This window comes from Lathyrus oleraceus, chromosome 4 (assembly GCF_024323335.1).
Source record: "Lathyrus oleraceus cultivar Zhongwan6 chromosome 4, CAAS_Psat_ZW6_1.0, whole genome shotgun sequence".
Taxonomy (NCBI): Eukaryota; Viridiplantae; Streptophyta; class Magnoliopsida; order Fabales; family Fabaceae; genus Lathyrus; species Lathyrus oleraceus.
This window is the reverse complement of record NC_066582.1, coordinates 434,385,061-434,457,149: the sequence shown is the minus strand read 5'-3', so window position 1 is coordinate 434,457,149 and position 72,089 is coordinate 434,385,061. Positions and strand designations below refer to the sequence as shown.

The 72,089-nt window shown below is 36.4% G+C and overlaps 4 protein-coding genes across 8 annotated transcripts; 1 reads left to right on the top strand and 3 right to left on the bottom strand.

Annotated features, from left to right (window-relative positions):
* Positions 1-33,568: 33,568 nt before the first annotated feature.
* LOC127075907 (NAD(P)H-quinone oxidoreductase subunit S, chloroplastic) lies at positions 33,569-34,619 on the bottom strand. The gene has a single exon (XM_051017419.1). It carries the CDS (start codon positions 34,427-34,429, stop codon positions 33,716-33,718), a length of 714 nt encoding a protein of 237 aa, XP_050873376.1. The 5' UTR covers positions 34,430-34,619; the 3' UTR covers positions 33,569-33,715.
* Positions 34,620-34,651: 32 nt separating this feature from the next.
* Positions 34,652-46,250, bottom strand: LOC127075906 (uncharacterized). 2 transcript variants are annotated; one of them, XM_051017417.1, is made up of 6 exons: positions 45,948-46,250; positions 44,692-44,851; positions 44,399-44,586; positions 43,726-43,849; positions 35,316-35,446; positions 34,652-35,001 (listed from the first exon to the last, which is right to left on the bottom strand). In XM_051017417.1, the coding sequence occupies exons 1-6, from the start codon at positions 46,164-46,166 to the stop codon at positions 34,870-34,872; spliced, it is 954 nt and encodes a 317-aa protein (XP_050873374.1). In that variant the 5' UTR covers positions 46,167-46,250; the 3' UTR covers positions 34,652-34,869. The 2 variants fall into 2 exon arrangements, with proteins under 2 accessions (XP_050873374.1, XP_050873375.1); XM_051017418.1 differs by lacking the exon at positions 35,316-35,446 and having other exon boundaries at positions 34,863-35,001.
* An 8,809-nt stretch (positions 46,251-55,059) lies between these two features.
* On the top strand, positions 55,060-59,854 carry LOC127075905 (uncharacterized). Of its 4 annotated transcripts, none has more exons than XM_051017416.1 (5): positions 55,060-55,336; positions 55,729-55,854; positions 58,094-58,195; positions 58,997-59,138; positions 59,524-59,854. In XM_051017416.1, the coding sequence occupies exons 2-5, from the start codon at positions 55,816-55,818 to the stop codon at positions 59,595-59,597; spliced, it is 357 nt and encodes a 118-aa protein (XP_050873373.1). In that variant the 5' UTR covers positions 55,060-55,336; positions 55,729-55,815; the 3' UTR covers positions 59,598-59,854. The 4 variants fall into 4 exon arrangements, with proteins under 4 accessions (XP_050873373.1, XP_050873371.1, XP_050873372.1 ...); XM_051017414.1 differs by having other exon boundaries at positions 55,724-55,854; XM_051017415.1 differs by having other exon boundaries at positions 55,060-55,349; positions 55,724-55,854.
* On the bottom strand, positions 59,809-61,141 carry LOC127075903 (16 kDa phloem protein 2). The gene is made up of 5 exons (XM_051017410.1): positions 60,909-61,141; positions 60,597-60,662; positions 60,396-60,519; positions 60,188-60,302; positions 59,809-60,085 (listed from the first exon to the last, which is right to left on the bottom strand). The coding sequence occupies exons 1-5, from the start codon at positions 60,973-60,975 to the stop codon at positions 60,017-60,019; spliced, it is 441 nt and encodes a 146-aa protein (XP_050873367.1). The 5' UTR covers positions 60,976-61,141; the 3' UTR covers positions 59,809-60,016.
* Positions 61,142-72,089: the final 10,948 nt, after the last annotated feature.

Sequence of the window (72,089 nt, the reverse complement as noted above, 5' to 3'; positions counted from 1 at the left end):
ACAATCTCATCTATAGACATGAGAAAATAAAGATCATACAAACATAGTTCGAGCAAAGATTCCATCATCAGAGAACAAGGAATCCCATCCAACAATCCTGGAGGTGATTCTCAAAGTAAACAACAAGACAAACTAAGAAGGTCGCCCTCCTGGAATGAGAGTCTTCAGATACTGGCACTGATCAATCAACCGGTCACACTCTGAACACTCGGGTAAAGGGGTGATCTTCTCTTTCAGTTGCACTCTGAGCTCCACAACTTCTTCTCTGAGCCGGCTCTCTGCTGCATGCCTTAGGTCCACTTCTTTCTTCAACTGAATATCCTTGTCTTTAAGCTGCCTTTCCAAGTCTCGTATCTTCTTTTGGTAATTGGCTTCCGCTCTTTGCAACCTCAAGCGTTCATGACGTTCTCCATCCAACATTGCTTTTATCTCCTCATAGGACCTCTTTTTGCTCTTCAATCTACTAGCGCTTTCACCTTGCACTCCTTTGAGTTTATGGGCCAAATTCAACTTATCAGTTTTGGCTTTGTAAAGCTCCATCTGGATCTCTTGTTCATTTTCTTTCAACCGTCGATTCTCCATCAAGGCTTGTTTGTAATGCTCAGCAGGCACATTCTCAGAAAGGATCAAAGGTGGTTGCTCTTGCAATTGTTTCATCCTATCAAATGGTAGCAACAAAGTTCCAACTCTTTCCTTGACCCACTCAATGCAGGCAGGCATAGCAATTGCAAACTTCTTCCCTAAAACGGATCCATCCTTGACACCAATACTCTCCCAAGCCCTACCTACTTGCTCCAATCTTACAGGGTCACTCCGCTTCTCAAAGTACACACTCTCAGCTATCTCAGTATCTAGCGACCTTTCATTCATGACAAAGCCCAACTGACGGAGAGAAAGAACCGGGTTGTAATTGATGCAACCCTTAGTTCCTATGAGTGGAACATTACGAAACCCTCCATAACTCATAATGACATTGCGCACATTAATCCTGTAAGCTTGCCATTTGATATCATAGGATGTGAGCGACATGATCCTCTGAGTCCATTTGCGAGTGCTCTGAGTATCCACAAAAGGTCCACTGGTTGGTAGAAAAGACAAGAACCACTTGAGTAGCAACGGGAGACAACACCTTATAGCTCCACCCTTACCATGCCTGCTATGTATAGCATAATAAGTGTCAGCTAACAAGGTAGGAACCAGGTTTCCTCTAATAAAAATAGTGATTGCTGCCAGGTCCACAAAATTAGGCATACTCGGGAACAAGACAACTCCATAGATCATGACAGCTAACTGAGCGTTGAAAGCTTCCCAATTCCCTTTCTTCGCTTCTTCCTTAGCCATTCTCACCAAGAACTTCAAAGGCAAACCCACAACATCACCGCTTGGTTTCCAATTATCGCTCACTTCCTTGATACTCAAGTAAAGAGCCTTAGCAACAACTCTGAAATCCACCTCCTTCGGCACATCTAGGAAGGGTACTTGGTATCTGATTCAGACATTCATAAGGATGGAATACTCTTCAAGAGTGGGTGCTAACTGATAGTCCTGAAAAGTGAAGCAACGGAGCTCTGGATCATAGAACTGTAAGAGAGTCTGCAGAGGTACAAGATCAACCACCATCCTCAACAGTGCCAGAATATCCCCATACTGATCATCAAACACCTTCTGATTACAGTCCGTCACGAGATTACCCAATTCTTCCAAAGATGTCAACGGATCACGGTAAAAACTGTAGGTGCAAATCTTCCTTTTCAACTTTGGAATGGTTGCCATCTCTCAATGTGAACAGACTCCTGAATAAACCTGAGAAATGATATGCATGTGCAAGTTAGCTTTTTTCTTTTCTTCTTTTTTTTTGCATTATTTTTTTTAAAAAATAAACATGCTATGATGCAAATGATGAAACAATGACTGGTTGGATGTGTATCACGAGGCACAGGATCAGAACTTCGGCACGAATTCGGAACCGGAAACCACAAACCAAGGTCATCTGGAACCCATACTTCAGAACCAAGTCACCAACAGGATCAAACAGAAGTCGCCAAAAGGACACGGTCACCAACAAAGCAAGTCACCATCAGTACCTGTAAATGATTCATTCCCACCCCACTCACAGGTGTCATCTAGGCCAGGGTAAGGTCAAGAGAAACGCAGGATAAACGATCCTTTCAAGAATATCATCATATGCACACCAGATGTATGCAACGATAATACCCCATCAGAATCTGAACTGCTCGTGATACCATGTTCCGCTAGGTGGCGCCACACCACCCGCTTCCCATGAATCACTCTACTCCTAGGTGTCCTAAAGTTCACTCATAGCCTGGGTCTTGGGCCTTTTACCTCTTGTGACTCCCACCCAACAGAGAAACAAATACATAGCCAACACAGTATGCATGAAACAATAAAGCGCACATAGGATGCAATGCAAGCAGTTAGTATGCAAAGCAATAAATAAATGACACATAATAGACAAAAACAAACAAACGCTAGGAAAGGCCCGCTAGGGAAATTGAATCCCCAGCAGAGTCGCCAGCTGTCGCTCCCCAGGATTTCCCGAATCCAGGTACAAACGCGAAGAGAGTGCAAGGAAGAAAAAGGATAGAGTCGCCAGCTATGTACTTTTATCCCAGGAGAAGGGGAAAGGCAGTACTGCATAACCTAGAGGGAACGGATAAAACAAAGTCTCGAACCAAAGAAATCTGGGTAAGGGGGCCGGTTACGTGAAGGGAAGGTTATCGCACCCCTTCACGTCTGTGGTACTCCACAGGATCCACGTTTGCTAGTCTATGTCTAAAGTGTATAAAGTCCTATATGAAATGCAAAAGAGAGAAAATAAAAGTAGGGGAAACAAAGAGTTATTACTCGCACAGGCCCTACCCTGCTGCATACGTATCTCAAGAAGGATTGAGAATCAGAGCACCGTAGCTCGGCTAAACTATTTCTGTTTGTTTTGTGTTTTTTAGATGGACGGCGTTACTACGCAATCTACCGGATGCTCGATCTTTGGAGACTTACTCACCTGTAGTAGAAGGAGTCAACGTGTCCTTATGAAAAGAAAATCAAAGAGTTTGTTTGTGCTTTAGGAATGCTCATGCAAGAAAGGAAGCCCTAGACGAAGGAACCGTGCTACCTTAATTGACATGCAAACGAGAGACTATACGAAGTCTAGCAAACCTATGGGGATACGATCACACCATACAAAAACATCAGCATAAAGTAAACACACCAACAAGGGGTCTCAAACACACAAGGGTAAGGCTTTAGTCAAGGGGTCATGTCAACCTCGACAAACAAGCCAGCTGTACAGGGTGTAAACAGAAGCTCTTAACCACTGACACTGAACGTCAGGGTGAGCAGATGAAATGGGAAATGAGGGTAAGACCTCATAGCTCTTAACCCGGGCCTGGGTGAGCTTGAATCAATGAAAATGTGGGGGTTCAGAAAGATGGAACCCTCTCCACTGACTGACTCTGGACAAGATCTTGGGTGTTTATTCAAAAGCGTCAACACGTAGTGTGAGCATAATGAAAGACTCAACTGAATAGCAGGGGATTGATTGCAAATCTCTTTTATCTGCCAATGCCTCTTCACTTAGGAGGTCTTAAACATGTAACAATGCCTCAACAAGGAGGTCTTTAGCACAAACTTAAACAATAAAAAACATGGCCTCTTAAGGAGGGCTTCAGACAGGTGCCTGCCAAAAGAAACAACAGGGCTTCCAGACTACATGGAGCTAGAGGATGATTACCTAGGTGGTATGCCAACCACAAGCAAAGCAAAGCTCAAGCAATGAGCTAAAGCGTCTAAAGTACCTGTAAGAAAGTCAAACAAGTCAATATTCACATTCAGACAAACCAAACAGTCAACAACAGTGTTACAACCAATATGCACACAAGGCAAGTCAACAACTCAAGTGAGTTCATCACCAATGAACCTACAACACAAGAAAGGTTAGTGGACAAAACAAATTTGCATCTCAAGTCATAAGATTGCATCAACCACTAGAGCTAATAGCTTGAACCTGAAATGCAAAGCTCAAATGGTGAGTACAAACCACTAGTACCAAGACTATGGTCAAAGGTAAAGCAAAAAGTCAAAACAGCAACCAATATTCAACATGAAGTACATTTAATCAAGTAAGAACATGTCTTAAAAAGTATCAAACTCAAATCCTAAGGCAAATCCATCTAATGACCAAGATATGGCAAAGGCAATTACAAAGCACACAATTGGACATCAAGAATAACAATTCCATATTAAAACAGAAATGAATCAAACAATCATGAAAATTTGTATGTGATATCAACATGTTAAATACAATCATCATGCAAATAATTGGAAACAGGAGAGCTCAATTGGCATGTCAATGAAAATGGACAAAATTAACATCAAAATGTGTGACACACATTGTCACACCTAACATTCATGTATCCAAAACAGAGATGGAAAATGATAAAAGTGCACAACCAAGCCTCAAAAATCATGTAACATGTATAGAACAAGCATATCAAATTTCATGGCCATTGGACAATGTATGAGCATTTCACATCAATTTGAATCCAACATGTCATATTTGCATCAAGTTCAAACAACAGCTCATCACAAAAAATCCAGAAATGATAAAATCAGGAAATGGACATTATAAAATACTAGACATCAAGATGAACATGTAGGAAAAAATTTCACTCAATTTGGATTAATATTCTATTTGTTATGATTTTTGGAATTTGAATGAATAAAATGAAAATAAATGTAAAACATGGAAATAATATGAAATGAATATGAAATTGGAAATGCATCATGGAGGATCGAACCAATGCCTACGAGGTCACTACTAGCGTGCTCAGGAAAATTAACTAGAATTCTGAAAATAGGCATAGCGCTGGAATCGAGCCAAAGAGCGAGCGGTCACAAGCGCATTCAAGGCCAAACGCTGCGTTTGGATACAACAGAAGAATTAAAGGGAAAATAAAATGCACGCAAGGGGAATCGAACTGGAGATTGGAAGGTTCCAGGAGCTCTACAGTAAGCCCTAACACGCAGACGGCGGTGACACTGTTCACTAGCGGTGGTTTCCACCGTCTTCTTCAACAAGACGGTGGCGCTACAGTAACTCAAAAAAAATTTTTTTTGCAAAATTTAAAACCAAGCACATCATTAGAAAGCTCTTGTCATGTAGAACACGCAAATCACATATGCTAAGCCTAGATCATGGTATATTGGACGGATCGATTGAAAACATTATTGACAACAAAACTTTAAATGAACATATCTCATGCAATTCTTATCCATTTTCAATGAATTTTACATCAGAATGATCAGTGTTCCAATATCTACACAATTATGGTAATAAAAACAAGAATTAAGAGGATCGAATTTCTGACCTCTTGAAGAACAGTCAATGGAAACAGTGGATTCAAGGCTTCTCTAGCTCCAAATCTTCTCCTCCAACCTTGATATGAAGCTTTGCACACGAATGGATGCTTGAAATGGCTTGGATCTTGATCAAATTGCACATTCCATCTTCATGTGCTTCGGCTCAATGTGCTTGAATCTTGGTGAAATTCTTCAATCCAACACTCAATTCCTTCTATATGATGATCCAGGAACAAGATTATGCAATAAAAATCATGTGTTATGTGAAGAATTTTTGAATTTGGATTGAGAGAAAAATTGGAGGGAAAAATGTGATCTAGATCTAGAATGTGTTAGAATGAAAATTCTGTTATGATTAAGGCTTTATATTATGTGTTAATCATGCTGAAAATGTAATTAGACAATGGTTAATGGAAATTAGCAAGATATAAGGTGTAGTGCACAAATGGTAAAATGCGCCCTATGCATGATGAATGAACGTGAACAGTACCCTATGCATGCTCAAAATCACTTAAAATCATCTCATGCACATGTTGGAATTGGAATTTTGTTCATATGATGCACCAAATTTGAATTTGGTATTTTCCATCCAAAAAGCACATGCATGGCCAAATGATTAAGTGATATTATTTCATGCAATGCAATGATGGATTTGGAAATTATAGGTCAAGAGAAGAAATATTCAAAAAGAGGGACTCATTTTGGAGCTTTGGTTCAAAAGATATGGCTTGTTGAAGTTTCAAGCACACTTTGCAATCATTGGATCATAACTCCTTAACCATTCATCAGATGCTCATGATCTTGGACTTTTTGGAAAGGGGAGATAAAGATCTTCAACTTTCATGTTGACCAAAATTTCATTTGAAGCTTCTATGATGTTGGAAAGTCAAGTTGAATGTTGGTCCAAAACTTGCCATTTTTGGAAACTTGAAATTACATGTCACTTTCCATTTTTGGAAACTTTTGATTTGGCTTCAAAATCTTCAAGATAGATGTTTGACATGATGAATGAACCTCCTTTGGACATGAATGAAGTGTCTCAAACCATTTCTCCACCTCCTAGCCCTCAGTTGACTTTCAGTTGACTTTTATGGGCCTCAGATGACCTGGCAATGTATTGATGACTTTGAGCCTTCACCATTTGGTCAAGTTGCTTCAAAATGAACCTTGATTCATATAAGCTCCCTAGAATACTCATGTGGCCTTCATCTCAAAGAAAACCTTTCTCTCTTGGCACTGATGAATTCTCTTGATGCCAGTTCTAGTTGCCAAGATGCAAATGCAATATGTAATGATATGTAGTGTTAATGACCTAAAAAATGAAATGAATGCATGAATGGGGGTGCAAATTTGAGGTGCTACACTTTGCACTACATGTTTGTTTTGCATATTGGTTTGATGGATTGTGATTGCTGCAGAATATTAGGTTATGGTTAACAAGGTTTGCAATGGGTCTATTTTACGTTTGATGCTTGATTTATTGCAATGTTATTCATGGCCATGTTAGAAGTTGATTATAGGAGGTGAATGCTTGTAATGGTTGTGAAAGAATTCTTTAACTTGAATTAATTTTTAATGATAGCAAATTGTGTGATCATCATCCAAATTGATTGTGCATTGCATTACATGATATATTTGTGTTCTTATTTTGTCCATCATCCCACTTTATTGTTGCATAAACATACATACAAATCTACATTGAAAATTCCCTTCAAATAACAATGAAAATGCATTTTATATCAGTATGTATCAATACATGAGCCTCTGCATCGATACATGTAGCATGTGATTAATCACAAAACAATTTCTGTTCAGTATGCATCGATGCATACGAGCCATGCATCAATACATGGAAGGGCAAAAACTCTATGCATCGATACACACGAATTCTGCATTGATACATGACCACTTGAGACAGCCTGTGCATCAATACATGCGCAATAGGCATCGATACATGACCACTTGAGACAGCTTGTGCATCAATACATAAGCATTAAGCATCGATACATATCAGTGTAAAAATCACATGCATCGATACACACGATTTATGCATCGATACATGAGTAATTAATTTCACCAAATATTCACACAACTTACAGTATGTATCGATACACACTCCTATGCATCAATACACAAAGTTGTTTTAAGTCATAACAGCAACTGTTTTTGCAGCACATATAAGAACAGGTCTCAACAGCAGATGAAAGGGACGAATTCATTGAGGGAAAACAATTGAACACAGATCAAAAGCAGTGTTGGAGCAATTGTTTGTGAGCAGATAGAAACCTGAAAGAGACTTCATCTTCTTCATCTTCTCAATCACTTTTCTTCAAGAACATTTACACATAACAATTCTTGTTCTTTGGATTAAAGAAGCATCGAGATAACGTTCAGTGGTACGATCAAGGATCTAGCTGTGGGTTGCAGTGGAACGATCGAGGATCTAGCTGAGTCGAAGATTGAAGGGGGTTTCTAGGAAAAACCTACTGGTTTGTCCTTCAAGAACTGGTGTGTTCTTGAGGGTTTGGGAGTCAGATTTGCATAACATATTCAGCCGCAGCGTTGCGTTTGGAGATCGGGGGATTTCGCAAGCAGGTCGTGGAACCGGTGAATTGTTTGCAACTTTGTGCAGGAAAATCTTGATCGAGCTCAGATCAAGTGAAGGTTTATACAAGAAGAGGTTCTTAGATTGTAGAATTCTGTCTTTGTATCAAAACCTTGTATCAACGGATTCGGCAATAATTGATAATCAAAGTTCTCAATTTCATTTGAAATTGAGAGGGAGACGTACCCACACGCGAGGACGACGTGGGGAACTTCCTTACCAAATCTCTGCGTATCGTATTCTTACCTTAATCTTCTTTACGTTTCAAAACTGTTTTGCAATTTCTGTTAGTGTGTGGTGATTGATCATTTTTCTGGACAGCAGTGATAATAAAACCTTTAGTCATACACCATTGCTGTTTATCATCAATCACATACACACCAACTGTTTGACAAAACGGTTAACTTGATTGTGTTCATTGGAAATAGAATTTAAGGATAAGCGCATTCAATTTGTTAGAATTCTGGTGTGAATTATTTCTGTCATTCTCATTAAAATCCAGCAACTGCACTTGCGTGTCTAGCTTTCTAGTAGCGGTTCAGAATAGACGGAAGTCGATTCGGGACCGATTTTTCCGCCATTTTTGAAAACTCTGATAAAACGTTAAATCCGTTAACTTTTTAAAGAGGTGATCTATTCACCCCCCCTCTCGATCACTAGCCACACCGTCTAACAAGTGGTATCAGAGCGCCGGTTCGCTGGTGCTCTGTGGCTGCCTGTAACAGTATGGATTCTGAACCAAAGGGGGCGTATAATAGAGCGCCTATTTTCAACGGTGAAAATTATGGCTACTGGAAAGACTGCATGCGAGTTCATATAAATTATGTGGATAGGTTAGTATGGGCTGCCATTGAAAACGGTCCGTTTCAAATTACAATGACTAATGCGGCTGGCGCCATAGTACCTAAACCAGAAGATGATTGGAATGAGAAAGATGAGAAAAAGTGGTCGTGTGATTGGAGAGCTCGAAACATGTTAATTTCAGCACTTGGTGTTGATGAGTATTATCGAGTATCCCATTGCACGACAGCTAAAGAAATGTGGGACGCTTTAGAAGTTGCCCATGAGGGTACTACTGAAGTAAAACAGTCCCGCATTAACACACTCAATCAAGAGTTTGAGCTCTTTCGCATGAAACAAGGAGAATCCATCTCCGACATGCAAAAGAGATTCACCCATCTAACTAACCGATTGAATGCTCTTGGAAAACCTATTTCCAATGAAATTGCTACTAATAAAATTCTCAGGTGTCTTAGCAGGGAGTGGCAACCTAAAGTTACAGCAATCAAGGAAGCCAACGATCTTACAAGACTTACGATTACAACACTGTTTGGAAAGCTGGAAGAACATCAGCAAGCTTTGGAAAGTCTTGAAAAATATGAGAATAAAAGTAAGAAGGAAAAGGAGAAGAAAAGAGACAAAGAGGGAGAGAAGAAGCCAATAGCTCTTGTGGCCTCTAGCTCTAAGTCCTCACGAAAAGAGCAAAGCGACAATGATTCAAGTAGTGACAAAGACTCGGATGATGAGGAAATGGGACTGTTTGTAAGAAGATACAATAGATTCATTCGAAAGAATGGAGTCAAACATTCCGACAAAAATCTCATGAAATTTCGAAGACAATCTATAAATTCGAAACAAGAAGAGAACAAGAAGAGTAGAGGAAGAGGATCATGCTTTAATTGTGGTAAATCCGGACACTTTAAAACGGACTGCCCTATGAAGTATAAGGACCAAAGAAAAGATTCACCAAAAGGGTACAGCAAACAAAGAAAAGCGTATATTGCATGGGAAAGTGATAGTGATTCATCAAGCACACAAAGCTCAAGTGATGGTGATGAAGCTGCAAATCTGTGCCTTATGGCTCACACTAAAAATCTGTCCTACCACAAGAAGAAAAACAATGACAAAAAGGTAAAACAAGCCTATTACAATAATTTCTCCTCTATGTCTTTTTCGGAATTAAAAATAGCCTTTGAAAAACTGCATAACGAAGTTGTAGATGCTTTTAAACGACTAGCTTCCGACAAACATATCTTCTCTTTTTTGGAAGGAAAAGTAAACAAAGCTGAAATTGATTTAGAAGCATTGAAAACTAGTATTGCAGAAAATTCAAAAACTATTGACATTGACGGATGTAGTAGAGTTAGGTATTGTGACGCTTGTTATGTTTGGCAAAAAGAGGTAAACACTCTTAAGGTCAAATTAGAGAAAGCGCTACAACCTAAAATTACTTATGCCGTTGACCCCAAGTTGTTTAAGAAGTCATTGAATCCTCCATATGCAAAATACTCTTTTATTCTAAAGGATTCAATGAACAAGAAACAACAAACACATCATCATGGTTTATGTCATTATTGTTGTCATGCTGGCCATACCATTGAGAAATGCAAATTTAGGAGATTTCTAGTCCCTAAAGGTATTTATCAATGAAAGCCAAAAGGCAACCATGTTAACACTTACCCTCTTGGACCCAATGAAAATTGGGGACCAACTTCTCTCTTTTGATGTTGTAGGATGAGTGCCTTGCCTTCGTAGATAGAAGATGGTTTCTTGACAGCGGCTGCTCAAGGCACATGACCGGTGACATATCGCTTTTTATAGACTTCAAGGCGAAGAAAAAGGGATATGTTACTTATGGAGACAACAACAAAGGAGCTATACTCGGCAAAGGTAGTGTAGGTAATCCCTCCACCACTACTATTTCAAATGTCCATTTAGTTGAGGGACTTAAACACAATTTGTTAAGCATAAGTCAACTATGCGACATGGGCTATAAAGTGTCGTTTACAAAAACTTGCTGCATAATTGAACATGTTGAACAAAACATTGTGTTTAAGGGTGTAAGAGTAAACAACATCTATATGCTTGACTTGTTTGATGTACCGTTAACAAATACTAAATGTCTAGTCACCTTGAATGATGATTCTTGGCTTTGGCATAGACGTTTAGCTCACGTTAACTTCGATTTGCTAAACAAGGTTGTGTCTAAGGATCTAGTAGTCGGTCTACCAAAAATAAAATTTTCAAAAGACCACCTATGTGACGCGTGCCAAATGGGAAAGCAAACAAGGGTGTCTTTTAAATCTAAAAATGTAATTTCAACTTCACGACCCCTTGAGCTTCTCCATATGGACCTCTTTGGACCTTCTAGGACAAAGAGCCTAGGTGGAAATTACTATGGTTTTGTAATAGTTGATGACTACTCTAGATTCACTTGGACTATATTCCTTCATAGCAAAGATGAAACTTTTTCTGCTTTTAAGAATTTTGCAAATCTGTCCCAAAACAAAATGAATTCTATTTACAATTCGTAGTGATCATGGTGGTGAGTTTCAAAATTACCACTTTGAGAAGTTTTGTGACAAGTATGGCATTGAGCATAACTTTTCAGCTCCTCGCACTCCACAACAAAATGGTGTTGTGGAGCGTAAAAATCGTGTTTAAGAGGAGTTGGCAAGAACAATGCTTAATGAGGGTGGATTACCAAAATACTTTTGGGCCGATGCTGTTAGCACAGCCTGTTATGTTCTAAACAGAATCTCAATTCGCCCTATTTTAAACAAAACTCCTTATGAACTTTTGAAAGGAAGAAAACCAAACTTGTCACATCTTCACGTATTCGGTTGTAAATGTTTTGTTCTGAATAACGGTAAGGAAAACATTGGGAAGTTTGATGCAAAAGCGGATGAAGGTATTTTTCTTGGTTACTCAATGTCAAGTAAAGCATATAGAGTGTATAATAAGCGTTTACTTACTGTTGAAGAGTCGGTTCATGTTTCTTTTGATGAGTCTTATCCGAAAAATGTCGGAAAAGGTATTTCTTTTGATGACGCAGGTGTATCTACAGAAGACATACTCAAGGAAGTTATTGAGGAAACTGATCAGTCCAAAACAGCTGCCCATGAGAAGGAGGAAGATACAAGTCATGAAGAAATTGAGGAAGAAAAGACAGCTGAAGTGAATGATCTTCCAACAACTTGGAGATCCTCAAAAGACCATCCCATTGACAACATTTTGGGAGACATTTCAAAGGGAGTAATGACCCGGTCTAAGATAAGTAACTTTTGTTCTCACTTCGCGTTTGTTTCACAAGTAGAACCTAAAAATGCCAAAGAGGCCTTGATTGATGAATTTTGGCTAATGGCCATGCAAGAAGAGCTTAATCAATTTAAAAGAAATGACGTTTGGGAACTTGTCCCTCGTCCGCGAGATCATCATATCATAGGCACTAAGTGGGTTTTTAGAAACAAACTTGATGAAAACGGAGTGATTACTAGGAACAAGGCACGCTTAGTAGCACAAGGATATAACCAAGAGGAGGGCATAGACTATGAGGAAACTTATGCTCCAGTTGCTCGCCTCGAAGCTATACGTCTTTTGCTTGCCTATGCGTGTTCTAAGGATTTTAAGCTTTACCAAATGGACGTAAAGAGTGCCTTTCTAAATGGTGTCATAAATGAAGAAGTATATGTTTCACAACCTCCCGGTTTTGAAAATGCTGAAAATCCAGATCATGTTTACAAATTAAAAAGAGCTTTGTATGGTCTTAAACAAGCCCCTCGGGTTTGGTATGAAAGGCTTAGCAAATTTCTAATTGATCATGGATATTCAAGAGGTAAAGTGGACAATACTCTCTTTATTAAACACAAAGGGAAGCACATTCTTTTAGTTCAAGTTTATGTCGACGATATCATATTTGGTTCAACTAACATACACTTGGTCGAAGAATTTTCTAAGGTTATGCAGGGTGAATTTGAGATGAGTCTAATGGGGGAGCTGAACTACTTCCTAGGACTGCAAATAAAGCAACTTGATGAGGGTACAGCAGTATGTCAAACAAAATACTGCAGAGAACTACTCAAGCGCTTTGGAATGAATGACTCAAAATCGATTGACACCCCAATGCCTACCAACGGAAATCTAGACAAGGATGAGCATGGTAAGTGTGTAGATGTCAAAAGGTTCAGAGGTATGATCGGATCTCTCTTGTATCTTTCTGCTTCTAGGCCTGACATCATGTTTAGTGTTTGTATGTGTGCACGCTATCAATCAAATCCTAAGGAATCGCACCTTAAAGCGGTAAAGCGCATATTTAGATACCTTCACGGAACACCTAAATATGGGCTTTGGTATTCCAAAGGAAGTGATTGTAGCTTAGTAGGGTACTCCGATTCTGATTTTGCTGGCTGCAAATCAGATAGGAAAAGCACAAGTGGCACATGTCATCTGTTTTCAAACTCCTTGGTCAGTTGGCATAGCAAAAAGCAGGTTTCTGTGGCTTTGTCAACTGCAGAGGCAGAATACGTTGCAGCCGGTAGTTGTTGCACTCAGATTTTATGGCTGAAGCAGCAACTACAAGACTTCAACATTCAACTCAAACGTATTCCTATCAAATGTGACAACACTAGTGCCATAAACCTTACTAAAACCCCTGTTTTACACTCACGCACTAAACACATAGAGATTAGACATCATTTCCTTCGTGATCATGTTGAAAAAGAAGACGTTGTCTTTGAGCACGTTGATTCCAAAAATCAGCTCGCTGATATTTTCACTAAACCATTGGCAACGGAACCTTTCTTCAACATTCGTCGCGAATTGGAAATCTTAGATCTTTCTCAATTGATGTCATAAGCATGTTATCTCTTAATTATATTATGCCTCACCATGGTTGATAAGAGCTGTTTTAGATGTCAATTATACATCACAAGAGTTCTCCAATAGAGGTAATATCAATCCTTTCTACAATTTTCTTATTGCTAAGTGATTGTGTATGTTGCATCAAATGTTCTTACTCTAGTTGATACAAAAATTTGACTACTTATACTCCTGTCCATATTGTGTGCTCACTAAAATTTGACTTCTGAATCTCTGTTGAGCATAATCATCATGACAGTGCATAATGCATATACATACTGCATTAAAATTCATTAAAAACTGGTTCAGCATCAGTATGCATCGACACAAACGAAGCCTGCATCGATCCATATATTCAAAAATTCAATTTTTTTAAAAACTGCTTCAGGATGTATCGATGCATCCATCGCATGTATCGACACACAGGGCAATTGTAAACACTTGGCATCGACGCATCCATCGTATGTATCGATACACATGACAATTTTGAATACTAGGCATCGACGCATGACTATCTGCATCGATACATACTGATGCTATCTGAATTAAATGCATTTCTTTCTCTCTCATGCATCGACACATCAGCCAATCATATCACTTCCTATCTCATTACTTCATCTCATCTGCCCTCAAAAACCCAAAACCAGTGGCTAACCCTAATCCTCCTCATCCTCACTCTCTCTCACAAACTTGGTAAAACCCTAAATCTCACATCACCATGCCTCCACGCACTATTCCAGCCAGAGCCAAAGGAAAAGGAAAGGGAAAGGAAGCAGCCGGTACTTCTCAGCAACCACCAGATGTTCCTTCAAACGCCTTAGACATTCTTCATCCTGCCATCACTGCTGAATTTGAGGAATCCTTCAAGGCCAGGTTGGTAATGAAACCTCATATCTTTGATAAAACAGATGCTGTTCATCTGCACCTAAATGAAGTAGTTGAACTGCTACATGCACAAAGACTTGGGTCCTTTCTATCTACAAAAGATGACTATCATGAGGATTTCATCCGGGCCTTTTATGCTGGTTTACAAACTGGTAGAGGCTATATGTTCCGGTGTTCTATCGGAGTCAGAACATATACCTTTGAAGCTTCTGATTGGGAAACGGTATTTCAAATGCCGCCTCCGTCGATGGTTTTCAAGTGCTGGCATGACCTACACTTTGATCCTGAATTTGACCTGAAGGACTTTACAACTTCTATCCTAAAGATTGATAGACCGTTGAGTGAGGACGAACACGTCACGTCAGGTATGATCAAGCAAACTCCGCGTATTCTTCACTGGCTTATCACACATATTCTGCGTCCAACAAACAGCGGACACTCTCGGTTGGACAGGCCCAGCATACATCTTCTCTACATTCTGCAAAATAAGGTTCTCCTAAATTGGGCGAACTACTTTGTTAAACGTCTATTTTTTGTGCGAGACACCTCCAAGAATGTGGCTCTAGGTTATGCATCTCAGATAATGAAAATTCTTAAGTATTGGAAAGTTGCAATACCCATTGTGCCCCTCCTATCTCCGTCGGCAGCTCAAGAGTTTGATTCTGCCACTCTATCGCATATGGGATATAGGTGGGACAAAGACCGCAAATGCTTCTATTTCTTCGAAAGAAAATCCAAAACCAGAATTTACAACTTTGATGTGCCTTCGGAACGCATCCATGTTGCTGAAGAACAGCCTGATGAAGAAATGCAGGATGCGCCTGAAACAGAAGTGCCTCAACCTGAGGCCAATACTGGTTGGGGTGAGTGGGTGCCACGAAGGTGGTCTCCCACCAACTACGTACCTGAACCTGCAGCCCCTCCATTCGCCGGTGGTACTTCAGCCTCAACACCAAATGCGGACATCACTCACATGCTTCAACAGATGGAAATCGTCAACAAAGAACGCCATGAAGAAGCACGGTACTGGCATGTTCAACAAACTGAATGGCACAACGAGCATCGGGACTGGCATGATGAGCACACACGGAGGTATCACAATCAACACGCTTGGCACCAAGACTTGGTTAAATGGCATCAGGTTTTCTACAACGAAATGTCCGGCTTTATGGATGATTGCCGTGAAAATCCTGGGATTATGGACAGCTTTAGAAGCATTGAAGTTCAGAATCGATTTAGGCGATACTCCTTCATGGGCCAAAATTCAGACACAATGCCTCCTCCTCCGCCTCCGCCAAGCTACCGAGATCCTGACAGACATGATGAGGAGTCCTGTGGTGGCAACAATCCAAATTAACCAACCACCCTTCCATCTCACTGCATTTCATTTCATATTGCTCATGTTTTATTTTGTTGCACAATATATGGTTTAGCTTATGTAACTCTTAAACTCGTTCGCACACTTAAAATGCTTTTCAAATTCTGTTTACCTCTATTTGTTATTGCCCTTACTTTTTGAATGATTCTTTGTGAATGATTCTTTAACTTGCAGCTTCTTTCTTTGTGATTGATAGCCTATTATCAAATTTTGCCATGCCCTGCTACACTTTCTGCTTGATAACTATGTTTCTTCCTCTTTTTGATGTTGACAAAGGGGGAGAAAACGCAGATATGCACAAACTCAGGGGGAGTATCACACATCTTGCCAAGAATTTGCCATCATCAAAAAGGGGGAGTTTGTGAAAGAATTCTTTAACTTGAATTAATTTTTAATGATAGCAAATTGTGTGATCATCATCCAAATTGATTGTGCATTGCATTACATGATATATTTGTGTTCTTATTTTGTCCATCATCCCACTTTATTGTTGCATAAACATACATACAAATCTACATTGAAAATTCCCTTCAAATAACAATGAAAATGCATTTTATATCAGTATGTATCAATACATGAGCCTCTGCATCGATACATGTAGCATGTGATTAATCACAAAACAATTTCTGTTCAGTATGCATCGATGCATACGAGCCGTGCATCAATACATGGAAGGGCAAAAACTCTATGCATCGATACACACGAATTCTGCATTGATACATGACCACTTGAGACAGCCTGTGCATCAATACATGCGCAATAGGCATCGATACATGACCACTTGAGACAGCCTGTGCATCAATACATAAGCATTAAGCATCGATACATATCAGTGTAAAAATCACATGCATCGATACACACGATTTATGCATCGATACATGAGTAATTAATTTCACCAAATATTCACACAACTTACAGTATGTATCGATACACACTCCTATGCATCAATACACAAAGTTGTTTTAAGTCATAACAGCAACTGTTTTTGCAGCACATATAAGAACAGGTCTCAACAGCAGATGAAAGGGACGAATTCATTGAGGGAAAACAATTGAACACAGATCAAAAGCAGTGTTGGAGCAATTGTTTGTGAGCAGATAGAAACCTGAAAGAGACTTCATCTTCTTCATCTTCTCAATCACTTTTCTTCAAGAACATTTACACATAACAATTCTTGTTCTTTGGATTAAAGAAGCATCGAGATAACGTTCAGTGGTACGATCAAGGATCTAGCTGTGGGTTGCAGTGGAACGATCGAGGATCTAGCTGAGTCGAAGATTGAAGGGGGTTTCTAGGAAAAACCTACTGGTTTGTCCTTCAAGAACTGGTGTGTTCTTGAGGGTTTGGGAGTCAGATTTGCATAACATATTCAGCCGCAGCGTTGCGTTTGGAGATCGGGGGATTTCGCAAGCAGGTCGTGGAACCGGTGAATTGTTTGCAACTTTGTGCAGGAAAATCTTGATCGAGCTCAGATCAAGTGAAGGTTTATACAAGAAGAGGTTCTTAGATTGTAGAATTCTGTCTTTGTATCAAAACCTTGTATCAACGGATTCGGCAATAATTGATAATCAAAGTTCTCAATTTCATTTGAAATTGAGAGGGAGACGTACCCACACGCGAGGACGACGTGGGGAACTTCCTTACCAAATCTCTGCGTATCGTATTCTTACCTTAATCTTCTTTACGTTTCAAAACTGTTTTGCAATTTCTGTTAGTGTGTGGTGATTGATCATTTTTCTGGACAGCAGTGATAATAAAACCTTTAGTCATACACCATTGCTGTTTATCATCAATCACATACACACCAACTGTTTGACAAAACGGTTAACTTGATTGTGTTCATTGGAAATAGAATTTAAGGATAAGCGCATTCAATTTGTTAGAATTCTGGTGTGAATTATTTCTGTCATTCTCATTAAAATCCAGCAACTGCACTTGCGTGTCTAGCTTTCTAGTAGCGGTTCAGAATAGACGGAAGTCGATTCGGGACCGATTTTTCCGCCATTTTTTGAAAACTCTGATAAAACATTAAATCCGTTAACTTTTTAAAGAGGTGATCTATTCACCCCCCCTCTCGATCACTAGCCACACCGTCTAACACACGAGTTATGCCGCGGTATGCAAAGTTCATAAAGGATATTCTCAAAAAGAAAAGAAGACATGTGGAAGGCGAGACAATCTTGCTCGATGCACGTTGTAGTGCCATCATTCAAAAGACTCTCCCAAGAAAGGAATTTGATCCGGGCCGAGTCGTTCTACCGGTAACCATTGGAGACACCTATATGGGTAATGGCTTGATTGACTTAGGATCTAGCATCAATTTAATTCCCCTATCCATTGTTAAAAGATTGGGAAATGTTGAGATCAAATCTACAAGGATGACTTTACAACTAGCTGATAAGTCTACCACTTCACCATATGGAGTTGCCCAAGACATGTTAGTGAAAGTGGACAAATTCTTGTTTCCGGTAGATTTTGTGATAGTAGACATGGATGAGGATCGTGATGTTCCTCTAATTCTTGGAACACCATTCATGAAAACGGCCTGAATGATGATTGACATTGATGATGGACTAATGAAAGTAAGGGTGCAAGATGAAGAGGTAGCCTTCAATCTCTTTGAAGCAAAAAAGTATTCTAATGGTAAGCATGATTCTTTCCGAATCGATGCCACCAAGGAGGAACCAGTGGAGATTGCAAACCAGGTTCATGTTTCTAATCCATCAGAGAAATCTCTTATCGGAGTCTACAAAGTTTCGACCAAAAATGAAGGAAACGAGATGAAAGCAATGTTGCATGAATTAGAGTCTTGTGGAGAACTTGTTTATCATGAAGAGACAAACGAAGGCTTGGATATGACAAAGAAAGTGGAAGAGCCAAAACTAGAGCCGCATTTAAAGTATGTGTTCCTTGGTGATGATTGTACTAAACCGGTGGTCATTAGCAATACATTGTCCACAAATGAGGAGAATCAATTTATACGAGTACTGAAAAAGAAGGAAGTTATCAAACTAGTAGAGGTCGGGACGAATTGTTCTATCTCCGATGGTGAATGGGTAAGTGTTGTGCAAGTAGTTCCGAAAACGGGTGGTATCAGATTTTATTGAAGGTTCATCAAGAACCTCTTGAAGACAACAAAGCCCTTAAGGAAGTTGCTCAACAAAGTCGGATCGTGAAGATCCTTGAACCGTCGAGCTCAAACGACGTTAAACAAAGCGCTTGTTGGTAGGCAACCCAACGTTGTAAGTCTGAATTTTACATTTTCTCAATTCTGTTTTATTGATTTTCTGCTGTGTTAAATTTTGAAAAATTGGGTTCTTTTTTTTGCCGTTCGCCCAGCGAACTGAGCTTGGCAGAACCCTCTAAGTTCTGTTTTGTGTCATTTTCATTTCATTTCCAAATTCACAATTTAAAAATTTTCTTCATCACTCTCACTACCCCACTTCCAAAAATCAAAAATTATTCTTCTCCATTTTAAAAATCTCAAAATTTTAACACATTTCTTGCACCCGAAGCCCGCAAGTTTCCGTCCCAAGCGGATTGTGCTACTTATGCTAATTGGCCTGAGGACAGGCCAACTTTTTTGGGGGGGTGCAGGAGGTGGTGCGACCCATGGCGATGGGATGAAGGAAGATTGAGGAGTTTGTTGAATTGTAGGGTTTGTTTTTATTTTGAGTTTTCTGTGTCTATTACTGCTGTTGTTGAATTTTGAATTTTGGTTTATTAAATTGTCTTGTTAATTGCATGAATACTCTGTGAAATTTAAGTGTGTTACAATGAATTTGGTTTACCAACATCTTTGTTTAATTGTTCTTACTCTTAAGTCAAGCTTAAAGCAACCAAGAAATGTTCGCAAAGAAAGAAGCATAGAACACTTCGAATGGTGATGATAAGAATTAGTGTTGGCATTTCAAGGTACACTTTATCGCTTTCTAGACTTAACATGAGTAGTTTGATGGTATGTGCAAATTCCATATCATAAATTCATTGAAGTATATGTCATTTTTGAATCAAAATAGGACTTAACCAATTGTGAGGAAGCTTTCCATTGTACACTAAAAAGCAGGAAACCGAGCATTATTTCAACTCATTCTTATCATGCTAAATCATGCATCAATCTATTTTTGTGTGAAAATTTTGAAAATGATAGAGGCATTGTTTGTGAGAAAAAACCACTTGACCAAAAAGTTTGAATCAACTAACCTTGTGAGGAATAATCCTTAGTTAAACCCCTTTGAGCTTATTTTATGATTCATTTTATTGATCATTGAAAAATCAATTGAAAATTGTGGAATAAATGAATCATAATTTCTTTCGTGTCAATTGAAACCTCAAATCGAGTTGTTTGCAAATTTTGCCTTTTGCTTATTTCTAAGTAGGGAGCATTATTGAATAAATTTGGTTTTGGAATCTAAAGTTGGGGAGAGTAAAGTGAAAAGTTGATTAGAAACTTGGAAAAGTGAGTTTTTATGAAAGGGTGAAAATATGAAAAGAAACAAGAAAAAGAAATCACCTTTGAAACCATAGAGCAAAGAAAAAAAAGAAAAAAAGTAAAAAAAAGCAAAGAAAACGCTCATGGTTGTGTGGATGTGAAAAGAAAAAGAAAAAGAAAAAAATAGGGATCAAAGAAAGGGAAATTGTGTAGAGTTGAATGTTTGGGAATGCTCCCTTAGGATAGGCAACTTTGTTGAATTCTCTTAATCATATCTTTTCTTGTAACCTAAGCCACATTACAACCTTTGAAAGACCTCTTGATTCTCATTTTTCACATGATTTGGTATTTGTTGTGATAACCGCATGATTTTAATTGTTGTTGATTTAATGGTTTGGATGAGTGAAAGTAACCCTTCATGTTATTCATCATTATTATGATGTGTGTGTAAGTTTGATTCAATTTTAACATATATGGCTTGAATTCCTTGGAATGATTTTTGCACTCAACCATTTTCCTTATTCATGTTTTGTCTAGAATTGAGATAGGTGGATTGAGAAAATTGCCAAACACTTTTGAACCATTTGAATGTCCCTGGTAAATCCTTGTTTCAATCTTTTGTGTCATTACTTTGGTTGTGAGGATGGAAACTTTTGTTTAGGGACAAACAAAATGCTAAGTTGGGGAGAGTTGTTAGGGACCAATTAGTACTACTTTTTATATAATTTTATTGGTCCCCTTTACCAATTTTTGATGTAATTACACACTTTTATTCTCACTATTTTGTATAATTGCAATTAGGTTTAATTTATGTTGTTTTGAGTAGTTATTTCACATTTTTGTTAGTTTTGTAGAATTTTTGGACAAGAGAGCTTCGGAATGCATAATCATAATTTAGAAGAAGTGTTGAATGCAATTTGGAGGCCTATTCTTGAAGATTAACACTTGGAAGAACAATTACATGAAGCTTGCAAAGCAAGGAAGCTGAGGTAGCTTCAGTTCGCCCAGCGAACAGAGTTCGCCCAACAAACTGAATGGAAAGCTTCAGTTCGCACCGCGAACAAAGTTCGCCCAGCGAACCCTACGAATCCAGCAAGCTATTTTAGCCAAATGTGTTGTTTCCAATGCCAGCTGGTTTTGCCATTTTGGTGTCTGTCTTGGAATAGCTTTTCTGCTTTTGATGAAAATGATCAATTAAGGAAATGTCAACTCTTTTAGTATAGGAGAACACATTATTCATTATCATTGATTATTATTGATACATTGAGACATTGAGATATTTTTGTAAGGAAGAAAAACAGAGTTTTTCTTCCATTAACATTCTGCTTTGTAACAATGATGATGAGAAGCTAAACTCCATTTTGTCAAGATTGGAGGTAGTAGTTATTCTCATTTGTTTATGTATTCCATTTGATTTTTATATATGATAAAGATTGTTGATGTATTGAATACTGTTTTTGCCCTAAGTTGAAAACCAGATTTGAGTAGTTATTGAAAGAGATTATTTGAGTCTTGACATAAAACAGATTTTCAAGTAGTGAATAAGTTGTAGAGATAGATTTATTCATTACTCTTCTTTGGTATCAAACATTAAAGATTGCTATATTGATAGTTAGGTGGAGAGATCGTTTAAGGATCAATATAGTGATTATCACAATATCATTTAGACATAAATGACTTTGAGAGGATACTTGAACATCATCAATAATCTTAAATCTATATAGTTATCATAAGGAATCATAAGCATTTAGAATAGTGAACTCCAATCTTGCCAAGCTTTTACATTTGATTAAAACCATTTTACTGTTTTTAGTGACATTCACTCACAAGATAATTTTCCAAACAAAACAACTTTGTTACTTTCTAAACTTATAACAATTTGGATTATAGAACGGCGGTAATAACAACCAATCTCTGTGGATACGATATAAAAATATTTGTCGAAGATACACTTTTCAACACCCAGCGAGTTTACTTTCGTTTCTCCAATGGGTTATCTTTTCTTTTCACCAGCAGATTATCATTGCTCAATCACCCATCAACTGGTAATTGTTTATCCGTTTTCCCAGCTGGTCGTTTTTCTGTTATCTACCCAGTAACTAGTAGTTAACAAAACTCCTCATTGAATTTTTTTCCCCGATAGTTTATCCTTGATATGTTACCCAGTAAATGGTAACGGATCTTCTCCCTTTGGTCTTCTACCTAGTAACTGGTAGTTGTAAATCCTGCTCTCTGGTCTTCTACCCAGTAACTAGTAGTTGTAAATCCTCCTTTTTGATCTTCTACCCATTAACTGGTAGTTGTAGATCCTACTTTTTCATTTCCCTATTAGGCTATCCTTACCCAGTAATCGATAATTGATATTCCTCCCTTTTGAGTATATTGCCTTGTAACTGGTAATATAACTTTTTCCTGTGGTTGATTACCTTTGTTAAGCTGCCTAGTAACTAGTAGTTGGTGATTCTTCCTCTTTTCCCTCAGCGAGTCATCCTTGATATGTTGCCCAGTAACTAGTAACAAATGTTCCTCTGCCCGAGTGTATTATCTTCCGTTTTAAGCTACCCAGTAACAGGTAGTAGATAATATATCTCTTTTACTCCTATGTTGAAGTTTGCCTTCCCCAGTTGAGTCCAGGTTTGTATCTCCTTATGAAATCGAACTTCCTTTCCCTAGAAGGTATTTTAAGTGTTTTGGCGTTCTTCCAATTCACTTTTTCTATTTGAATATCCTTCATTTACCAGTTAACCATGATAGTGGATATTTCTTTTGTTTGAATATCATTCACTTACCAATTAAGCATGGTAATGGATAATTCTTCATGTTGTCCCTTTGTGGACACTTTGTTGTTTTGGATTGTTTATCCGAAGTTTACCTCAGTAAAAGGTAGTGGATAATCCAATTCACGCTTATCCCTGGTGGATAGTTTCCTACTGTGTTGGTGGTATCCCAATAAATGCAGATTATTCCCCAGTTCGAGTCTTTCTATTGATTTATTCTCATGGAAATCGCCTCGTGTCTCCAGCAGTCTTAAGTCGTAGTCTGGCCTATGCATAGCTTATTATCCCCAAAGTCTTTGTCCCCTCAGTGATTTTTCCTTTTGGAATGCATTGCGCTCCTTTGAACTTTCAGTTTCTTCCGGATTCTTTTCCTTTGTGACAATATACTCCCCCACGAAGATTATATTTTTGCATTCACATCATATGCATCATTAGGTCTCTTAGGGACCAAAATTTGTTTCTTGTTGTTAATATTTAAGTCCATTCTACCGCATTGATATAAAGATTTTAACCTTCACATCTCCGGATATAATAACCTTAAATAGGGTTTGCATTGGGAGAGATCACCAAGCATATTTGATTGTATCATACTTTATTTTCTTTATTTACTAACCAAAATACAAAAATATGTCTAATATAGTTTTGTTTCTTTTGTAGGTAGTATGTGTGTCCATATGTGCTCCACCAAGCCCACAACTAGGGTTTAAGATCCTCAATGCAAGAGATCAAGCAAGAAAATGTTCATATTGGTTCTAAGCATAATATATGGATCCTCATGTTCTTTATTTGTCATTTTGATCAAGAGTTCATCAAGAGTTTGAAGCTTGTTTGTCAAGGAATCCCTAATTCATCTAGGTATCTTGTGTGTCGTCCTCAGCAAGTTTCTTCAATAGTTGGTCAAAGATATCAAGTTATGTTTAATTCTACATCATCATAAGCATATATGATCCTCCATGATCCCCTAAGAGCAAAGGAACTTCAAGTGTGCAAGTTGGTTCAAGGAAGTTGACCAGAGAAGTCAACTGGTCAAATCTAGGGTTTCCTATATCCTATCTCCTACAATTTTTGTCATATGAAAATGATTCCAAGAGAAATGTTACTCTTTATGATATTTCAAACATATTTCATGTTGTCCTCAAGAGCTAATTTTGCTTGGAAAGTCGTTTTTTATGGTGAAAGGTTATAGGTCATTTTGTATGTACCCTAGATAGAAGGTCAACTTCAAAGAGTCATAACTTCCTCATTTTTTATGATATATAAAAGTTTCATGATTAATTTAAATATGTCTTATTCAACTTTTCTTCTTTGAGAAATATCAAAATCTACTTGCAAGGTCATGTTCCATGAGGAAACATTATAGGTCCATTTTGGTCTTCGTCATTGAACAAGCAATTTTCCTCAACTTATAAAATCCATAACCCCATCATCCAAACTCCAAATGATGCCAAATTTGTGATAAAATTTAATATAAATGAAATAGATACAACTTTTTATAAGTATCCAAGTTCATTTGAAGCTCACATCAAAAGTTATTCAAGGTGGAAGGAGAGGTCATTTGGCTTATAACTTAGAAAAATTTCTAAGTATGTTTGATACCTCCATTGTCAAGGCCAACTTTCTCCATTTTCCAAGCTTCAAATTGAAAAAGTCTCAACATCAAAGTTATTCCTTATGATGAGATGTTTCTAAAGAGTCCAAGATCACAACATTTGGATGATAAATGAGGGACTTTCACATGAGGTCTTTCCATGGCTTGTTTTGGCAAGTTTTGAACTCCAAACATTGTACAACTTTGCATGGCATTATGTGATGACTTCAGCAACTTTATTGCACAAATTAGAGCAGATTTCAATCATGAATTGGGCCTGAACATTCACCCATTCACCCATGCACCCATGCACCAAGAATTGTTCAATTTCATTCAAATTTGGAAAGGTGTGGAAATCATTTCCTTGGCCTATAAATCAAAGTGCATTAGCTCATAATCAAAGGAGAACCTTGCCCAAGCTTTGCCAACCATTGACATAGCCTCACTCCATAGAACACTTTGAAGATTTCTTTGAAATCCAATTTTTGTTCAACTCAAGTTTGTAAATAGAAACTCCAAAGGTTCCTTCCCTTTTCCATTCCACTGAACTTCTGCAAGCAAGAGGAAGAGGAATCACAAGTAATTGCATCAAGATCCAAGCTCAAAATATGCTCACAGAAGGCAACATTCCTGAGCTATGGAAGAAAAACTTGGTAAATGCCATTAATTTGAGACCAGAAACATGGCCAATGCCATTCATCTCACACAAGCTTGAGAGACTCCCTTGGGTTTATCTGATACACTCTCTCCCTTTGTCTAAGTTGTTATTTTGATCTTGTTGTTATTAGTTAATGTTTTCTCTTTGAGTATGTTTCAAGGGATTTTTCATCTGATACACATAAAGGACATTGAAGATTTCTTGCTTTGGAGTGCTAGCTTGGATGTTTAGTTATCTTTATTTGATACCATTGGATTTCTTATTAATTTCTTTGATGATTATGGATTTGTTGTTTGCTTGATAATCCAAAGGAAATGGGTTTCTATCTGACATTATTGTCTTATGGATGCTTCTCATGGGTTAGATCTTTTCAACTCAAAACTCTTAATCTTGTCTAGGATAGCCTTTTCATATCCACCTTCTTCTTCTTTAATTTCAAAATCTCCTTCTCATTTTCAAAACTTCTTTGCTTGTTTTTTTTTTCAACTTGGACTTGTTTTAATGAGTAAAAACCTTGGCCTTATGCCATTGATTTTCAAACTGTTTTCTTAATCAAACTTGTTAAAAGATTTAATCATATTGACTTTATTTTCAAAAAGATCAAAAAGAACTAACAACCTCATCTAATCATTTTGGCCACTTAGTGCCTTTTTCCTTTTAAAATTTTCAAAAAGAAAGCATTTAGATTTGAGTTATCCTTGGTTGAGATGTAATTCTCCTATTCCATGATATGTTGAGTGCAAGACTTTCCATTTATTAGGGGTTAGTGGCATACTTATTGATTTAATCTGAGTTGGAGCCCTCCCTCTTAAATGTTGAAAAGCCCTCATTATCGGTGGATGTTTGGTTGAGTATCCTCCCGTTGATAACAAAAGACATTCAAGCTTTTTTTAAAATCAATTCAGCCATCTTTGAAATTTTTACCACGAACTACGAGGTTTAGATCCCTCATTTATGTTGGTACACAGGCATAAGACCAAAAGTCTTGTCAAACACAAAAAATGTAAATAATGAATTTTTTCTCATCCCCTCATTCTATTTTTAAAACAAACATCTTTTCAATCAAAACAAGTGCACACAAAAAGGGCTCCCTAGGAGTACCTAAGACACTTTGGGTGTTAATACCTTCTCTCTGTGTAACCAATCCCCTTACCTGTAATCTCTTACATTGTATTAGTTTTGATTTGAAAACTTCTTATATTTGGGCTTTGTTCGTACTTTCTCCCTTTTCCTTTGGAAATAATAAAAGCGCGGTGGCGACTCTGGTTTTATTGATGTTGAGTTAACCAATAGCTCAGTGGTCATGAATTTACCGTTATAATATGTTTCAACTAGATTTGGATACCTATAACTAAAAACCTAAGTCTTATTTATAGTGTAACAATACCTCGGAGGTTACATAACACTTTCAAAATTCATGTGGAGAGAAAATCTCTAGTCATGGCTTTTTCCTAGCAACCGCCCTTGACTCAGCGCGGAATAGGAAGATGGCGCCCTCCATCTAACATGGTGTCAGCCATGAAGTGAGGAAGGTGTGGTCTTGTAAAATTTGGAACATGGGTGAAAGACTACACATCATGGCTACCCAACGGCCAACGCCATGTGTGTATTTTCCACTTAAAGTCTATGATTCTTGCTCTTTTTGCTTCCTTTTTTCGTGAAAGGATTTATTTAGGCAATGTACCTGAAAACAAGACAGAAGACAAGCGTAACGCAAGAAAATACAAAACTATAATACTCATGTGCAATCCGAGCCAAATACGCAGTGTGTTTGAGTGTTATCAAATTTTCCCACACTTAAATCTTTGTTTGTCCTCAAACAAACTCTTATGAGCATAAAAGAAAAAGACAGCAACACATAAGTATCATATTCAGGCTAAAGACTTTTAGTTCGATTAAGGTTGCATAGATAGGTACTAACTCGTGAACTAAGGATATCGTAGTAACACTTTATGCAGTTTGCGGTCATAAGTTTCCTTCCTATACAAATCAATCCACATCATGTTATTATATCTAGACCTAACTTACTCATCCCTTTTTCATCCTTTTTCATTCAGGCGCAATCACATTAAGCTTGTTATCTTATACTCACATGGTGAATGAACCTGTTGGTGACCCTGATCCAAATTTGTGTCAACATTCAATAATCTTGTTATTTAGCACAAACATATAAGCATAAGTTTCAGAAGTTTCTCTATCGTTGGGTTAAATAACTGGGTGAGGGTTACCTAACTTAAATGGTGGATCCTTTTTCAAATTCTTAGCTTTTTCTACATGCATTTTTTTCTTTTTCTTTCTTTTTACTGGATCATTCACCTATTTGCATCGGCTTGTTCACATAGTGGTAACTAAGATGATGCTGACTACTAAAATAAGCTACTTAAGGATTAATTCAAGGGTGAGATTTCAAGGCCACAACATAATAAGTATCTAGATCGGTTCATATAATTAAGAAACTTACAGTGTCAGAATGATATCGATTTTTCGAAAGTTTTCCCAAGTCTCTGCAACCTATCATAAACTTGTCTAACAACCCAAATTTCAATTGTTTTCTTATTCAAAAAATTTGTTATGGCTCAAGAAATGGGGGGAAATAGACAAACTACACATACGACTCATCAAGCAAATGAAATTATTAAAAACAAACTAGAAGCATAATTAAAATTAACTAGAAAGAAATAAAATTAGAAAACATAAAAAAATGAAAACATTAAATATCTCCTCCCACACTTAAACCGAACATTATCCCCAATGTTTCAATAAAAAGTGAAAAGCGATAGGGAAAACTTGGACAATGCATCTGAAGGTGTTTGGATCTATAACACACAGACATGTGCCAGATCAATTGAGAAGAAAACTTGATGACAAGTTGAGTCATATGATCTTGATAGGATATCATTCGACTGAAGGATACAAGTTGTTCGACCCAGTGAAAAAGCAAGTGGTGATCAGCAGGGACGTGATCATAGATGAGCTTAAGGAATGGGATTGGAATGGGAATGTTAAGAAGGATTTAGTGAGAATCTTTTATGATGAACCAGCTAGTGAAGTCGAAAGAGAAGTTCGACAGGAAGAAGTTAGAGGTGAAGTAGGCCCAAGCAGACCTCAAAGAACAAGACACATGCATGCAAGGTTACAAGAATGTGTGATTACATCATATTATGTAGTCAATGAAGAAAGTGAGTTGGTACAATATGCTTTCTACGTAGATGTCGAACCAGTCAATGTAGTTGAGGCATTGAAAGATTCAAAGTGGATGAAAGCAGTGGACAAAGAGCTGAAGTCAATCGAACTCAACAACACATGGTCACTTATCGAATTACCCCAAGACAAGAAGGCAATCGATGTGAAGTGGGTATACAAGGTGAAGTTGAATCCCAGAAGAGAAGTCACTCGACACAAGGCGAGATTTGTGGCGAAAGGATTTCTTCAGAAATAAGGAATCGACTTCGATGAAGTTTTTGCACCTGTTGCTAGGACCGACACAATCAGGTTGATTATTGGTCTAACAAATATGAACAATTGGCAGATGTGTCAGATGTATGTGAAATGTGCATTCTTTAGTGGCCCCTTAGAAGAAGAAGTTTATGTTGCACAACCAGTTGAGTTTGTGAAACATGGCGAAGAAAGAAAAGTGTACAGACTACATAAAGCCCTGTACGGACTTAAACAAGCTCCAAGAGCTTGGAACAAGAAAATAGATGGCTTTCTAAGGGAGAAGGAATTTGTGAAGTGAAAATCTGAACGTGGAGTATATGTAAGAAGAAGCAAGAGCGAATTGGTTATACTATGCATCTATGTCGATGACCTGTTGATAATAGGTAGCTGCAAGAAGGAGATCGAAGACTTCAAAGGTGATCTCAACAAGGAATTTGAAATGTCAGATCTGGGTGACATTTCATACTTCCTTGGCATCTAATTCTACAAGAGTGGTAGAGGTTTGATGATGCATCAAATAAGGTATGCAGGCAAAATAGTCAAGAGATTTGAGATGCAAGATTGCAACCTAACTTTGACTCCAGTTAGTCCAGATTACAACTGTTGAGAGATTTAGATGAAGATGATGTTGACCCAACCCAATATATAAAACTTATTGGGTCACTTCGATACCTTTGTCATACAAGGCCTGACTTAGCATATAATGTAGGTATGGTGAGTAGGTTCATGTAGAAGCCAAATGCATCACATCTAGCAGTGGCGAAGAGGATACTAAGGTATATGAAAGGAAGTCTCGACTATGGAATTTTGTTTCCGACAGATGATGAAGGAAAATAATGTAAATTAGTGGAATACACCGACTCAAGTTGATGTAGTGATGTTTAGGATTGAAAATCCACAGTTGGCTATGTGTTTATGCTAGGTGGTGCACCAGTTGCTTTGAGTTCGAGAAAAGAGCCAATAGTGGCATTATCGTCGTGTGAAGCAGAATACATAGTTGCTTCTATTTTTACATGTCAAGCAACATGGATGGTGAATATGGTCGAAAAGATAATAGCGAAGAGTCATGGAGCAATTAGCATGAAGATCGACAACATGTCAACTATCAATCTGACGAAGAATCCGATAGCACATGATCGAAGCAAGCACATCGAGACGGGGTTCCATTATCTTCGAGAGCAGGTGGAAAATGGGAAGATGAATATGGAACACTCCAGAACTAAGAATCAGATTGCAAACATCATGACGAAGGGACTGCAGGTCGAAGTGTTCAGAAGACTAAGAGTTATGATGAATGTAGATAGCTTAAACACAATGAATTAGGTGGTGTCTTAAATTGCAATTCCTTGTGTAAAAATAGGTTTCTCGATAGGAACAAGAAAGTGTCGAACCACCTAGTGTGTTGAGTTGTGTTAGTGTGTCAAAGCATGTTGCTTCACACATGATTTCAACTTAGGTCTATTTTAGTAGTGTTAGCTATTTTGGGCTTTTATAGTTTTAGGATTTGGATTGAGGTCCAAGTTAACATAAATATATAAATAGAGGGAGTAACCCTTATTATTGTAATGAAGTGAATAGAGCATTTATAATATTGTAATTCACAGTATTTTGCTGTTGCAAAGTGAATAAGAAGTTTTCCACAATTTGTGGGCAGAGAGAAACTCTGCAGAATTTTATTACTCTTCTCCTTCATCATTTTTTACTTTCTTTCTTTCTCCATTGTTCTTCTCTTTTCATTGTTATTGTGTGGATGATAAAAATCTTGTTCATCAAGATTGATTGAAATTCTCTATAGATTATGGTGGATTTCCAAAATTTTCTCCCTCATTCTCTTAAAATAAAATTATCTTTAAAAACACAAACAAACCTCTCGAAAATTTGAATTCTTCATGCTTTCAACCATTCTCTCAATTTCTACTTCATTGCATTCAATACAAACACATTCATCTCTCATATTTCGTAAGTTTTTTATTTTTACTTTTTCTAATTTAGATGCATGCAATGCAATTTCTTAATACAGTCTAGTTAAGCCACATTAGGTTACATCCGATAAAAATGTAATACATTAATTCTCCTACTTGTATTTGGTTTGAATTTGCGACATTTTAAGATTAGGGTTCTTGCTTGAATGATTTATATTTCGATGCGATAAGTCCATATTTTGAAATCCTAACTATGTATATGGATAACAAAATATGGATTGCTAATATATATGGTTTGTCATTCTATTGATTAATTTTTTTGTGTATGGATAACAAAATTCGATATATAGTTTGTCATTTTGTTTGTTAATTTTTAAATTGTACCATAATATTGTGATTATGATGATAGGCCTTATCTTGTGTGACTATAGATAAACGACTGACATACAACAAAGGTATATACATGGTTAGCTATTTCAGCATGCTTCAACGCAGATGGAGAAAGTTAAATCCTCGCGAGTAGTTGGATAAGGGTCGTCTTCTCGTGGTCATGTATCTTCGACTCATGAAGGTGCACCCGTTACTCCCGTTCATGATCTTGGTGTTGTCGCACATGGTAGTTTTTCTAAAGGCCTATATGACATGTCACTCCTTCCTATATATTTAAATCATATTGATAGGCATGTGTGGGAAGGTGAGGTAGCATAAATGTTTAATTATTATTTTAATTTAATTTGTATATTTCCAACAATATAGGAGGCAGAAGAGGAATAGGGGGTTAAATATACCAAAGAGCCTTATTTTAATTTGTATTTTGATGTAAACATTTTGAATTATTGAGTTATGAATTGTGTACGGTTTATGAATGGTTGATGTGTGAATGACTTATCAAATTCGTTTTTTTGTTAGAAATGACATCTGCGAGTTATAAATACAAACAACAATGTATCATGGGTGTGTCCGGAGATTAGAATCCAAATTCACCCCTTTGTTATCACATATGCATAGAAAATGTTGTAAATAGTGTCACAGGGATGGGTCCGGAGATAGGAATATGGATTCACGCCCTTTGTTGTCACATATACACATAATATGTTTGAAATAGCATGATAATATATGTATGGAGATTGGAATCCAGATTCACCCATTTGTTATTACATATACACAAAATATGTTAGAAATAGTGTCTCAGGGGTGCGTTCAAAGATTGAAATTTGAATTCACTCCTTTGTTATCACACATACACATAATATACCAACAATATTGTCACAAAGGTATGTTAGGGGATTGAAATCTGAAGTCACCTTATTTATCACAAAGCATACCTAGATACTTGACATGATCTCAAAGCATAATATTTCATATATCTAACATGACATAACATGAACTTGACATAAAATGAGCTTGACATAACATGAACTTAACATAGATCTAACATGATATTTCATCACCAATAGATGGTTAAAGACATTTCATCGTTTTTAGAATACGTTAATTGATCTCGCAAGTGTCGCATCCATCTTGATAGGATCCTTAGTTTTGTAACGGTAAAATATACTCTACATAACTCGTGCATTTGCATCTTCATCTCCCCGTCATTATCAATGTTGTAACGGTAAAATATACTCTACATAACGGTAAGAGATTCTTTAGTTTAGATTTTAGATCTACAATATGTGTGTTCTCTATCATCTTAAATTCAAAAGGAGGCTTCATGTTATTGAAGTAAATAAATGCAATATACCAATGTTAATTCATTTTAGAGTGTTTTTATTCACAACATATGAGGAATATTTATATAAGATTTAAATCATTACGAACCATACAAAAGTGTGGATGCAATCATGACTATACAAAAAGTGTCGGTGCAATATTTTTCCATGGGTTTGTTCGGATGTTGGAATCCGAATACACCTTGCTATATCGTATATCAAAAATATTGTTCCAAGGGTGTGTCTGGAGATTAGAATCTGAATTCACCGTTGTTCCTACCAGACCTGCTCAATTGACACTACTTGTTTTACCAATCATCTACAACTTAAAACGTTAATTTCAATGTTTATACGAGTAATGTTAGATATACATTAAAACATATCAAAATGTAAGATAAAAACAAACAAACAATGCATAAACAAATGTGTCAACACATAAATCTACGGGTGATTCCGCCTTTAACTTTTCCTGATTTGATTCTCTTTCAATATCGTTTAACTTGGTAAGCTCTTCCTTCATGTTCAAAAAAAAAATATTCGGCCAAGTTTTAGATTCTTTTGTGCCGTGAGATGACCACTAAGAAGATGTTATTGGTATAAAACATTGTGGTTTCAAATAAACTTGAACAAAAGTCTTATGATTTTGAAAATCATTCGATAGACATAATGCGTCAGACTGGAAGTTTGTATCGGATCATTTTCAAAATCATAACATTTGTTCAAAATATATTATGAAAAACCCAATTCCCTCTATAGTATGCAAATTCTCAACAAATCGTATGAAAATTCTCACTCAATTTGACGAGAAAAGGAAGTGGAATTTTGGAATTTTGGTACTAGAGTCTGTTATAGAATGTGGAAATTGGTTTGATATTGCTCTCGGCACTTCCTCATACTCCCCGACAAGATTTAAGTAGAAAAGCATGATTAATCTTGTACCAACCAATGATAATAGTTCCACGATTGATACCAAGATGATGTTGTTGAATCCCAAGCGACTCTACACAGACATATAACACTTGAAATCGGGTTAGGTTTCCCAGCATTCAATATTTCCTACATTCACGCATTCGATCTAGATCGTTAAATCTTGATCCAATGATTGAAAACACGTCGAATGCGTGAATGCGGCATAACAGTGACAACAAGGGGTCTAATTTCCTTGAAATGACACTAAATTATAAACCATTTTTTTAACATGGTACTTTACACAAATTTACAAATTCAGCACTAAATTTTTTTTCACTATGTCTGATACAAAAGTAAACATGTTTTGTTACAAAATGGCAACAAAGTCCTGCAAACTATGATTTCTTTACAAGAAATGGTTCAAGAACACAAGACTTAGGATTCTTCATAGGAGGACCTTTTTCTCTCCTCTCTAGTTCATCAAGCCTGAAAGTGATCAACTTATCCCAATTCCCTCCTTCAAACAGTACTCCTGCTTTACCATCAGTGATTCTTTGAACAATACCACAGTACATGTAAAATGGATTATTCTGATTCTTCACAATAGCAATCATTCCTGGAAGTAACATAGGAAGTTCCGGTGGTTTCGCCTTTTCTGACGATGAAAGTTTAAGTCTTTTCTCATCTGCATCAGGTTTTGGAACAGGGTTTTCTTCAATGAATTTCATCAACCCTTTTTCACCTCCTGGAAACCCTCCGGTTAACCCCAGCAACTCTTTCTCAAAACCTTCTTCTGCAACACTTTCAAAGGACTGTGATGAGTTGTTACTAGCTGCTTCTGATGATGGTGGTTGATTCTGATCATCAAAACGAACTTCTCTTTTGAGCTCCTTTTGAAGTCCTTCTTCTCCTTTACAGAGTCCTCTGCCTCCCATGATTTGCAGCAGGTCGAATTCGGCACATATCCGTAACGTTCTGTAGGTTGGTTTGCTGTGAAAGATGGAAGCTCTGTTGCTGTGAGGATAAAAATGAGTGAGATTTTCTTGGCCTAAGAATTTGGATCTTAGAAGAGAGCCATGAAGGATATGAAGGGAAACAAAAGAAGACATTGTTAGTTAACTGTTGAGAAAATTGGCTAAAGACAGCATTAGTGAGAGCAGAAAGTAGAAGGAAAAGAATAGAATCATAATCTAATCCTGGCCATAGAATTATTGGATAGGCCTATCTTTTTCTTGAAATGATAAACTAGTAGAAAATCTTCATTCCTTTTAATCTTGACCACAAAGTTGATTCTTTGAGACAAGAATTGCAGTATGTAATAATCATATATATGTCCAAAATAACTTCTTTTTTTTTTACAAAATAATATTTTTATTACTCCATGAAGGTCAAACAAAATGAGTTGACTCGAGTTTTTCGAGAATTTACATTTATTTTACAACAATCTGAATGTAGTAAGAGCTATTGAGAGCACATGTGATTTTTAATGGTAAGTAACAACACTCAAATGCTGAAGAAGGAAGCCTTATACGACAATTTCGTTTCCTCTTCATCGCGTAGCTTCAGTTGCAAGTGTTAATTTAACGCCGTCTTTAAATGAAACCGGATTAATTTTTAGAGTTTGAACCAATCTAGTGATATCCATAGATATGTCGGCTGGGGACTTAACACCTCGATCAACCTGCAAAATAATGAAAAACTTAAATGCGTCACAATAAAGAACAATCAGAGAAGCACAAGAAGTCAAATGACATCATGTTACAGAACTGCTCAAATGGCCATCGAAAGATAAATGAAAAGCTTTGACGGCTATGATGCTGAATGAGAAAACAAAAATAACTTGAATCCTTGATTACGGAATAACATCTTATTCTGTAACATAGAATGAGGTTGATAATTTCATGAAGACACGGAAAATGCAGATGAAGAAAGAAAGCAAGAAACTTATTCTGTATCACAAATTTTATTTTGGGATAAATGAAGCATAACACATACCGATGAAGCAGACACTGGTTTGATTAATGACGTGTCATAACCTCTGACTTGTGCAACAGCCTCAGCCATTTGAACGCGTGATACTCTATCAGGTCCACCCGCATTAAGTAACAACTGCATTTGTTTGCTCCCTATGACAAGAATTAGAAATCAAATCATGAAAGCAAAATCGAGATTCTTAAGTTTAAGCTAGTTCAAAGAACACAATAAAGTGGAAGATTAAAAAACCTAAGTGTAAAGACAAAGTGTCATACAACATATATAAATCAACATGACAAACAGCATGCGGTATTGACACATTTTGCACACTCCCCCTTTCTTTTGTAATCTAAGGCTATTTGCAGAAAGCGAAAGCGACTGTTAGTTGTGGACATTTTGTCAGCATTTTTCTCCCCCTTTGACAACATCAAAAAGAGAGACAGAGTGATTATTCAAGATAACAACGAAAAATTCACAGGTAGTAGCAGAGATATAGATACCAACGAAATAATATCACACTTATATCATTTCTTATCAATAGTCATTAATTAAAAGGAGAAAATACATAAGGAAATTACGGTTGCATAAACAGGCAAAGCAGAGAAAAACAGGAATACATGCAAAACAACAAGCAACATGTAATGTGCATATGAAGGGCTATTGTCTTAAGTGACGGTGGCCGGGATGGTAGCAGACGCTTGGGTTTCTGCTAGGGTCAGCCAGAGTTTCTAGGTAATCACAAACACCTTCCAGATGCCTAAGACTCCCGGTGACATTCCGATCCAAATCTGCATACCGTTCATTTAGGCTTGTGGAGAGGTTGTCGAGCCGCTCATTTTGGGTTTGAAGTTGACTGTTAATTTGAGCAAGTCGGTCATCCTGGGATTGCATGAAGGATTGTTGGGCAAGTTGCATGCTTCGCATCATCTCCAACAGCTCTGAAGAATCAGCTTGATGTGGAGGGGATGGAGGATTCTTCCTCAACTTGGTGATACGGCTGGTAAGATTCACGTTGAGTTGTCCAGCCCGTATGTTGCCATTCCCCCCAGCCACCCCATCGTGAAACATCTTCTTCATATGTATCCGGCTGCTGTACCCAAGCAGAGCCGGAGTAGTCATGCGTGCCAACGGGTGAAGGACTGTTGTCTCCACCATTGTAAGCAGTATCGTGCCTAGCTTCTTCTTCTTCTTCTTCTTCATTTTCCACTTCATCGTCTTGTTCTTCGCTTTCATCACTGTCAGCCCTTGGAGAAACGCATCCTCTTCTAACAAACTTATATTTTCTCCGCTCCTTGCACCAAATATATCCCATCATAGACATGGTTTTTGTGCTAAACTCTTTGTCAGGTGAGATTGATGTGAACGGGAAAGACGGATGATTAACATTGGTTGCAGTAAGGACTTCTTGAATAAATGATCCGTAGGCAAGAGCAGTCCCTCGTCCGGAATCACGTAGATTATACATTCTACTAGTAATGTAGTATGGCCAGTTGATTTTTATCTTATTTTTCAGAATGTAAATCAAATGAACCTCGGGCTGTTCGACTCTGGAGAGACCGCCCTTCTTCGGCCGCAGGATGCGTGAGACAACCCAATGAAGAATTCTTTCTCCGGCGTCCAGCTTGCCGGCAGTGACGGTTCGTGGGAACAAGTCACTTTGCACAAACTCATCAGAATATGGCCGTTCCAACATGTCATTTAATGCACTCTTAAACTCATAGCCATCTATGTGGTGAGAGTCAGTCACCTCAGGTAGAGGATTCTCAGCATCATCCACAGACATGTCAAAATACTTGTTCCAGAAATTTGATTTAATTGATACCTTTGTAGAGCCAACAGTCCTTCACCCGTTGGCATATAGAATATACAACAAGCGATTACTTACTGTAGAAGAGTCTGTGCACGTTACTTTTGATGAATCCAATCCGAGAAACGTCGGAAAGGGTAGTGTTTTTCATGGTGCAGGTACATCTACCGAAGACATACTCAAAGGTGGCGAGCCGGGGATTGATCAACCCGACATAGTCAAAATTGAGGAGGACAAAGATGTACTCCATGATGAAACCGAGGTAGACCATCCGCCTTCAAACGATGATCTTCCTCAAGCTTGGAAGTCTTCCAAAGACCATCCAATCGACAACATTATCGGAGATATCTCAAAGGGTGTAACAACTCGATCTAAGCTAAGTAATTTCTGTTATCACTTCGCTTTCGTTTCACAGATGGAACCTAAAAACCCTAAAGAAGCCCTACTCGATGAACACTGGTTTTTATCAATGCAGGAGGAACTTAATCAGTTCACCAGAAATGAGGTTTGGGACCTTGTCCCTCCTCCGCGAGATCATCGAGTAATCGGCACCCGATGGGTGTTTAGGAACATGCTGGACGAAAACGGGGTAATAACCCGTAATAAGGCGCGTTTAGTCGCGCAAGGGTATAACCAAGAGGAAGGCATCGACTATGAGGAAACTTATGCGCCGGTTGCCCGACTCGAGGCTATACGCCTTCTCCTTGCCTTCGCTTGTGCAAAGGATTTTAAGCTATTCCAAATGGATGTTAAGAGCGCTTTCCTTAACGGTCACATAAATGAAGAAGTTTACGTCGCACAACCTCCGGGTTTCGAATCCCATGAATATCCTGATCATGTTTATAAACTGAAAAGGGCTTTGTATGGCCTCAAACAAGCTCCTAGAGCTTGGTATGAGAGACTAAGCAAGTTCTTACTCGATCAAGGATACTCAAGAGGAAAGGTTGACACAACTCTCTTCATTAAACGTCAAGGAAAGCACTTGATATTAGTGCAAATTTATGTAGATGATATCATTTTTGGGTCTACTAACATGAATCTTGTGAGAGAGTTTTCTGACCTTATGCAGGGCGAGTTCGAGATGAGTATGATGGGGGAGCTCACATACTTCCTCGGTCTGCAAATCAAACAGCTCAAAGAAGGAACTTTCGTGAGCCAGACAAAGTATTGTTTGGACCTTATCAAGAGATTTGACATGGCAAAAGCTAAGGCCATAGACACCCCCATGCCTACATGTACCAACTTGAACAAAGATGAAGACGGTAAGGAAGTAGATGTAAAACGGTATAGAGGTATGATTGGTTCACTCCTCTATCTCACTGCTTCTCGTCCTGATATTATGTTTAGCGTATGCATGTGTGCAAGATATCAATCATGTCCCAAGGAATCCCATTTAAAAGCCGTTAAACGGATACTTCGATATCTATCTGGTACTCCGAAGTATGGACTATGGTATTCCAAAGGTAATGATTGTTCCTTGGTAGGTTTCTCCGACTCCGACTTTGCCGGTTGCAAATCGGATAGGAAGAGTACCAGTGGCACCTGTCACTTATTTTCAAACTCTTTGGTCAGTTGGCATAGCAAGAAATAAGTTTCTGTTGCCTTGTCAACCGCCGAGGCGGAATACGTTGCCGCCGGTAGTTGTTGTGCCCAAATCCTATGGATTAAGCAACAACTATTGGATTTTAACCTCAAACTTGAACGTATTCCTATTTTTTGTGACAACACCAGTGCCATTAACCTATCCAAGAATCCTGTGCTACATTCTCGCACCAAACATATCGAAATACGACACCACTTTCTTCGGGATCATGTAGAGAAAGGTGACATTGTGTTTGAACATGTCACTACTGAAAATCAACTAGCGGACATTTTCACAAAGCCGCTAGCCACTGAACCTTTCTTTCATATCCGCCGAGAACTTGGCATTCTCGATATTTCGGAACGGGAACTATAATCTACTGCTTTACCTAATTCCATATACGACTTTAATCTTGTACTTCTAACAAATCTATGTTGTTGTAAGCACAAGTCTACCGTTCACTAAGTCACTCCGGCATTGAGGTGATATTGTTCCTCTCTTTCTCTCTCTCTGCTAAGTCTCATAACTACAATAGTTATATCTCATAATGATGTTGTTTATATATGTATATTTGATATCTCTCTTTGGTTGTGTATTGCTGTATGAACTGTTAATTATGCATCAAACTGGTCATTGCATGTGCTGAATAGTGAAAAATGGAAATTTGAACTGTATGAGTCGACCGCAGCAGGGCTATGGTCGACGCATGATTAAATAATTTTTGCATTTTCTCAAAAATCAAACAGTATGCGTCGACGCATACAGGGGTATGGTCGACGCATCGCTCGAAAATTTTGTTTTTCTGCAAATTTTGTTTTTCTGCAGACAAATTCAAATCGCTTTTCATGCATTCTCATTCAAAAATCACCATTAAGTGTGCATTTACTTTCCATCACATTTCAAACTACCCACTAAGTTGTAACTTGCATCTACCTAGTGGCTATTGTTATTTGATCTTCCATCTTCCCAAAACCCTAACCTTCCACTATAAATTGGGAGAAACCTCTCTCTAGCAGAATCTCCTTGAAAACCCTTCCTAAACCTTCTCTCTACACACAAACACCCTGTTTCACACTTGCTCAAATGGCCTCCTCATCACGCAGACCTTCCGGCAAAAGATCCCGAGAATCATCCGCTGCATCTCTTCCCGTATCTGCTGTATCACTCGTTCCACCCGCTCGTGTCGAAATTTTCAACAAAGATATAGGTAAACGAGGAGTTGTGCAACAACATGCGTTCTACAAACTTACCGCTGAACGCATGCACCTCGCTCAAATCTTGGCTCTGTTGCAGCATCAAGGCTTCATCAACTTCTTGGAGTGCAACACCAAATACAGTGAAGACCTTGTCCGTGTTTTCTACGCCGGTCTTCATGAGAACTTTCGCGGGCACAAGCTTTCCTCCAGAGTTGGCTCTACAAAGGTATCAATTAAATCAAATTTCTGGAACAAGTATTTTGACATGTCTGTGGATGATGCTGAGAATCCTCTACCTGAGGTGACTGACTCTCACCACATAGATGGCTATGAGTTTAAGAGTGCATTAAATGACATGTTGGAACGGCCATATTCTGATGAGTTTGTGCAAAGTGACTTGTTCCCACGAACCGTCACTGCCGGCAAGCTGGACGCCGGAGAAAGAATTCTTCATTGGGTTGTCTCACGCATCCTGCGGCCGAAGAAGGGCGGTCTCTCCAGAGTCGAACAGCCCGAGGTTCATTTGATTTACATTCTGAAAAATAAGATAAAAATCAACTGGCCATACTACATTACTAGTAGAATGTATAATCTACGTGATTCCGGACGAGGGACTGCTCTTGCCTACGGATCATTTATTCAAGAAGTCCTTACTGCAGCCAATGTTAATCATCCGTCTTTCCCGTTCACATCAATCTCACCTGACAAAGAGTTTAGCACAAAAACCATGTCTATGATGGGATATATTTGGTGCAAGGAGCGGAGAAAATATAAGTTTGTTAGAAGAGGATGCGTTTCTCCAAGGGCTGACAGTGATGAAAGCGAAGAACAAGACGATGAAGTGGAAAATGAAGAAGAAGAAGAAGAAGCTAGGCACGATACTGCTTACAATGGTGGAGACAACAGTCCTTCACCCGTTGGCACGCATGACTACTCCGGCTCTGCTTGGGTACAGCAGCCGGATACATATGAAGAAGATGTTTCACGATGGGGTGGCTGGGGGGAATGGCAACATACGGGCTGGACAACTCAACGTGAATCTTACCAGTCGTATCACCAAGTTGAGGAAGAATTTCCTCCATCCCCTCCACATCAAGCTGATTCTTCAGAGCTGTTGGAGATGATGCGAAGCATGCAACTTGCCCAACAATCCTTCATGCAATCCCAGGATGACCGACTTGCTCAAATTAACAGTCAACTTCAAACCCAAAATGAGCGGCTCGACAACCTCTCCACAAGCCTAAATGAACGGTATGCAGATTTGGATCGGAATGTCACCGGGAGTCTTAGGCATCTGGAAGGTGTTTGTGATTACCTAGAAACTCTGGCTGACCCTAGCAGAAACCCAAGCGTCTGCTACCATCCCGGCCACCGTCACTTAAGACAATAGCCCTTCATATGCACATTACATGTTGCTTGTTTGCATGTATTCCTGTGTTTCTCTGCTTTGCCTGTTTATGCAACCGTAATTTCCTTATGTATTTTCTCCTTTTAATTAATGACTATTGATAAGAAATGATATAAGTGTGATATTATTTCGTTGGTATCTATATCTCTGCTACTACCTGTGAATTTTTCGTTGTTATCTTGAATAATCACTCTGTCTCTCTTTTTGATGTTGTCAAAGGGGGAGAAAAATGCTGACAAAATGTCCACAACTAACAGTCGCTTTCGCTTTCTGCAAATAGCCTTAGATTACAAAAGAAAGGGGGAGTGTGCAAAATGTGTCAATACCGCATGCTGTTTGTCACGTTGATTTATACAGGTTGTCATCATCAAAAAGGGGGAGTATGTAAAGACAAAGTGTCATACAACATACGATATCAAGTTTCGATGATGACAAAAGACCATCATGCACGTCTACAAACAAATGCAACACATTAGCCACCATATCCTTTGTTACGTTTTTCTAAATATGTTATAATCATTAAAAGCATGTGGACAAAGTGTGATCATGACAAAATGCATGAAAAATCACAAAACACTTGTTTTTGCAGATTTGAAGGCTTTGAGTCGACCATAGAGGTCAGCTCAAAGCTCACGGGTCAGCGCGAAGCTCAGCCCAAACTGGAGGTGGTCAGCGCAAACTTGCTTGCGTCGACCATAAGGGTCAGCGCTTGGCTCACGGATCAGCGCACAAACCCCTTGCGTCGACCAGACGTCGGCGCATGACATAGTGATGTTGTCCACGGCTCAGCGCATGGAACGATAGGTCGACCATAGGGGTCGGCGCATCACTCATGGCTCAGCGCACGCCGACCTATGGTCGACCGCTCGCGCGCAATCTCAGTTTTCTGAGTTATTTCAATTGTTTGAAATTCTGTTATGTTTGATTGGTTTTGTCAGTTACTATAAATACAAGTCAAAACACTTGTATCAACTAACATTTGTCAATTTGTATTCAAGTGTTCAAGGAAACAAGAAAGAGTGAAAAAGGTGTCAAAGATTCATCATCTTCATCTTCAACAGTTCACAATACATCAACTGCACACAATAACTTTTGATGTGATTCGTGATAGTTTGAAGGTGATAAGGTTCGTAGCTGCGATTGGAGAATCGGGTTCGAGTTGAAGTCTTGGCAGGTTCTTTCTTGAATAAAACCATTAGGGTTTTATCCTCCAATACCGGTTCGGGTTTGGGGGTTTTTGGACGAATTGCTTCATTAACATTCAGCTGAGCGAAGGTGACTGATAAGAGAACGTCTTCATCAGTTTAGTAGCGGATTCGGTGTTTGTGTAGTGAAGGATTCGGGTTTGATTCGTTCGTGTTCGTGATCAGTCGGGCCAAGGGGTTGAAGAACGGAAGGTCCAGCATCAACAATCAACAATCAAATGTCTTGATTCATCTTGAATCAAGGAGCAAGGATAAGAAGTATCATCCAACACATTGGAAGTTCTGTTGTTTACATACTTTGCAATCCTTGTAAAAACGATTAAATCTCACAGGTGATATCTAATTAATCATCTCAATTCTATTTTTAGAATTGAGGGCAGACGTACCCCGAAGCGAGGACGGCGGGGGAACTGCCTCATCAAATCTGCGTCTTCTTCAATTTTCTGCATAATCTGTTTTTCAGCTTAAAAATTAAGTGATTTTAGTTTAAGCAATTTTTCCAAACTTTGATATAAGTTGAGTAAGAGATTAAAACTGCTGTTTGAATACTAAGTACAATAATATATTGTACTAGGATAAATTGAATTACTTACTCAACTCAAATATCACTTGGAGTGTTTATGCACACCAAGTGTTTGTAAATTTGCTTAAGTCAAAGTTGTCTTAAGTTTGCATCAGTTTAATTTGGTGTCTTGATTCATTGGAACTAGGCTTGCTAGTTAGTGAATTATATCATTGATTGTGCAATTAGTGTAGCAACTTGTATCTCAATTTATCACTTATCCATTAGCTTAACGCATATCCGGTTTTCCAATAACGGTTCGTTTTAGACTAAATTTTCCTCGGCCGCTTCCGCACCTAAAACAATTTTTAAAACCAATTTTTCTTTTATATTGGTAGCGCCGACTCAAGTTTTTAATTGGGATCTATTCAACCCCCCTTCTAGATCCGTGCCATAGTCTAACACTAAGGAAAACATAACACAAGAACGGGAATGAAAAGTTGTTAGAATGCTTAACTTTTACAAAACAAAATGAAAATGTGATGCATAATTCTAATTCAGCTATAAGATAACTATTTTCATAGGTAATAATGATTGAGTTTCCCCAATAAAATTATGTTTTGCAACCTTAAAAAAGGTCTAACTGAAAATCAGTTTCATTAAGAAACTCTTTTGCAGCGTATAGCCTGTCTAACCGATATAAAGGAGGCTATTTACAAAAAAAATTGTACCTGATATCCATTGGTTTGTTAAAGCTAGTATGATAGTAATGAGATCCTTAACATAAATCGGACAACGGAACTCATCGTGAAAGAACTCAACTGTTTCTCTTTTAGAAAGGACACAGTCCATCCACTGCAGTAGTTAGACAGTATAAGTAAATCATACATTAAGAAGTAATTATAAGAATTAGAAGAAGAATCTAATGAGCAATCATAGACAAGTGTAATATTCGCAACAAGGTTGAGCAAAAATAAGTAAATGATGAGCCAAGCACTACCATCGTCTTTTTTTAAAGTAGCAAAATTTACAAGCATCATTCACATCTCAAGTATCATCAATCCAAATGCTAGATAAAAGCATTAGTTTTCCGATGAACCTAAACAGGGTCGAACAACTTAATTAAGTGTTTATCGTGTAAGTGTTTATGTATAAGATGTTTATATATTAAAAGATAGAATCAAATTAAACCATTTTCATTTCATATAAGATGTTTTCATCAGCTATCCTAGAGAGTTATGAAAATAAGCTGAAAACATATTATGAATATGTTATCAGTTGTCTCCATAAGATCTCTCACAGCAAGTACTTAAGACAGTTGATAAGCTAAAATAAGTCAATCCAAATAGACCCTAAGGCAGAGATTTTGGAGTATTAGTATAAATCCGCATACTGTAAATGCACCTGAACAGGAAGAGATTTTGGAACTGGTGAGAGAGTTTGTGGCCCATAGATGATACTGCTTCTCAAAATTGCAAAGTTTGGGAAATTTTCCGCAATGAACTTTTCCGCCGCCAGTTTAGTTTTTCCATAAACATTTACCGGAATAGCAATGTCTTCTTCCTTGTAAAAGGACTTCTCCCCTTCATAAACTAATGACAAGAAACATAAATAACAATTTAGCTGAAAATCAGTGAATGAAAAGGAATATGGACAACAACCAATGCAATATATTGGTTGCGATAAGATTGGTTTACCTTGATCTGTGGAAAGATGAATGAGAAGGGTATTGTTTTGTTTAAAGGTTTGCAGCCATTTTACAAGGGATGATGGTACATTAATAGCATTTGCAGTATCGGGATCAATTTCACAGGCTCGGGGCACCGAGATGGCAGCACAATTGATAACCACGTCAGGCTGCCAATAACAAACCAACGAAATTGACAATCTGATAATGAAACAAGTAACATAAAATGTTCTATGAAGTTGTGAAATGGTAATACATGATTCTTTATCCCTATGTTTTTTTTCTGATTAATTTGTATTTGGGAACATAAATAACCCCAGGATATATTTAACTGATGAAAGGTTCAAACTCTTGTAACACATTAGCAGCTATTCAATTTATACATTTTATCAACAAAAAAAAACTACTCAACTTATATATGTTTGAAAATTCATTACACAAAATATTAATAAGTTTCAAAACATGCAGAATTTCAAAAGATTTAATGAGTTTTAATTTGAAGGATGAACAAAAGAAAGACGAACTATGAATACTAATAAGCACGTGTTCAGACTATATAATGACCATATATTGTCTAAAGGGAGAACTCTTAACACACACTCTCAAGCCCAAGACTTTACATCTAGAGCGGAGAAATAAATAGTGGGTAGCCCGATAGCGGAAACCTGATAGTATGTGGCCCAACGGATCTTAAATGATGCTCTTGATACCATGTTAAGAAATGTGGTGAGCTTAACTCAATCCTACAAAATCGCCTTGTAGAGTGAGGATTGCACTCACTTATAAGCACATGTTCAGACCATATATTGTTCGATGTGAGACTCTTAACTGATCCAAAGTCTCTAAAACTTCGAAACCAAGTCAACTAGCTAGACACTTATCCATACCACACTGAGGCCCTATGTGAATAAATTATTTAAGTATAAATTATTTTTTATGACAAAAGATAGAATCAAGTTAAATAGTTTTTAAAATAAACTATAAGCTGTTTTTATAAGCTATCTTGAAGAGCTTATCAAGATGTTGTAAGTTATAATCATAAGCTCTCACAAACACTCTAACTAAATGTTCATCACAGTAGAAAAGCTATAATAAACTAACCCAAATAAACCCTAAATTGCTAACACATCTAACTTCCTCTAATGCTGGTTGGTAGCCCTTTTACATTCTGTGTTGAATCTGATGAACCTGATTACTAAAAATCATGTTTTGTTACTGATCTAATTGAATTGAAAGTTCGGAGAGTGGAAAAAGTGAGAAAAGAACCTGGCCGAATACGCTGGAAATGGCTTCAAATCCAATGCCGGATTTCAAATCGATTTGGAAAGGAAGGGAATGGGGAAATGCATCCAAGAAAGGTTGAGGAAGAGGAGTGGAGTGATAGGTAAATGCGAGTGCGAGAGATTGTCTGGCATAGGAATAGGATTGTAGTAGATGCTGACCCAGGTAACCAGTGCCTCCCACTACCAATATCTTCTTACTCATCTCTCTCTATTCTCGCCCAATTTTTGTATATCGTAAATATAATGGTGAAGGTTCTCTATCTCTCTTTTGTATTTTTTTTTTTCATTTTATGGAAGTTAGTCGTCATATTAGTCGGGCATAAGGTGTTAAAAATTGAAAACGAATCAAACGGAAAACAATCAAAATTTAAAAACAATCAAAATTTATATTTGATTCGAATGTGTTTGAGTCATATTTTAATAAAATTGTGTGGTTTGCTTGGTTTGTTTTAGTTTGCGGTTTGTATTTTTCAAATCGAATCAAAGTGTATTATATTACAACCCAAATTTCATTTAATTCACATTCAACTCAAACATAAATTTATTGTGCATTAACCTTACGATTACAAACGATTCTGTCTTCTTCACATTTAGGGTTTAAATATCTCTTAGTAGTATCACACTTTCTTCTTGTTGAGAATGTAATTATTTATGTCAAAACACCGTTTCGACAGAGTCTATTGTTGTCGAAATGCTTTGTGTGTCGAAATGTATAGTTGTCGAAATGTCGACAGAATTTTGGACTTAGCTTTACTTGTGTGTTTTAGTTGGGTTAGTTATGTTAGTTAGAGATTGCTTGGTGTGCAAGCAATCTCAACCTATAAATAGGGAGGTACCTTATCATTGTAATAATGTAGTTGCATAAAGAAAAGATTGAATAAATTTCAATTTAAAAACAAAGAAGTTTCTCTCTAGAATTCACAACTACTTTTCTTCCTTCTCTCGTTGAAATCCTGATTTCTTTTCTTCCCTAATTCATCTTTTTTATTCTTCTTCAATAATCATCGTGCATCAAAATAGTCTTGCAATCAATGTTTGTTGATTCACTCGAGTGAAAAGTGAAGAATAAAAGGAGTAACCAATCAAAAATATTGGTTCTTGTTCATCAAGATTGATTCAGAATTCTCCAACATTTGGTGAAATTCCACATCGGGAATTTATTGTAATTTCAACATCTGGTATCTAGAGCACTAGTTATGTGATTCTTGGGAAGTATAGCGCAATGAATCATCTGAATGGACATTTTTCGGCGTGTCTCCCAATTGTGAAGAATCAAAATTATGAGATTTTGTTCAAGCAAATAAAAATTGTTTTTTGCTATCACGAACTTTGGGATCTTGTGAAGAATGGAGTGATGGCACTTGCAAAAAACGCGACGGATGAACAAAAGGTTGCATACAAAGAATTGAAGAAGAAAGATTATAAAACCCTTTTATGATTCATCAATGCGTCGATCCAGATAATTTCGAAAATGTCAGTGATGTAGAATCAACGAAAGAAGCATGGAAAATCTTGGAGAAATCATTTGAAGGAGTTGAGAAGGTGAAAGAGGTGAGGTTACAAATTTATAAAAGAACGTATGAATTGCTTCAGATAGAAGAAAGTGAAAGCATAACTGATTTTTTCACTAGGGTTATGAAACCGGTGAATCAAATTAAGGTATATGGAGAAGTGTTGACATCAAGATTAATTGTCGCAAAGATCTTGGGGTCATTGGCCCCAAAATTCGATCATGTGGTGTCGCATCTCAAAAAACGTGATCCTTCGTGAGGCGTTCGCACGCTCGCGAAAAAATATTCGAAAGAGTCGCCACCGAACTTTATTTATTCCAAATGAGGAAAGAGAAAATATCGATAAAACCCTTGAAAAACAAAGAAAATAGTCGTCGCAACCAAATTCAGGTTCAGGAGTCGGTTATACAAGATGAAAGTATTAGCACCTCTCACATTCGTTGTACTCAATGGGAACCACTTGGTTAGATTTGCGATAAAGTGTTAGCGTGATGTTAATTATGATCTTCTACTTACTGAGTGAAAAAAAGAAAGAAAGGAAAATGTTTTTTATTAAAGGGGTATTTTTTTAACATTAATGTGCCTGACAAGATTTCTCAATCATGCTCCTACGGATCTCCAAGTGTTATGGAGAAGGCTACATAGTTCTACTAAAAGAGAACTACTTATTGGATTGCTTTTAAGGAGTGATCTTTTAGACATATCGAGTGATTAAACCTTTACTTGCGGCTTGCTCTTGGAGAATGAAGTATTTGTTTGTTTCACGTTAATATCGATAAAGAATACTCGTTTCTGAAAATGTTTTCGAGGTCGCACAATGGTGGAAAACAAGTTTAATTTGTTGAGTGTTTTGTTGGATGACGATTACTTGAATGACCGAGTAAGGCTAATCGTATCCAAGTACTCGAGAAGAGGAATAGAAAGCTCTAGATCTTCTCATTTTTCACCCTTAATTGCAAAAGGATATAAACAAGGCTAATGTGTTTTGGATTGACAAAAAGTACTTGAATGGACGAGTAGGGCTACTCGTATCCAAGTACTCAAGGAAGAAATAGAAGGCTTTATGCCGCCTCCTTTTTCGTCCAAATTTGTTACAAAAATGAGTTTGACTTAAGGTTTGATTATGAAAAGAGTTTGGATGTGGTAGAGGTAAGAAGTATTTTAACATATGACAATTGCTCGAATGGCCGAGTAAGGCTACTCGTATCCAAGTAATTGAGGAGAGGAATATAAGGCTCTAGATCATCTCCTTTTTCACCATTTTCAAAAGGTGTATAAGTATGATTAGGTTGTTTAGATTTGATTAGGGAAAAGGAACTTGATTCTTGATTGAGGTTTTTATTATTTGCGTTGAATTGAAAATCGGATGGAATGATTTGAATGCTTTGAAAATGATGGAGAAGTGGAAAGTGGAAATGGTTATGATTTGTGAAATTTGCTCGACGTTGGATCGAGTATTTTTTTTGTTCTTTTATGAAAGTGTTGGTTTTAATCTTGAGTTTATCGACCAACTAAGACAATAAAAATAAATGAAAACGGTAAATTTATTACACATCACGGGAATGAGGGTAAAATTTATCGAATGGAGATACAACATAACAATCATACAAACTCAAAAGACAAATGTACATAAAAGAATCTCATTGTACGAAGGCCCAAGAGAAAGCCAAAGGACTCCAAATAAAAACCAAGAAATTTGAAATACATAATTTAGCGTTATGTTAAGTAATCGCAAAGCGATTCATGTAGGAATCACAATATCTGAGGTCGGTAAAAATTGAATTTTTAACTTTGAAATTGTAAGGCATTTGTGAAAAAACATGATTTAAGCGGAAAAAAAAACAAAAATTAAACTAAAAGAATTTAGTGTTATGTTAAGAAATTGTAAAGCGATTCAGGTAGGAATCACCCTATTTGAGGTCGGTCAACAAAATTTTATGCGCTTAAGCAATTTCTGAAGTTAAATTGAATTTTTAACTCCGAAATTGTAAGACATCTGTGAAAAACCAATGATTTAAGAGATAAAAAGAAACGAAAATTAACTAAAAGAATTTAGGATTATGTTAAGCAATCATAAGGCGATTCATGTAGGAATCACCCTATGAATCCAAACATAATTTATGTATCCAAACGTGTTCGAAAGCATAAATCAATTTATGCTCCAAAATCGCAATGCAATAAGAGACAACGCAATCCAACTGTTTTTCAATATTTACTATGTCGAAATCGAATACTCATAATCCACACATTCAACATATATGTGAAAACAAAATTGTCACCATGACATAATCATATCAACCACATAATTATTCACAAAAATACCAAATTATTTATAGCAAATGGGAGGTGCGGAATAATCAATGGCTCTAAAACCAATAACAATAACCCAACAATAACTAAATCTAATTTAAATTCAAGTTAAAAATAACATATGAGAAAAATACATAAAAATAAAACGTAAATGAATGATAAAGCAAATATACTTGACTTTTTAAACTAAACAAATAGATGCCTTATTATTAAATCTAGCAACCAAAAAAAAGAAAATATACCCCTCCGCCAAATCGCGATTCGCCTAGCTAACAGTTCATCCGCCACAAACGAAAACCAACCTATGATTGCAGAAAGTTAAACGCGACAATGGTGATGGTGGAAGTCGTTCAACATGGGAGCTTGCACTGGCACGAAGATGGTGAAACAAGTTTTGGTGATGGGTCAAAGGTGCATGGTGGTACGGTTTGGATGTAGAAGAAGGTTGTTTGTGCGTCTAATCGGATGACACTTGAAGGTTGGAGGAGGGAGATTTGTTGTTTAGTGAAAGGAGAAAGAGTGATTGTGAGGGAAAGCTTTGGTGATGCGGTGACCAGATCTTGTTTGCTAACGTGTTGACAGAAGAGTGAAGGTTTATGTATGATGATTACGGATCCACGGTTGTACGTTTTGCACGGCGGTGATGAAGTGTTTTTATGGTGGTTCTGAGTTATTGTTGTTGTTGTTGTTGCGGTTTACACAATGTCGAATGAAAAGGGTGATAGAGTTATGGGGTTGTGTTGTAAGATTGGTGAGCTATGATGATGTTGAATAGAGAAGAGTGTGTTGGTGTGAAGAAGAGTGTAGAAGATGTATTTGTTTTTTTCAAACATGAAAGTTCTGTGTGATGTAAATATGGAAGGGAGAAAAAAGATCACATTCCTCCTTGTAGTAGGCGGTGGTTTTATTTATGTGTTTATATCTTTTGAAGTTGTATTATTATTTTTTGATTGGAGAAAGAAGAAGAGAGGAAGTTTTCAATGGTGTTGTGTGTTTTTGATCTTTTGTTGTTCTCATGCTCTGATAAAAAGTGAAAAATTAAAAGAAATTGATCCTCCCTTCCTTTTCCCTACACGTGTGCGTGCCTACATTGAAATTTAAATATCTCTCCTTTTGTCAATCCCCTTCATCTCCATGTCACGTGTTCGCTTTTGAGTGAAGAAAAAAAAAGATATTTGTTTACATTTAAATTCAAGTGTTTAAAAATAAATTAAAATACTAATTAAGATAAAAGTAAATAACACATCATTAAATCAAACTAAAAATACAATTAACTCTAATTTATTCCACTGATTATTTTGGCTAAAAAACAAAAATAAACAGATAAAAAATAAATAAAAATCAGACGCAAAAATGCTCGAAAAAATGAATTGAATGCACCAAAATGATAAGTCCAAAATAAACTTATCAGAAACATACATGTTTTTTTTTATTTCGAAGTAAAAAATGACCAGTTGAAAGACTCAGGCTAATTGAAATGCGACTGAAAAAGTTGTCGAAAAAATAAAACGAGCACGCCAAATTAAACTACGCAAAATATAGATTAATAAAACTGACGTATGTAAGCTCGATTTTTAAAATTTTTGCCCGTTAATTCGATGTAGATTTGAAAATTGATTCAACCGACCTGTTTGTAGATCCGAAAATTTATTCCGAGCGATACTTTAAATGATATGCAAAATGAAATGCATGTTGTGACAAGTATAAAATGAAAAAGAATTGAGGATGCATTGAATTGTTGACTAAATAACCGTGAATAGACAATCAGATGCAAATGAATTGCTCTTGGATCATTTACTTCTGATTCTCGATCATAATAAAAACTCTACAAAGATTCAGATGATGATAATACTCTTGATTGTCACCCTCTGAAAACACGATTCAATGGAATGAACGATGCAATGATATTCAAAAATAAAATCTTTTGACTTCTTAATCAATAGATGACTGAATGAATGTCATCAAAACCAGATAAAATTTCAGAACTCCTGACTTTTTATTTAAACACTGATGAATGCTTTTAACTAATGAAATGCACGACAAAGTGGATCAATTATGCTACTGATGTGAGTGAAAAACTTATGGTAAAATTTAGGGTATGATAGACATGTCTGACATTTTCTTCTGCCCCGAAGATAGTCTTTAGCATTATGTAAAACTTCACCTATATTGGCTCGCCCAAGAAAACCACCAACGGTCCCTGGAAAGGTTTTAAGTCATCCAAATCTAGGGGGAGCCTCTCAAATGCATCCTAGTATAGGGTGTATGCAGAACTTCCTTTATCAATTTGGACTATTTTGATTTCCCAATTGTCATATCAAACAATGATAAACATGAGATCATTTTCGTGCAGGTGATGTCGGCAACATCCTTCTCGGAGAATGTAATCTTGGATTTTGGGACTTCTGGTTCACTTTCCTCGAAATCAACGGGCGAACCATCGACAAATAGGATTTGACATGCATATCTCTTTTGGGGAAAATTGGTTTCTCTGCCTCGAGAAAACACTCATGTAATGGTGTTAAAAGTATGGTGAATGGGCATGTCTCTGCCTTATTTGGTTGGCTCCTATCCCTTATTGGATCCTAGATAATCCGGGGAATCTCGTCCTTGAGAGTTGGATTCTCCTGGCCCTCTAGTGGAGTTTCCATTGAAATTTTTCTTTAGGTGTCCCTCATGGATGAAACACTCTATCTCGTTTTTAGTTGGCATCACTCATCTAGTTGATGTCCTTTAACCTTATGGAACTTGCATCAACCGTTAGGATCAGGGCCTATGACATCCATTTTGGGAGCAGTTGATTAGGGGATGTTATGCATATGTAGAACTTCTCGCCATATTTTCTTCTAGCAACATTCAGGGGAGTGAAGCTTTTAGTGGACTTTTTCCACTTTGTTTAAACGCAGTTTTGTCCCTCGTGAGCGATGTATATTGGTTCTTTCGTGAGCTGTATGTGTTGGGAATGTGTTCTTTTGCATCTTAGACCTTCTTTTCGGCATTGCTCTCTTTGCTCCTAATGTAGCATTCTGCTCGCGTTACTACTTCAGCCAAGGACGTCGTTAACCTCTGGGTGAGGAATTCATTGAAGTGTCTCGCCATGAGCTCGTTCTGAAATGTTCCTGCGAAGATTTCTTGGTTTGGATGGATTACCCTAATTGTTGCCTTTCGTTGAAGCGAGCGAGATACTCCTTTATCGATTCCGAGGGACCTTGGCAAATGTTGAATAGACTATTGGCGACCATCTGCATATGCCTGTCTGCGGCGAAATGATGAACCAACTTCTTCACCAGGTATTGATAGTTGGTGACAGGGAGTGGGGGAGGCCCATAAATCCCCTCAGAGTTGCTTCTCTAAAGGTGCTCGATAGGAGCTTACACTTCAAGGAGTCAGATGCCGAATGATGACAATCTGAGTGTTTATAGAGGTTACACATTCATATGCGTCACTGTGTCAGTCAAACTTAGCCAATGATGGAGACTTAAATTTCTATAGGACAGACGCCTTTGATATCTCATCCAACACAGGTTGGAGATTCAATACCTCTAGTTCCCCCACCATGTGTTGTCTCCTGTTGACACTGTTGGATATGAAGGACATTATCCTCCAAGGTATGGTTTTGGCAACAAAGATCATCCATAGCAGCGCACATCTCTGCTATGACACTTTCCTCACTGTCAAATTCATTGCTTGCTGAAGTTATTGTATTTTTGTTCACCGTGATGGACAAAGAGGATGAACGTGATGACAAACAATAATCTAATTGATTATTGTGATGATGGACCAAGTTAGTTTTACTAGGGTCCCATGATGGACACCAATTGTACTCGTTAAAAGTACAAATGTGTGACAACCTATAGTGATTAAGGATTGTTAAAGGCTTTATGGTTTGTTGTACGGTTGAGAGTTAGCTCATGTGGGGTGAGAAGTTTCTGTATTTGTGTATTTCCTTATTGTAGTTGTCCTTTTGTCTATCATGATACTGATGTATTTATAATCCCCCGAGCCTGAACCCAAGTCTTCCTAAGATATAACAACCACTCCGAGAACGGGTAGTTGATTCACCAAAATTTAGGGAGCGTAGCTAAATCTCACGACCCCCGTATAACGTTTGGTGACCCATTACACAATTCACACACGACCATGCATTATGTATGGAGGCGCTAAGGATCCATGCAATATATTAAGAGAAAGGACACCCTATCCAAAAGAGGGGTGTTCAAATTAAAAAATGTGCGACTTAGAATGGACGATATGTTAAGCGCATGCCTTCGCCCTGTCCCTCATGATTTCTTCGAATTACACCATTACAAACAATCATATGACTAACAACTATACTTAATCGAGAGTATATCTCAAATAATAATAATAATAATAATAATAATAATAATAATAAATATTATATTATATTTGATGGATATTGCATAGAGAAAATTATTTTGAAATAATTGAAGTATAACACTTTTATAAGAGAGTATAAAAAAATGGAAATGAATTTGCTACCTTTGATGAATCAATTATTTGGAGAATTTTTCACTAGGGAACATTGAACATTATGAGACTTCTTCTTTTATAGCAACATCTTTGTGAGATAACACCACATATTCACCTAAAATCTTAAGGTGATAGGTGAGTGAATTCTCTCATTTATAAATGTTCAAGTCTCCACATTTCCAACCAATGTGAGACTATTATCCACACTACTCACACTTGATACATTCTCAACACTCTCCCTCAAGTGTGAGTCCATAATGCCCCCTTAAGTGAAAGTTATTCTTACTTCCACAAACTCTTGTACCGCACGGAACATTTCTTATTCACCACACCGGCGCCGTTGACTTTCGATACAAATAAGTCAGTCCATTTCTCGAACCAAAGACTCATGATACCATTTGTTATGAGAGTTTTTCATTAGGGAACATTGAATATTGTGAGACTTCTTCTTTTAGAGCTACACCTTTGTGAAAGACACACCACATATTCACCTAAAACATTAAGGTGATATGTGAGTGAGTTTTCTCACTCATAAATGTTAAGTCTTCACATTTTCAATCAATATGAGACTATTATCCATACTACTCACATTTGATATATTCTCAACATGAAATATTCTCAACATGAGTGACTGACTTTGTAACTTAATAATAAGTTGAAGATATTTGAGGATTATTTGAATAATTTAAATAAGTTTTTAGATGAGAGAGAAGGAAGATCTAAGAGATAGATAGAGAGAAAGGTAGCAAAGTCAATAAACTTAAAGTTAGCCTAACTCTTTGAGTGTCACATTTAATTATTATTGTTTCATTTTTATTTTTGGCAGTTTTGTTGTTTTATCTATCTGAAGAAGGGAATGTTTGGTTAATCATTTGAATTCAACCGATGGAAGGAAACCTATGTGAAACCATCATAGCATCACCTCTTTACTTCCACCACGATGAGCGGCCGCCTCCGTCTCTCCGATATCGCCGCCTCACACCTTTTACCACCGCTCCACTGCCGTCGCCATCTCCGCCTCACCTTCCTTTCATGGCCAACCCACCAACGCAGTCCAAATGTTTGTTTTACATGTGCACATTTCTTCTAATTATACCATTTTTAACAACTACTCATGTTCATTGTATATTTGTATTTGTTATTTTTCAAATTACTTTGGATAATAATCAAAATTAGGGCAAATCCTCTATTGTGATTAACCTTTTCATCATTATTAGGGTTCTTTATTTTCAATTTATTATTAATCATATTCATAACATTAGCTGCTATTTGTCATCAAATGTGAAGAGTGTCAAAATTTGTTAGTTGGAATTTGAGTGTTTTATAGTTCTATTATTTTTGTTATGGGGTTCTAGGTCTAGATTAGTATGAATGAAATGGTTTCTTGTGTTTCCTTGTGTGTCTCATTTGAAGTATTTTGATTTTGATTTTGATTTGCCTTTGTCAGGGTAGCATGTAGCATTTTAAGAGGTATACTAGAATGTCCAAAGAGGTATATGCATTATATGGCGTCTCTGTTGTGATCACATTGGAAATGCGATGACAATAATGCATAGGGTTGTCCCTGTCTTCAAAGAGGTAACCTTTTTGATTGTTTATTGTGTTTTGATTTTAAATGATTCTGCACCGTAGTATTTTATTTTTGCCGGAATTTCTCTTCAACATTTAACGGCAGTTTTTGTTTGGGGCAAAACAGTTGTTATAGTTATTTATTCATATATTTGACCACAAAATTTTATTTCCGTGGCTATTTCATTCTTCATTATTCTAAACTTTTTTTCTGTGTCAATGGGTAAGGATCTTAGATGACATCATGGTGATGTTGGGTTCATTTGCATGTGCTTGATTTTAAAGATTTTTCGCGCTCTGTTTTGGCTGTTGTATTGCTACAAGAATGTTTTTTATTTTTTATTTTAAATTTGGATTAGTGATTTCAAGAACTCTGCCTCTTACTTTTGATTTTTTGTGTGGTACTATAATCGACTTGTTAACAGAAATGGTAATATGACCTATTTTGGAATGCATGGCCCTAATTGGTATAGGTTCATAAATCTTCCGGCTTATGACAAATATTTCGTTTAGTACAATGCATATCACGGGTAATCCAAAAATGTTAAGTAAATTGTAAAATTGGACCATGATTCGATTGTTGACGATTACACGTGCGAGAATGGGAACACGTGGCTTTGGAGGAGGCACCTTTTTATTTGCGGTCTTTCCCCTTTCCTTGTTGTCTACTTATCACAAATCTAGGTTAAAAACTATTTCAAACAAGGTGGGCGGAGGAATAGACCTTTCACAGTATATCGAGTGAGTCCACCGATGGCAGAGGAAAGTCTAGCAATTCCAACTGGATGGAATGTTAAGTCAGAAGTTCAAAAGAATGGTTCCATAAAAAGGGTACTCAAAATCTACTTTAGATTTTCTGTTTATGTTTAGGGTAAAATTATCGAAATCTAGTAATCACATTCAAGATTTTGATATTTATTGATATCGATTATGGCTCAAATCATCTCTTATGCAATTGCTGATTCTGTTTATTTCATTTTATGAATTCAGATCACGCTTCCTGATTTGCTTTGAAATCTAGTAATGACATTCAAGATTTTCATATTTATTAATATCGGTCATGGCTCGAATCATCTTTTACACGATTGCTGATTCAGTTTATTCCATTTTATGAATTCAGATTATGCTGCTGATTATGATATGCTTTGAAATCTAGTAATGACATCCAAGATTTTGATATTTATTGATATCGATCACGGCTCGAATCATCTTTTACGCGATTACTGATTCAGTTTATTTCATTTTCTGAGTTCTGATTATGCTGCTGATTTTGATTTGCTTTGAAATCTAGCAATGACATTCAAGAACTTGACATTTATTGATATCAATCATGGCTCGGATCATCTTTTACGCGATTGCTGATTTAGTTTATATTGATTAAAGGAAGGGAACTGAAATTCTTTAAGTTCTACTAACTTGCAGTTTGATTATGACTAAATTGTCCTAGATTGCCTCTACAATCAATCTTTGTCTGCTCGTCAGGATACCCTTAATTTTTCAAATAGAATTTTTTAATATAGTTAAGTTTGTGCTTCAAGCCTTAAACTACTGAATGTATTTCTTGGTTTAAAGGACCTTTCTCTGTTTTCCAATTTTTATGTCTCGAGCACCACTGTCTTCCTTCGATTGAGCAATATATTGCCTTTGCTTAGTGCTTATGAGGTACAGATACAAACACAAACACCACACAACAATGACACACAAATACACTAATACAAACAATGTATACCCGGGACACGATACATGATTGCGTGGAGCTGTTAGTCAGGAGCATTAGAATAGTTACTCTCAACCATCCATGTGTGGTTATTTGATCATGAGTATCTTGTTTCACTTTACCACTTACACCTCGTAAATATAAATATATTTGGGACATGGTGAATACAGAATTTTCATTTCAAATGAAATTTGGTCGAGATCTAGGGCCTTCATTGAGGGCGTACAAGGCGGGCTACTGCACAGGGCCTCAAATTTGTCATAAGTTGTTCAAGAAGCAAACATAGTATATGAAAAGTCATTCATTCTATTTGAGATAATGTTTTGAAAAAGCATACGCATCAGCAAACATGAAATTTGTTTTTTGAATTATTATTTATTAGTTTCATCATGGAAGTGAAAATAGCCATTTATTTTTAAATGTGTCTACTAAGTAGCATCTATTATTCCTATAATCCATGATACTAACCAATGTTTCTTTTTTGTTTTTATGAATGTCTATCACTGACTGTGTTGTATTTTTCTGTTACAGTCTTATTATTGTCCTGACACTGGGCAGCATTTCTACACATATCCTAGTCTCATTCGCTATGTGAATTATGCTAAGAGAAATCAGGTTGGCGCCTACAAACTGGTGAGTTGAATTTCATTTTTCCTGAATCATATCAACTGAATGTGTTGTTCTTATCAGGCCGACAATTTCCCATCAATTTTGTGAAAGTTTCTTGCATTTTAAGCATGAAATATTTTAAATATGCCTCATAAAAGTGTCCAATGATTTTGTTGAATGCTTTATTAAGCTTCGATTTGCTTACTGTACTGCTAGAGGCGAAGTGTGAAATTCTTGGGAATTTGGAATTCCTGCACTCACTGCAGAAATTCCACTGTAAAAAAAAAAGAAACAAAAATGTTTTTTTTGTCTCTCTTAGTGACTATGTGTTGTATATGACAAATACACTATGAAGCACGGACTCAGACACGGACACTAGAACACGATGCGTGTTGTATGAGTGCCGGACACTGATTCAAAGAGTATCGAATCGAAGAAAAAAACCATTTTTTTGGGAACACTTGTCTTACTTTTCTGACACTTATCTGACTTTTCTGACATGTGTCGTAGAGTGTCATACAAGTGTTGGAAACCGCGACACGCCTACTCCTAGAGGTGTTAGTGCTTCATAGCAAATACATTTTCATTCGGTGTTTAGTTTTTTCAGTTGGAGTATACAATTACCTTATTTTTTGTTAGTCTATTAGATAAGATACTAATTTTATTGTTTTTCAACTTGTGTAGTTGATTTCCATTTAGGTTTGGAAGTTCCTTTTGTGTAGATTTGTTTCCTATCATTAAAATTTCTTCTGTTTATATTGGGTTTTGAGCTAAGCTATCAACGACAATCTGGAACATCAATCTAATGTTATTTTCTATTTGCAGTGTGGTAAGTCAATTAGAAAAAGGGAAGCCGAAGCGCTGAAAAAAAACACTTCCATTGGTCGTAGGAAGACATCAGCTGCCCTGTCAATTCGTGGGAGACCACCACGTCCATCAAACTCAGATTCATTAGCTGCTGCCAAGAGTAAGTTTCTGAACAGAACTCGTCAAATTGATAATGTTTGTCTATGATCATAGAAGCCTAGGTAAATCATAGGATTATACACCGGCTAAACAATTTGAAGTTTAATAAAAAGGAGCATTTAAGCTGCATAGTTTCATTCAAGGTTTGAAATTGCAGTCGCGGTGACGGCTGTGGCCGTGTCACAATCTGTTAATATTGAAGAAAACTGCAGCCAAATACACGGCTAATGCAGCTTCAATAACTATCACCGGGACATCAAAAACCTTGATGCTATGACCTTGGTCGTGCTCTCAAACCATTTTTTAAAACCTTGGAAGCACACTTCTATCATTTTATGCTTATTTGTAGTCAACAAGGCAATTGATTCAATATATGTTTCTTTCAGATGATGGTTCTAAACCATCCAGCTCAGGTGAAAGTATTGATAAGGAGAAAGATGAGGATTATACGCCCGAGTAAGATGGCGGTGTCTCTATTCACTTTGCAATTGATGGAGCGAGTAAAGTCCCAAAATAAGGAAAAAAAGAAATAGCGACTAATTAATCGGCGATTTGCTGTTAACTGTTTGTCGTTATTATTCTGTTTACTTGTGATAAACCATCCTTTTGCCAGCAGCTTTATTTCATATACTCTTATTTTACTGTTTCTGTTTTCGAATTTTAAAAAGGTCTGAATAAATTGTAAGGCTGCTTTTGAATAAATTTTATTGCATACAATGTTATGACAAAGATAATATAGTTTATATATCAAATTGGTTGAAAATTATAAACACAACACTATCATATCATCAACACCAGAAAACACATTGATTGAAGAGATTATTTTATAGCAGTAATTTTAGACCTTGGAAATCTGCAAATGCAAATCCCTGATTCACTTCAAAGTTCACTAGCGGATTGTTTCCATCCACCACTCTCTTCCTCATTGTAACCCTGTTCTTGATTTCTCTGCAACCAAAAATTGATAGTGCATTTGAATACAGACTAAAAAATAGGCACAAAACATGAATAAAAGTAATAGAAAAACAGATTATACATCATTATTATTACCTCAGGTTTAAAAGTGAGAGCTATCCTGATCTCACCACAATATTGTTCTTCTTTCACTAGTTTGTAAACACTCTCTGGAACACTACCCTCGTCAAGCACAGCATCCAAAGGAATTCTACACAGAAATGAATGCATATTTAGTATGCCAAAATTGCAAATTGCACCTTTGTAAAGCAGAATTTGCAACTTAAAGATGAATTTAACTCACATTGCTTCTCCAATATTATCATCACTGTAGCTGTCCTTTTCCATTATCTTTAGTTTGAGTTCAGAAGCAGAATCAGAAACAGTGAATAGAAAGGTCTCATTCCATTGAGGATTGGATCCAGCACCTAATATTTTCATAATACAATAGTCAAGCCACTAAAGAGAAAATTATTCAATACTAAGATTTTTTTTAGAATTTTACCTTCTTGCACATTACTCTTGTGCTCTTGTGCTCTGTAAGTAAGAATCACATAAGGATCTACGCTAGCTGCAATTTGAGAACAAATATCAAGACATTAGAGAACCATATCTTTATCAATTTGAGTAATTAAATTGGTAATTCAACATTATATGATCATAGATATAACAAAAATAGATTCAATTAACAAGCTTTATGAACAACAAATATCTAGATTAAATCAATTTTAAGTCATGTTTTTATGCAGAAATTTCAATGAAAAAGGTGAAATCATTGACATTGTAATATCAATATTTGAAATCTGGTATAACTTACTGAGAAAATCATTATCATCAAGGCCTTTGGCACTGATCAAAACAACCTCGAGAGTTCCACGAGGCATGTTTCTTTGCTTTTGGAAATCTAAATGGTAAAGGACTTTTGATTATGGATTTAGTTAAGGTTGATTGATTCCATTGGAACAGAAAATGCGAGAGTATAGTATTAAATTGAGTTGCAATTTGTTCGGATCCAACTTTTTCTCTATTTATGCCAATTTTTTGTTTTGTAATAAACTAAATGTTGAGTTTATAATAACAATGATATGATATAATATATACACCCTAAATTAACAGCCATTTATTTCTCTTTTGTGTTGTCCGTAAGACTCATGACGAAAGATTCAAGGATGTATTTCAAGTGAAAAACACACAAAAATAAGAAGATCTTTGTCGCGGCGTGAAAAATGACCATCAGCCGTTCACACGTTCGAGATAACAGAGTCGTCATTGAATTTTATTTATTTCAAAAAGGAAATGAAAAGTATCGCTAAAATCTTTAAAAGAAAAAAGAAAAAGATCGTCGCAATCAAATTCGAGTTCCGGAGTCGATTATGAAAAAGAAATATATTAACATCTCTCACGTCTGTTGTACTCAACGATAACCTTTTGGTTAAACTTACGCTTGAAGTTATCGTTAATTGTTTTCTTCGAGTAATAATAAGTACAAAAGAAAAAGAAAAGTGGTTGCAAAAATGTTTTTATTAATGTGCTTGACGAGATTGTGGAACTCGCTCCTATGTATCCTCGGGTACAACGAGGAACTCAAAGCTTCGTAGTTCGGGGTAGAAAATGTTTGTTTGTTGGTTACTTTTAACAAAAACTATTTTGTCACAATCGATGGAAAATATTACTTAGCCAAAACAGTTTAGAGGAGTGGATGTTTGCATCATAACCGAATAGATTTCTAAATATCAACATTCGCGAGAAAAACATTATTTATCTCACTCACACATACTCACAGACATGTGTGAATGAAGCATTGTTTTGCATCGTCTCAAGATGAAATATCTTTCGTTTAAAAAGAGTTTTTGATTGCACGACAGCGAGAAAGAGAGGTATGATTTGTTGAGTGTTTTGTTGGATGACGATTGCTCGAATGGTCGAGTAAGGAAACTCGTATCCAAACAATCGAGGAGAGGAATGAAAGACTATAGATCATCTTCCTTTTCATCCTTAATTGCAAAAAGATTTGATATTGTTAATGTATTTTGGATGGACGATGAATAATCGAAATATCGAGTAAGAAAACTCGTATCCAAATCTTCGTGGAAGGGAATAAAAGGTTGTAGACCACCTTCTTTTTCATCCAAGTTATTACGAAAATGAGTTCGCTTAAGTTTGATTACAAAAGGGGTTTGAATTGAATCAGATTAGAAGTTTTTTTTTTATTATGGATGACAATTGTTTGAATGGTCAAGTAAGGCAACTCATATTCAAATAATCGAGGAAATGAATAGAATGCTCTAAATCATCCCTTTTTCATCCTTTGTGAAATAATGTTTGATAATAATTAGGTATTTTATTTTGAATTGGGAAAATGCATTCGATGTTGATTGATGTTTGATTTGCGTTGCATTATAAAAGAAGAAAAGATTTGAAATGGCTTGAATTGATGATGAAAATGATGAGATCTTTTGAAACCTAACTTGATATTGATCAAGTGTTTGAATCTTATTTTAAAAGATTGATTTTTATTATGCCTCTACTTTTATTTTTTAGCAATCAAAGGTCTAAGTGCAAAACATACATAAATCATGGATAAAGTACAACATACAAGCATTGACACCATTAACAAAAATCACACAATTCAAACAACAAATGAATCAAAATTATTTCTAAGTAATTTTTTAAAAAAGAAATACCTCAATTTTAATTACTTTTTCTTGTTTTTATTCAATAATAAGAAAATAAAAAAAATATTATATAAAAACTCCTAATCTTTTTTTTTCCTTTTTTTTTTTAAATGTCAATCTTTAGTTGATTTTTATTAAATTAAAATGCAAAGAAAACAAAAACTATAAACGAATAAACGGGCCAAATGGTATGCTCCCGCATAAATGGGGTAAGGCCCAAGAAGAATAAATAACCAAAGGGGAAAAAACTGGGCTTAGGTCAACGCATGTGGATCCAGTTCGGTTTACCCGATCCCAAACCTCATCATACAAAACAGAATTAGGGAATGGTTCTGAATCCTGATGAAGTTAATGAGACGATGAAAACAAAATGATTATAAAATAAAATGTTTATCTAAATAAGAAGGAAATATTTATATATAAAAAGAAATAGTTATTGTAAGGAAGATGAAAGGGTTAAAAAAAACTTATGACAATGAGATGATGGCTATGAAAAAACTCATTAATTACTTGAGAATTATAAAAAACATGGAATCAAATTCCAAATGCACCCAAATTCCAATTTCAAAATAACTCTAATGGAAAAATGTTTTAATGATGCTAAATTGTAAACATGTGGTAACTAAACACTCATGTCATTAAAGATGGGGTGGTAAAATTGGGTTATAAAAATCTTCACTTTGCGAGAAGCATATGATTCCGCCCTCCAACACATCAACCATCGTCTGATTCAATCTGACGGTTGTCCATACAGTACGCCACATCACTCGCAAATAATTTCAACCGCTCTTGATATATAAGGGTAAAATCCGTCATTTCAGATACTTAAATTCATTATCACTCACATATTACTCCTAATTTCTCATTGAATTGGACATTCGAGTATATCACTCCACCATAGTGGGACACAACTCTACCATCGCATCTTTCATGTCTAGTTCCTAACCAAACGGTGGCGCCGTCTATGTGAATCGACTTCTAATTCCAGTTAATTTCCACGAAAAACCATTGTTTCTCCATCGAAGATCCAGATCAACGATCTCCTTTCTTGAAACATCATTCTCATTCTCATATAGATCTAGTATCATATTTATCAAGCACGGTGACATCCAAAGTCACTCGATCTGTTGTCCAACGATAAGCTTCTGTTGTGGCCGCTAAAACTGCCAAAGCTCCACCTCTTCCTCCTCCTTCTTCAGTGAAAGTAGGTTTAATTTTGGTATCATCTTCATCTAACCATACTTAACAAGACATCATTCTTAAAATAGTTGTTCAAGGAACATGCTCTCTCGTTCTTTAGACATATACAAAAACCTTGCCAAGCAAACCATCACATCGACCTCCTTCACAATCTGTTGTACCTGAACAAGAAATACGCCTAAGTTTTAAGATGTTGCAAGAAAATCTTGGAGTACTAGAAGCCACGTATTTGTTGAACACCTTCTACAGCCTAATACACCAACAAAACTCACAATTCATGGTCAATAGGATATTCAAGATTGAAGAGAACATTCAATATGCTCCACCAGGGAACAACATTGTATGAGAGGCAAACTCTTGAGGCAACCAAATTGGCACACTAGAGTCAGTCCACCTTGGTACAACTACGCCATGGAGAAAGGTCCTGAGATCACCAGCTCGTAACCAATATTGAGAACATAAATCCCTCTATCTGATTCTAAAGGAAAGAGAGGTATTCATACGTGTTCCAAAGTTTTTCGTCATCATCGTTCACCAACACATCATTCTCAAAGAAGGGAAACACATGACTTAATGGGTTTGAAAAAAATGGGGTTATAGTTTCACTCAACAACTCCTACATTGTCCAATTTATCGCCTGAGTGAACTTCAAATTGAACTGGGGTCAGAGCATAACTTCCCAGGTCTCCTCCAGGACTCGGAGGAGGAGACTTTTTTTTACTTCTGCATCAATCCTTTGACTAGGGAGCATCGTCTCCCTTTGTCACATATCGCTTCAGGATTGCAATGTGAGTCTTTCTTGAAGCAACTTCTTAAATTGTATTCTCGCGGGAATGAGCGTTATTGAGGCTCTATTCAAGGCATTGAAGCCTCTCTTCAATAACATTTAATTTTTGTTGTCGAAAAATATTAAACACAATGTTTACTAACTTGTTGGTGCCTTGTATGTCAGGGTTTGTTTGTAGTGTGTGAAAGTGAGGTAAGGTTTCAAGTTGTATAGATGGAAGCGAAATATGAGTATCCACTAGAATGATCGGAACTTATCCATCCACTTGTAAAGCTCGAATTGGATTCAGATATGAAGAAACTACAACTCTAGGATCTACAACATTTTATTGTGGATGACGAGGTAGTTGATTACATGTTGCTAAAGCAACAACTATAACTTTTCGTGCAGTGGTGAATCTGATAGTCTTAGATCTAGCCATATATGTTGAAGATGAAAATCAGTGTTATGAAAGTCTTGAAGAATTGAGAATGAAGATGTGCTAAGTTGAATCAGAACACGACAGATCTTCATGTTCGATTACTGTTACTTGCTCAGCTGATCGAAAAGAGTAATGAATTGTGAAAGTCGAATAACAAATGCAAATTTGCAAAAATATAGGAATCAAGTGTCGATTCCCACAAACGGTTGTCATACCTTGAAAAAAGCAAATGACCTTCATGGGGCGCATCGCACGCTTGTGGAATTTGACTAACAGAGTCGCCACCGAACTTCATTAATTCCCCAAAAAAAGGAAAAGAGAAAATTTCGATAAAACCCCTAAAATACCGACAATGATATGGTCTCGCAACCAAGTCGAGTTCGGGAGTCGATTACGCAAGGGGAAGTATTAGCACCACTCGCGTCCATTGTACTTAACGAGAATCGTTTAGTTAGTTATGTGCATTAGTGTTTTCTTTTGAAAATATTTGGCTTTCTCGAGTTATTAAAATTTTAAAAAGAAAAAGAATGAGGTCTCAAAAAGCTTTTTATTAATGTGCCTGACAAGATTGCGCGTCTCGTTCCTACATATCTCTGGGTGCGGTGGAGAATTCAAGGCTACATAGTTCTGTGTAGAAAATGTTTGTTAATTGGTCAATTTTAGCGAAATTTATTTTGTCACAATCGATGGAAAAACATTGCTTATCAAAAACAGTTTAGAGGAGAAGGTGTTTTCCTCACATTGAATGGATTTCAACATATCAACATTCACAGAAAAACGTCACTTATATCAACTCACACATTTATTGATGAAGCGTTGTTTTGCATAATCTTGAGACAAAATATCTTTCGTTTGTGAAAAGGTTTTTGAAGATCGCACGAAAGCGAGAAAAGAGATTGATATGTTTGATTTATTTTTGGGTTGGAAGATAAGTATTTATGACTTGCAAGTTCTTTCAACTTGGGTATAACACTTGGGACTATGACTGGACCTTTCACCCAGGTAGTCCGTTTCCATTTTGTTACAAAAAAGGACAAAGTTGTTTAAGTTAGTCATTTTTGGATTTTTGCTTGAGAAAAGATCTTGAGGTTGGATCAAGTGTTTATTAGCGTTGCGAATATGAAATGAAAATGGTTTGATGGTTTTGAAATATTTTTTGACTCGATGGTGAAAATCATCGAAGGATGAACGAGAGGTAAGAAATCATAACACAAAGGTGCAAATTGGATCGCAAAGGGTTGAATTCAAGCATAGTGACGTGAATTCTAGCACAAGGCGTAATTCAAACGCCATAAGTAAATCGAGTCGAATAATATGTACAAGGCATATAAAAGAGATAAAAGGATACATGTGCATACATCATATTTACAACACACATCCATCATAATTTAATCGAAAGGAGTATAGTAAAAATGAATGTGCATGGACTAAAATCACGATGGAAAGACATAAATCAATGTCGCGTACGTGAAGACAAGTAAAGCTATCACAAGAAATATTCAAAATCGGCTAAATGTAATGACGTCGAATCATTGTATCTAACACAATCGAATGGAAAGTTGCTAACGCGTAAGCGATCATCGCAAATCAAAATGCAACCGAATAAAATCGTGAAAGAAACAAGTTATGAATCAAAAACGGGAATTGGTAAGAAGCACAAGTGCGGATTGTCGCTATACTAAACCATCAGACGCACGTACAAAATCAAAACACAACAACAAGTACTATAAACTAATAAAATCATCCATTAACTTGATACACTTAATGCGATCATTGTATGATGGATCGAAATCGTGCAAAAACTAAACTCAATAAAAAGAAGATGCAAAGTAAAATGAATTTAAACACGCAAGGACATAACACAAATCAAAGTTGACGCGTTCGAGTTATAATGTAACGGTAAGAAAATATTGCACGTAACGGTAAGAAAAAATACAACAATGTTGTTAGTGCAAGAATGTGATCATTGTAACCGAATCTAATTAATGCAAATGTCACACATCATGCACACATATATGCAAACAACATATCAACACGATTCAATCTGAACAACATAACCAAAACGTGAATAAAAAAGCAGCAACCCATGCAAATTAATATTATTATTATTACAACAAATTACAATAACATTAAAACCAAATCGCAACGTAATCGAAAGTAGAAAGCACAAGCTAACACAAAAGATATCGAAAATACATAAATAACACACAACCAAATCAAATAGAATAAATAAACAAAAATAAAAGTGATGAAAAGTGAAGCGGTAAGCGAACCGAGCGAAGAAAAAACTATAGTTGTTGTTATGCTAAGTTATGTTCGTGATGTTATCGGAAGTGGAATGTCGTCTCGCCAGAAAAATCGACAATGAATGAAGGTAGTGTTATTGTTGTTTTGGAGAAAGAAGAAGGTTGTGGTTATAAACTCAAAGAGGTCGTGAAGTGATTCACAGTGAGGAAATGGGCAAAGTAGTGATGTTTAGAGAGTTTGTAGGCGACGAGTTTTTGAATGACTGATGTGCTTTATGATTAAAGTAATGGTGGCGCTTAAAGGAGGGGTATAAATAGAAATTGGAATTTTTTATTTCATTCATAAATTTGAATATGGTAGAAAACATTGACATTAACAAAAAATATTTGTTTTGTAACAGTTAGAAAAAGAGTATCTTGATTTCAATATGGCTCTTGATGAGTTGAATTTCAGAAATGTTAAAGTAGAAAATGAAGGATGGTTTGGAGAAAAGCTTGATAAAAATGTAATGAATTCTATATTTTTAATAGTAGTTTTATCATAGGATGAGATTCTTATGTTTTATGTTGTTTTGGTTTTGAAATCATTTGTGTAGTCTTTGAATTATTTGAGGCTGCATGGAAGATGTCATGTTTAGAAAAGTTTAGAGGTTTTGTTTTTGTTGGTTTCTTTGATGTGTTAGGTTGAAAAGTTTTTGTTTATGTTGGTTTGTTTGATGTTGCTTTTCGAGAAGATTATGAGAAGAAGCTTCTGGAATCGTTAGAGAGCCGACAACTACTTAGTGATGGGAGAATAAGATCTGATAAATCATGCAGTAGTATGCTTCTGTAATTATGTGAGAAAAATGTTAGAAGATTGATAAGAATAAATGCTATTCTGTTGAAAATCTAAAATATTCCTATCTATATCATACTCTAAAAATGATTGCATGAGAGTATTTGTAATAGTAGTTGCTGGGGCCACTAGCTAACTTATTGGAATCAAATAATAATTGCTTTGATGGGATAGAGAGTCATTGAAGTCCTTGACTTTATTGCTCCTTATTAAAATCTAAACTTAAAGATCAACTCTAGATATATTGCAAAACTAAAATGCATAAAGTCAAAAGCTAGGTTGTTTATGATTTTCAATTTCTCTAAAATAATTGGGGTGTGACAACGACACCAGCATTCCGTCCTAGAACCAAAACTGAGAAATTTAAATGGAGATGAAGGTGGATCGCGACCTCTGATGCACTGGAATGGGAATACTTGCAAGGTTATCACTCCATCACTTAAGTCAGTGAAGGAGAAGAGCGAAACAAAAAATGGTATTCGAAACCCTTTACCTCGATTTGGTGCATGCTCTATATATAAAGGGAAAAAAATAACTAACCATCAATTTGCTCACCGTTCTTTATGAATGACTATTGGATGTGCTTTTACAGTTGAGATCTCTTGGAATCGTAGAAATAACTATCTTCACTCATTGGGAAAATTTGTAATGGAACGAGACTTTTATTATAATGTGGGCTAAGAAGGCATAGTAGGATTAAATGGAAAATTAATAAATAAGAATGTATTAGTAAACAAATAAAGATGTGTCACTGGTATAATTTTTTTACACAGTTACTGTATTATAATTAGGGGCGGAAATAAATCAGACCAACTAACGGGAGTCAAACGCCTAACCCACACAAGCCCGTGCGAGATCTGTCTTTAAAAAAAAGACCTAGGCTTTTTATAAGTCTATTTAGTTGAAAATGTTAAGCCTCAGGCAATAAAAAAAAGTCTTTTGAGTCTATTAGGTCGACCTATTTAAATGAATATGAATGATTTATTATTATTATTATTATTATATTGTATTTTGAGTTAAAATATTAAAATGAAAATCAATTGTTTTGAAGAACTTATAAAAATAGACCGAAAAACATCTTTTGAACAATATCATAAGTTTTTTTCATAAGTTTTCCTAAACAGACAGTCTCACAAAACTTATGCTATTTGTAACGCCCCAATTTAATTATTTACTTATTTTATTATTAATTTAATTTAATTTAATGTAATATTTTATTTAAATAATTAATTTGAGAATATGTGACATGTTTGGCAGGTGTCTATATTTGTGGTGTTTTATGTTAATTGTTTGGGTTAGTGCTAATTAATTAAATCAATTGATAATTTGATTAGAATTTGGTGAGAATTTGTAGAGTTGTGCCAATATTGAGAATTAGGAGAGTTTAGTGGTAAGTGGGGGAAACTGAACTTTAGTTGGGTAAAAATGTAAATTAGAGAAAATAATATAAAATAGTATATATTTTAAAGTTAGACAAACTAGGTTTTTACAGGTTATTTCTTCAGTACGCGAAAACAAGGGGAAAAGAGAGAAGAACTTTGAGGAGAGAGTGATAGGCTTGGGGAGGAAGATCAATTAGAGTTTGCCTTATTGAATTTTATGAAATTAAATGGTAATGGGGGAGATTATTCATCTATGCATGCTTAATTCATGAAAGGATAGAGAGATTCCCCTTAACCTCCAACATGAATTTCTCTCTTGTTGTTCATTGTGTTATGTGATGAATAATATGATTTCAATTCGGTTTTATGACATATTTGCTTGCCATTTCGTGTAATAATCTTGTGTTGATTATGTCATATGTTATTTGTTAGTAAACATGAGTTTAGATGAAAGATTAGGGTTTTCAAAGCATGAGTAAATTCTGAATTTTGTGAGTATATTAATGTAATAATATGTTAAATTATTGGGAATTAACATTCTAATGTATGGTGATCATATATGTGATAATTTTAGACTATTTGGATGATTTTGGAGGTTATGTTATGGCGGAGCGCGTTTGTGGTACTGTTAACAAGGTGACGTGCGTCACTTGTATGACTAATTACAAAGTTAAACAAACTAGTTACAATTTTTATCACACAATTTACAAAGTTTACTAGATTAATTACAGAGTTTGTCAGATTCTATGAAGTTATCATATTAGTTATGAAGTTTATTAGATTAGTGACAAAATTTATCAGATTAGTTATAGAGTTTATCAGATTAGTTACGAAGTTAATCAAATTAGCTACAAAGTTTATCAGATTAGTTACGAAGTTAATCAAATTAGCTACAAAGTTTATCAGAGTAGTTACAAAGTTTATCACATTAATTACAAAGTTTATCAGACTATGTGAAACTATGCTTATGTATAATGAAAGTGAAAATGTGATGTGATACTGAGTTTTGTTGATGAGATGAGTGATATGAGATATGATTTAATTCTTGATGCATTGAAAATATATATATTTAATAACAGTCAGAATGGGGTTGTTTCACATCTGTTGTTGTTGAGAGTTATGTATAGACAATGTAACAACCCGTATAATATATATCTAGAATAATATCATACAAGTGTTAATAATTTGTACTGATCCAACATAATATATATATATATATATATATATATATATATATATATATATATATATATATATATATATATATATATATATATATATATATATATATATATATATATATATATATATATATATATATATATATATATATATATATATACATGTCCAAACTAAAAACATCAATGGAACATGTTATACAATAGTGCTTAAATAATAAAAATCTAAGAACTATGTGCAATATCTTCATTGCACACAACTCCACAGCGGAAGATCATGATAAACAACATCCTTTGAAACATCTATAAACGGATTCTCTTAGATTCAACCTGCAAGGATCACCTGAAAAATAACAACAATAATGGGATGAGATAATAATCTCAGTGAGTTCTCCTATCATATGGGTCCACTCGACTCTACAGAGTTTTCTAATCAATATTCAACTCATATCTAACTCAAGTCAACAAGGGAATGAAGACTTGAGCGATGGGGAAACTATCTCGCAATTGCATGGCAACATGCATTTGAGTTCTCATAACTCAACCACGATCATTATTCAGATCACGAAACATCAATTCTCGAACGAACTTATGTCTAAGCCAGGCCTGGTTCATGCATGCTCGTATGATTCGACTTTCGCGGTGGATATCCGGTTCCCCTATGGGACTTAAACCCACTATTAAGAACCATCACTCGTATGGGACTCAACCCACTTTGAGTTTCTTTCACAGTATGGGCCACATCCCACTTTGGTGTCCATCTCTCCCCCATGTCCGCCATGGTTGGGGCTCAAACCCAATTGAGGCTCGAATCATTGGTCCCACATCCCAATGCTTACTCGTCTAAGCATACCAATAAAGATGTGTACCATCATAGAAAACACATATTCTGAATACATGATTGGTTCAACAATCATCGGTTCCACGAACCATAACAAAATCTATCAATCACAGGTGACTTCATTCACCACAATACACAAATAATAACATGGCATGTTCCATACAATGCGTCTCATTCTCAATCATGGCAATAATTCATCCACGACCTCCACATAAGCGTCGTACGAATGAATATTGTATTCTCATACTTATATCACACATGTTCCATAACCTATATTATCTTTCTAAGTTATTAGTCAAGTTATTCTCCTAAGTTTCCTCACTCACCTTTGTAAGGTTTTAAATTATGTTATTTCACAATCAAATATATCAATAATGTTTAACATTCATCATAATATAATTCATAGAATTTGTAAGACACATAATATACTATA

Excerpts from the sequence above, each read along its gene's own strand:
- LOC127075903 (XM_051017410.1), bottom strand. The coding sequence starts at position 60,975 with ATGCCTCGTGGAACTCTCGAGGTTGTTTTGATCAGTGCCAAAGGCCTT. Across the intron at positions 60,520-60,596 it reads CAAGAGTAATGTGCAAGAAG|GTGCTGGATCCAATCCTCAA; the intron begins GTAAAATTCTAA and ends TGAAAATATTAG. Across the intron at positions 60,086-60,187 it reads CTCTCACTTTTAAACCTGAG|AGAAATCAAGAACAGGGTTA; the intron begins GTAATAATAATG and ends TTTTGGTTGCAG.
- LOC127075907 (XM_051017419.1), bottom strand. The coding sequence starts at position 34,429 with ATGTCTTCTTTTGTTTCCCTTCATATCCTTCATGGCTCTCTTCTAAGA.
- LOC127075905 (XM_051017413.1), top strand. The coding sequence starts at position 56,599 with ATGGCAGAGGAAAGTCTAGCAATTCCAACTGGATGGAATGTTAAGTCA. Across the intron at positions 56,677-58,093 it reads AGAATGGTTCCATAAAAAGG|TCTTATTATTGTCCTGACAC; the intron begins GTACTCAAAATC and ends TTTCTGTTACAG. Across the intron at positions 59,139-59,523 it reads TTCATTAGCTGCTGCCAAGA|ATGATGGTTCTAAACCATCC; the intron begins GTAAGTTTCTGA and ends TGTTTCTTTCAG.
- LOC127075906 (XM_051017417.1), bottom strand. The coding sequence starts at position 46,166 with ATGAGTAAGAAGATATTGGTAGTGGGAGGCACTGGTTACCTGGGTCAG. Across the intron at positions 44,852-45,947 it reads TTTCCAGCGTATTCGGCCAG|CCTGACGTGGTTATCAATTG; the intron begins GTTCTTTTCTCA and ends TGTTATTGGCAG. Across the intron at positions 44,587-44,691 it reads TCATCTTTCCACAGATCAAG|TTTATGAAGGGGAGAAGTCC; the intron begins GTAAACCAATCT and ends TCTTGTCATTAG.